General features: G+C 40.2%; 1 protein-coding gene and 1 long non-coding RNA gene across 8 annotated transcripts; one reads left to right on the top strand and one right to left on the bottom strand.

Annotated features, from left to right (window-relative positions):
- The first annotated feature begins 18,323 nt into the window (after positions 1–18,323).
- Positions 18,324–26,037, top strand: LOC116747363. 5 transcript variants are annotated; one of them, XR_004347999.1, is made up of 4 exons: positions 18,324–18,342; positions 21,460–21,593; positions 22,718–22,804; positions 24,509–26,037. It is a non-coding gene; the product is annotated as an uncharacterized LOC116747363 (long non-coding RNA). The 5 variants fall into 5 exon arrangements; XR_004348001.1 differs by having other exon boundaries at positions 18,328–18,342; positions 21,533–21,593; XR_004347998.1 differs by having other exon boundaries at positions 18,329–18,347.
- On the bottom strand, positions 25,580–57,976 carry VSIG4 (V-set and immunoglobulin domain containing 4). 3 transcript variants are annotated; one of them, XM_032619353.1, is made up of 8 exons: positions 57,797–57,964; positions 51,723–52,079; positions 50,674–50,955; positions 31,496–31,558; positions 30,883–30,960; positions 30,450–30,554; positions 28,192–28,213; positions 27,096–27,852 (listed from the first exon to the last, which is right to left on the bottom strand). In XM_032619353.1, the coding sequence occupies exons 1-8, from the start codon at positions 57,849–57,851 to the stop codon at positions 27,615–27,617; spliced, it is 1,200 nt and encodes a 399-aa protein (XP_032475244.1). In that variant the 5' UTR covers positions 57,852–57,964; the 3' UTR covers positions 27,096–27,614. The 3 variants fall into 3 exon arrangements, with proteins under 3 accessions (XP_032475246.1, XP_032475245.1, XP_032475244.1); XM_032619355.1 differs by lacking the exon at positions 50,674–50,955 and having other exon boundaries at positions 25,580–27,852; positions 57,797–57,862; XM_032619354.1 differs by lacking the exon at positions 28,192–28,213 and having other exon boundaries at positions 27,090–27,852; positions 57,797–57,976.
- Between the last annotated feature and the right edge of the window lie 14,113 nt (positions 57,977–72,089).

Below are 72,089 nucleotides of genomic sequence, written 5' to 3' on the forward strand. Positions count from 1 at the left end.
AGTCCTGTGGAGTTCCTGTGATCAAGGCCCACTGGCTTTCAAAGCCAAATGCTCCCCACTAGCTATCTACCTTACATTTGACAGTGTATATATGTCCATGCCTCTCTCTCTCGCTTTGTCACAGCTCACCCTTACCCCTCCCCATATCCTCAAGTCCGTTCTCTAGTAGGTCTGTGTCTTTATTCCTGTCTTACCCCTAGGTTCTGCCGTATAGCACAGGGAGATCAGCTCGGTGCTTTGTGACCGCCTGGAGGGATGGGGTAGGGTGGGTGGGAGAGAGGGAGACGCAAGAGGGAAGAGATATGGGAACATATGTATATGTATAACTGATTCACTTTGTTATAAAGCAGAAACTAACACACTATTGTAAAGCAATTATACCCCAATAAAGATGTTAAAAAAAAACATGCCAAATGCTCTGGAGGCTCCTCCTCCTGATGCCAGACCCCCTAGGCTTGGGAGCCTGATGTGGGGCTTAGAACTCTCACTCCTGTGGGAGAACCTCTGCAATATAATTATTTTTCAGTTTGTGGGTCGCCCACCTAGTGGGTATGGGATTTGATTGTATCACAGATGCACCCCTCCTACCATCTCGTTGTGGCTTCTTTTCGTCTTTGGAAGTAGAATATCTTTTTTGGTAGGTTACAGTTTTTTTTGTCAATGATTGTTCAGCAGGTAGTTGTGATTTTGGTGTTTTTGTGAGAGGAGGTGATCTCAGGTCCTTCTATTCCACCATCTTTTTCTCAGACCTCGTGCCCCAGCCCAGGCTCCCTCACCCAGGGCAGCACCCGCCAATTTGCTGTGGGTCTCTATGAGGAGCACTCAAGACAGAGTGCAGGGCCTGCTCCCGGTGCCAAGGTCACAGTCTTGGAGAGGTGCCCATCCTTAGGTCCAAGCCACAGCAGACCCAGCAGATCCTCTATATATTTAACAAACATTTGTTTTTCCTTTTCTGTGAAATGCCTGTTCAAATCCTTTTGCTAATATTTCCATTTTGGTTTATCATTTTTTTTGAATCACATTAGAGGTTTATATATAAAATGCCACTAAATAAATGTACACAATGTTAGCTTGTGTTAGCTAGCATTTTCAATGTTAAGAGGCAAGTGGACTTTTCTTAATATCCATTGATTCTTTTTTCAACTATTTGTTGAACACCTGCTATCTTCCAGACTCCAGAATATATAATGTTGAGCAAAAGAGATATAATTCCTGCCCTCATGAAAATTATCAGTTAAATGGGTAGAAAGATATTAATTAAACTATTAATTAAATAGTTACAAATAATTATAAGTGCTATAAGAGAAAAGTACCTTGACTAAAAGGATTGAAGAATCCAGGCTGGTTGGCCATTAGGTAGGCTGCAAATGAGAAAGGATGAGTAGCAGTGCTCCCATTCAAAGAGCCAGAACCAATGGGAAAGGATCTCTCATCTCCTGAAGACAATCACCCCCTAAGGCTCTTTCTCATTAGCTCTAGGATCACAGTCTGCTTGAAAAGTATGCTTTATGAAATAAAGTTAGCTATAAAAGTACTGGGTGAATAGAGAATCTAGCACTTCACTATTAATCTTTGGCCAAAAATGAGGAAAAGACTATCCTCTGTATCCCCAGGACAAGTCCACTGCTGGAATCCTTCTAGGAAAGCCAGGAGAAATATGTGATGGGTAAACCAAATGTTTTCTGCAGAAACTAGGGAAACTGTGACTTGTGGAAATCCAGTAGGACTGTGCACTCCATTATAGCACTATCAACAACAGCAAGAGCAATGATATTAGCAACATCAAAACTCAGAGCAATGGCAAGAATATCAAGATGCTTAAAAACAGGAGCAACAATATCAACACAAACAAGAACATCAATCACAACAACAGGCAGTATAATGACAGAGGATGATAAGAGCACCTCAGACTGTTTTGTACTTACTCTTTCAAGAAGACAGTAACAGCATGTTCAAGGATGCTTGTCACTTCTGTCATGCTATGCACTGAGAAACCACCTTCAACCTCAAGAAACATGGAATGGAAGATAAAGTGTGGCCCCAGAGTGTGATCCATCAAACTCTTATGATCCATTGGAGAGACACCATCCACTGTGAGGAAAACCACAATCCTGAGCAAGAATTGCTCCTAAGAGTTGTATGAGGAAATCCAAAAAATTTGGAGAAGTTGTCCATTTCATCTGGTCTCTACTCCCACATTTCCAGCCTTTCCATGCTTGACTGAGAAACCCATCTAGGCTTGGGACCTAAGAAAGTCTTCCTAGCACAGAAAACAGTTTGGGTTGTGGTAGGCAGCATTGGCCTAAATAGTTTCTGTTTATGATGCTTTATAACAAAATAGAATGGCCTTTACTTTAATTGACTCATCATTTTAAGACCTTAAAACTTAAGAAGCAGAAGAATATAAGACTTCAAATTCTCCAGGACTCATGGCTCTCTGGCTGATGAAAGCTTCACAGTATGGTTTGAGGCTAGGCTGTGATAAGGGCTGGGCTGTAGTGATCTTGGAATTTAGGGCTGCTCCAGGGAGAGGTTTGAGCCCATAGCCCCTCTAGGGAAATATGGGGGCCTTGGATGTCCCAGTTTGTCAATGTTCCTCTCAGAGTGTGGTGCCCATAAGGGAAAACATTCTGTAGTCTGACTTTTTGGCCACCACATTTCACAATTGATGCATACTGAGCTCATTGTCCACCGAAATCCCAAAGCTGTATTACACATGCTTCCTCTAAGCCACATCTCATCAGTGGCCCTTCTCCTTGGATAGTGTCAGCAGCACATCAACACATTCTTTTGTTTTGGTCTCCTCTTTCTCTAGTCTCCAAGGAGACTATCCCCCTAAACCTCCTGTCTGTTGTGACAACACAACAGTAACTTCAGCCAAATTACAACATAATTGAATAGGTTACTGTTTTCTATATACTAAATTCCATTCCTGCTATGTCTTCCTAAACACTGGACTTGGGACACAACCTGGTCCTTTCATCGAGACTTGGGACACATTCGAGTTCCATCACACCAGTAATACTTGTCCAAATCCCTTTTTCAGGCTCAACTCTTTCTGCAAAAGGCTAAGCTCATATGTTTCTTGTTGATTATGTTTGATTCATTTTCCAAACAATCAAATTTGGTCTAATTTGACCTCTATAGGAGCAAGTAGAGGAGATGGGGTTGGTTGGAGGATGTGATCCTTGTGGGATTTGGCACACCTTCACGATAACTATCCAAAGTTCAACTCCTCCAGAATTTATAATAATCAGCTCTTACATATCATTTCTTTTGAAAGGTTAAACAAGTCTGATTTTATTATAAAGAGGCTTTACTATTTATTTATTTATTTAGGGCTGTGTTGGGTCTTTGTTGCTGTGCACAGGATTTCTCTAGTTGTGGCCAGCAGGGGCTACTCTTCGTTGCAGTGTGCAGGCTTCTCATTGTGGTGGCTTCTCTTGTTGTGGAGCACGGGTTCTAGGTGCGCGGGCTTCAGTAGTTTTGGCACATGGGTGCAGTAGTTGTGGTTCGTGGGCTCTAGAGTGCAGGCTCAGTAGTTGTGGCGCACAGACTTAGTTGCTCAGGCAGATTCTTAACCACTGTGCCACCAGGGAAGTCCCTGCATATCATTTCATTTAGTCTCTGTAAGAGTCCAGTGAGATACACATTGTCACCTGTTTATTGATGAGAAAGCCAAGGTTTAGAGAGACTAAGGGTTGTGTTTAAGAGTTACACTACTAGTTATGAGCAGAGCTGAACACAGAAACTCTCTTGAATAATAATGCAGGACTTTTCTGCCTTTCCATTTGGCTTTACCTAAGAGTTGGTGGGACCTCGCACCTATGCTACTCCTGCCATGACTATCCTGTTTCTGACTGTTTATGGAGACCTCACAGTGGGACAAAATATGCCTGTGACAAAATCATGTGATGCCTTGTCCAGACCTGAAGTAGAAGAGAAAGGAAACTGGCCTCATTGCTTAGGTGCTGCTGCCAATGAGGTGGCCTGGTCATAGTGCTTAAAGAGGAGGAGAGAGATTTTACCAGACTACTAAGAAAGTCTCCCTTGGCCAGGGACTCATAATGCCCTGAGAGAGACATCAGTGGACAGTGGACTAAAATAAAAATTGGTCTCTGCCTGTATTAGTTTTTTAGGGTTGCCATAATAAACAATTCAGACTGGGTGGCTTATAAAACAAACAAAAAATATTTCCTTATAGTTCTGGAGGTTAGAACTTTAAGGTGTCAGCAGTTTTGGCTTCTCCTGAGGTCTCTCTTTTGTCTTGGAGGTGGCCACCTTCTCACTGTGTCCTCACATGGTCTTTCCTCCATGTGTACACATTCTTGGTGTCTCATTTTGTGTCCAAATTTCCTCTTCTTATAAGGATACCAGGCAGATTGGATTAGGGCCCATCCCAATTTAACTTAGTTACCTCATTAAAAGCCCTATATCCAAATACAATCACATTCTGAGGTAGTGGGGGTTCAACATATGAATTTTATAGGACACAACTCAGCTCATAATACTGTTCCTCAGAGCTTGGACTGAATCTAGTCCTCCTTTTAGTTTTAAATACATAAAGAATAGCTGCATAAAGAGACACATAAATAAGGTAGTTTTGAGAAGAAGGATGTGTGGTGAGAGGGGTCAAGATATTGATTACCATCTAGTATCTATACCTGTTCCCCCAGATTCCAATTCCTTCACCCCTAGGACTAGAATTTCAGGGTTTCTTGGCAACCCCTTATTGTCTTCTTGCTACCAGAATCTTATTTTTCTTGCTGAACTGTCTCTTTTCTCCTGTTTGGCTAATATTTGATTCTTTGAGAAAGTTTGGCTTTCTGGAAACAAGTATACAAAATAAAATTTTGATCTTTATTTATAGATCTTTGATCCAAAAATGGACATTCTATCTTTAGGCAGTGATAATCATAAATATGGTAGACATAGATTTCAGATTTCCCAGCATAACTTCAGGTCTAAAAGTTTGGTCTTATTGCTCCCATAATTACATACACATTTGTTAGACTGTTTGTTCGCATCTGGGTTCAGAAAATATACTTCAGGGAGTTACTAAATAAATTTTAGTATTCCCTTCAATAACTTTCCATTATTTGGGGGACAAATTCTAAACTCAGCATGACATTCTATGTTCTCAGTGATTTGGACCTGCACATCTATCCAGTTTTGTCTCCTGTCACTCCTCAACATAAATTTTGTGATCAAACCACACAGAATTTTAGTCACCCAAAATTACTTGCTTCATCTACATTTCTGCACATCTGTTTTAGGATACTCTTCTAGAATGCCTATGATGTTCTTCTTCCCACACCTACCCGTAAACTGCCTGCTATCATCTTATTTATCCTTCAAGTCTGATTTAAAATCTTCTCTGTGAAACTGCTCCTGCCCTCCCCAGGAAGTTAATCACTCCTGTTTTGCCACTGTAGTTTATACATCCTATATTACATATTATATATACTATAATATAGATTATACATATTGTATTACATATTACACTTGAATATATCATAGTGATTAGCACTTTGTCCTAATTGAACTATTCTGTTTATTTGGCTATCTTCCCCACTAAACAGGGACCTGACTCAGAGTAAGTACTCATGTGTTTGTAAATTAATGAATAAAAAAATATGAAGAGGACATTGCCAAAGATGTGTGTCTTCCCCTTCTTACCCTCCAACATGATCAACATAATTTCTGTGATTGATGATATGGGAGTGAGGTAGAGATAAGAATAGCTAAACCTAGGCTTCTAACCTGTTTACCAGTTATGGGATCTGATCTGATCTAAGCTGAATTACCAATGCTTGACCCTAAGAAGACCAATCCAAGTTGTCAAATTAACCTAAACTCTAAAAGGTATAAGTAGTTCAGGGGAAGGCAGGATGGCCTGATAGACATGTTCCCAGACAGGCCAAGTGTCATGTTGAGGGTTTCAGAAAACCTGGCTTCTCCCACCTCCATCACCTGAGGTCCCCATCCCAGGGTCCCTGAGACTCTGAGAGACCAGAATATTGCCACAGAAGTGGGGAAATACCAGCTTGGAAATTACCACACATAGGCTTTGGGGAGGTAGTATGGGGGTAGGATGGAGGAAGAATGGTACAGAGGGACTGATGCAAAAGCCAACTGTCATTCTTGAGCAACTGAGGGGGTATGGGCTAGAAGTCCAGACTGTTGTTGCTGGGACTTCCCTTTCACAATGACTCTGCAGTGAGTAACCGCTGGGGAGGCGGTTACAGAGGCCACCTCAGGCCAAGCATGGGCTAGGGGTGGTGGCAGATAAGCCACCCACTCATGAGTTCCCACACCATCCTACTTTCCTTCTTCACATCTGTTATTACATCAGATCTGACAACAGCCCTGTAGTGTAAGCAGGGCAAAGATTATGACCTTTGTTTTATATTTGAGGATGTTGAGGCCCAGAGCAGTGGTCCGTAAGGCAGCCTCTTTCCCTACTAAACTGCTCAATTACACTCAACTAATGGTCCCTCCATGCCCAGAGCTTGAGCTCTGCTCTTGCTGGAGCCTCATGTCCATCCAACTTAATAGCTGTTTGGCCTTTCCATGACTTCAACTTCTCCATTTAAGCCTAAGCATAACACTGACCCCAGTAATGTCAATTTCTCTCATCCTGACTTATGTTGGGTCAGAGGCAGCAGTCATTTACTCACTAAATATTATTTAATGTCTCCTACCATGTGCCAGGTACTAAGCACTAGCTAATATATCAATGAATAAAACACAGTTTCTGTTTTTCTCACAGAGCTCACAGTCACAAAATGCAGTGTCCAGAACCAGGGAGGTGACCAGCAATAAACATGTAAATTGACCCAAAATTAAATTATTCCAAATGGTAGGAAGCAATATACTGTGAAAAAAAAATCAGTACGGTTTTTACTACGTGAGAGAAAAGGGATAAGGAGACCTACTCTTGGGTTGGAAGGGGGGCCATCCCATGAAAAGGATATTTTAACACCTGAAGGATGAGAAGGATTCAGCCATGGGTTGAAGGGAATTTCAAAGGTCAGGAGGTAAAAAAGAGCCAGAGATGTACATAGTCCACCTGACTAGGGTTAATAGCCATCTGGAGGCAGTGTAGTATGCAGGAACAGCACTGGATGCAACTTGAGGAATCCCTTTGCTTTTAGAGCCATTCCTGCTAAAAGTTCTTTAAATGGCACAGAAAGGAACTGGCATTTAGTAAGTGTCTACTATGTGCCAGGCATAAATTAATCCCTTTCCCGCATGGATTTTTAAATTTTGTTCAGTCTCAGTATTCTCATCTGTATAACAAGGAAGTGGGGATATTTGTTCCCTAAGAGGTCTTATAGCTTGGAGACATTAACTAGTCCATGACCCCATCTTCCTGTTAGAAAGTTCAAGCCTGCAGAGATGAAGCGCTTTTGCCTCAGGTTGTCTGATGGATAAGAACATCACTCTTCAGCTCTAGGCCTGATCAGCTAAGGTAGGACTGAGATAGTCTCATCTGAACTAAAAACTAAATGGGCACACCAGACTCTTGGCACTGCTAGGAAGAAGTGTACGGGGGGGGACTCCATCTTGGATGCAGAGGGAGGAAGTCATCTGTGAGCCCATTGACAGTATGGTTTTGCCTTTGGATGTCAGCAAAGCTTTTCTTAGCAGCAGATATTTCCAGGAAGAGCAGAAACTGCAACACAGTGTTTTGGGTAGATAAGCTTTATCCTGGTCAGGGCAGAGGCCTTGGAAGAGGGTTAGATATAAAGTCCAAAATCTTTGTGCTTTCATGGGAGGAGATCTGATGAAAGTTCCAAATCCATTTTCATTTGTTTTTTATAGCCCTCTTTTCTTCTACTTCTCCTCTGCCTCCTTCTCCTCCTCCCCTCCCCCTTCCCCCTCCACCTCTTCGCCCTCCTCCTCTTCCCCCACCCTCTCCTCCTTCTCTCTCTTCTCCTCATCTTCCTCCCCTCCCCTCCCCCTCTTCTCTCTGCAACTCAAAGTGCTACAGTCAGTTATAACCTCAGGCTCAGGTTTACCTTAGCACTTAGTCCTAATATCTATCCCATCTCCCAGCTTGAGGGAGAGGATAGAAGAAGATAAAGGAGAGAAGGAGAGGAAAATGGGAGAAGAAAGAAGGAAGAGAAGATGAGAGAGGAAGGAGTAGAAATAAAAAGGAAAGTAGAGAAGAGGAGTGCAGGGGAAAGAAGGAGAGGATAACTTCTCTTTGAATAGTATTCTCACCAATACTGCCTCACCATGAAAGCAACTTCAGCGAGGCCTAAGGCTTTTCCTATGAAATAGTATTTCACCTTGATAATAATGCAACACTTTGGTTACCAAACTTCTCAAATCAATAACCTCAACAGAAATAAAATGCATCTGCAAATCCCCTGAATCTTCCAGAGTCCCTTGAGCTCACTCCAATTTCTATCAGGGGAGAGAGCAGAGCTCTTTGTACATAGGAGTAGGGGCAAAGTGAGACCCTCTTCCTCCTTTCCCTCTACCCAAAGCAAAGGTTCCTCTGAGATTTTGCTCAGTAAAATCAGCATGTACTAGATTAGCCATCTGGAGAAGTCCTTAAGGGGATAGAAGCTCTCACTAATCAAAGTAGGAAAGAACAGAGCCTCACAGAAATCAAAAATCTAATTAAGGTGGAATCTCAAGAGATCTGATAGGATATTAAAGAAGTTCTAGAAGGCTCATCAACAAGATTAGCTCATCTGCAGAAATAACACAGAAGGGTGGGTAGGGATTCTGTATGAACACTGGAAAAAAACAGGACCTAGAGCTGAAAGTGCTCATTGTATCCATGGTAGTGTCTCAGGGACAGAGAAAATAAATAGGTTACCCTGACCCTCCTTTTCACTCCATTTTAGTTGAGGCTGTTTGGGGAAAGGAAGAATTCATTAAGTTCATCTAATGTCCTTTGTCCGGTCTGTGTTTTCATCAAGGAATTTTGTGATTAATTTGGCTTCCAGAATGAATTTTTCTGAGCAAGAGAGAAATTGTTGTTCAGCTAACAACTCCCCAGCTGTTTAGGGATTATATTTGTTCTGGAATTAAAAATACAAAAAACAAACAAAAAATCCTTTGTTGTTACATCCATTTCCTGTGATTTTGTCTTGTATGAGTCAGTTCATTGACTACGGTCAGGTCAACTCCAGGTATCTTCTCAGAAATGGAGTTTGGAGGTCATGTAAAACTGAACCCTGTACCCCAAGATGAGAGATCTCTGAGAAGTGTATCAGACCACTCAAGATGGCTGTTCTCTTGCTTTCTGTACATCCCTGACTTGACCAGTGCCTGCTTTACCTACACCCTACTAACATGACTGACTTTCCTACATACTTGCCCCAGGCCCCAGCTAGTGACATTCTTATCAAAGGGGCTGTGTGGGGCGTTCCCCTCTGCTAGTTTCCCTGATAACTGGTGAGTTAACCTGACGTCAATTCCCACTATAACTGGCAACCTCCCCTTACCCCTGGGAGCGAGGCCTGCTGCCACGTCCTGCCCACCTTCCACCCCACACGGTGTGGTGCTGCTCCAGCACCTTGCTTCAGACATGTAAGATCCCCCATCCATTAAACCACTGATGTCTCTGTCGCTGACTCTGCACCCTTTCTTCGGTCTTGAAGCTGGGCAAGCACAGGGGCTTGTAGGCCCGCGGATTGCAGCCCAAGAAGTAAGCCCAAATCCTTAGAAGGCACTTCTATCTCATTCCGTAATGTCAAGTAGCCAATTTATTTATTTTGCAGATGGGGTCAGTGAAGTGCAAGAGGGTAAGAAACTTGCCCAAGGTGGGTCAATGGCAAAGCCAGGATCTAGGCCTAGGTCATAACCTTGTTCTACCTAGGCTCTTGTCCTATACCATTCTATGTCTGCATTTTGTAAACTCTCTCTTAGCCTCTAAATAAGGATCAGGAGTTCTGTGAACTCTCAGAAAAGTAGTCATTAAATCAATTGAACCTAGTTACTTTTCTAGTAACTGCCCAAGGGACAGAAGTCTATTTATAACTTTGCTCCTTTTGACTTTAGATGACAGATTTCCTCCCTCTACTGCCCCCACCCCCCATACCCGGGTTTTCCCTTTTCTCTCATTTAATTTCCTTCTCTTCCTTACTTAAGGTGACAGGAATATAACCCTGATTGAAACTGTGTTCATTCCTTTTCAAATTTTCTATCAGTATGTCCATGGGAAGAAAGTAGAAGTTTAGAAGAAAACCAAATTGCTGTGCCATCCTCTTTTCACCTCCAGCCAGAATCTGATTCTAGGTCTTTCACTAAGAACCTACTCTGTGCTAGGTATGGAGCCTAAGAAAAGAGATAACCCTGTCATCTGAAGAGATTTGGACTGGGGCAAGACTGGAGTTGGAGACTGAACATGTATGGAAAGGATCTTTCAATAAGCATTTTAATCAGATTTAGCAAGAGTTTACAGAAAGTCTGCTTCATGCTGGAACTTACTCTAAAGCCTCTGGGAATCCTAAAACAAGTTAAGTTAAGGTCCCTGCCTGATAGATCTCTCCTTCTAGCCATGTAAACAGATAACATAAATGCAATGTTTTCAGGCCATAATTGAGGTATATACATAGTACAGGAAACTTCGTCTAGGGGAGCCAAGAGTGGTTTCCCAGAGATGATAATTGAGCTGAGCCTGAAGAACAAACACAAGGTCACCTGTCAGGATAGATGTGACGGGGCCAGGAAAACTTCCAGGTCCACAGAGAGGCATATGGAAAGGTCAGAGGTATACTACTAGTGTATAAGGGGTGTTGTAGTTGGAACATAGGATGTGTGGATAAGGGTGAAGACATAGGTTGTAGACAGGTTGTGAAGGGTCCTGACTAATTGGCTGAGGAATTTTCAACTTTTACTTTCAGGCAATGGGGAACCACTGATTCTTTTTAAGCAGTGAAGTAACACCATTAGAACAGTGTTGCTGAAAGACCGTCCTGACAATAAATACCAAACTTTAAGGAGAAAGAAATCATCAACTGAAAATAAGCATTATATATATATATATATATATATATATATATATATATATATATGAATTATATATATTCATTTTCATCTTAATCATTAAGAATAAGATTATCCTCTCCCTTAATACAGGCGCTCTGGGGGCTGACCTAATTACCATTCATTCATTCAGCTATCATTTCTTAAATGCTAACTTACTTTGTGCCCCAAACTGAGGATACAGAAATTAACCAAGAGACCCTTGTCCTTGAGGGAACTCCAGGCTACAATGAGAGGAAGGCAGGGGCATAAAATATCATGATACAAGGAAGTGTTATAATCAGAGTATTAATAAAAATATATAATGGTGGTCAAAGATGACTGATCTCTCTATCTTGGATTCCCTTCATGGAGATATGGATTCCCTTCAGTATGATGAGAAGGTTTGAGGTATAGGGTCAGGGACATGAGGACTTAGACATTCAGGGAGATATGCTCAATATTCAATTGAATCTACTAATGTAGAGGTGAGGGAGATAGAGGGTGAGCAAGCTGCAGACACATGCACATACACACAGAGAAAGATACAGAACTCAGGGAAACACTAACGTAATAAGGAGCAGGAAAAGAAAGAGGAATTCATGAAGAAAACAAAGGAAAGTAGTCAGGAAGATAAGCAAATCAGAGGAATATGGGCAAGCAAATTCAACTATTCTCACCGAACACTACTCTGGATCAGGTGCTGTGTTAGGGACTAGGGCAACAAATGAAGAAAACAGTCCCTGCCATAAGCTATGATCTTCTGGCAGAAAGTTGATCTTTACATCTCATCTGAACCATGCTTGTGTGACACTGATGACAAAATTCATTCTGAAGAGAGAGGATAACTTCTAAACCACAGGACTTCGAGAAAGAAGGAATGGCTGACAGAGTCATCTGTTGCAGAGACATTTAGGGAGATGAGAGCTAGTAAAGAGGCTTTTGGCTTTGTTGAGAAGGCATTCACGGTAATTTGGTGATACCAGATAGCAGGGTCAGTGCAGAAAGGGGGATAGAAGACAAATAGGAAGCTAAGTTATGGTGAATTAGGAGGATAAACAACGAGTCAACATTTAGAAACTACTTTTGCAAGAACTTTGAGTGAACTGAAGAATGATGGAGTGGGCGTTGGAAAGAGATTTTTTTTTAAGTTGGTTGTGATCAACATATGAAGGACCAAACAGGATGGCATCTAAGAGGCCATTGAGTTGGATGAAGTTTCTGTGAGCAGAGCCAGTGGAGTAATGGAAGCAGGTGAAGTGAGAGTGGCCTTAATCTGATTTCTGAAATGCCTTTGTTTGGATTAGGAGTCAAAGAGGGAGGTTCAAAAGGAGCACAAGAGGCTGGAGGCTTACAACTCAGGGGCGAATGTTTGGAGGAGAAGTAGGATAAGGGGAGAGGAAGTTGACTTAAACCACAACAGGCATGGTTCAGATGAGATGAGAGGATCAACTTCCTGCCAGAGGAAAATAGCTCATGGCAAGAGAAGTGAGAGAAACTCTATATTTGCAATCTCCCCAAATTTACAAACAATTCTCCCCCTGCTTTGCAATAAAAATTGGTACTGTCCACCCTGGAGGTAGTGGAAGTTACTAAAATGACTCTTCCAAGTGGCATGTGGTATAGAAGAAAGTGGGAAAGTTGGTTTGAACTTCAAACACTCAGCTGCTAACTGAGTGGCTTGAAATGAATCATTTGAGCACTCTGAACTTCATTTTTATCATTTGTGGAAAGGGAAGAACAACTGCTACCTCCTAGAATAGTTGTGAAGGTTACATGAGAGGATGTGCATAAAGCATCCAGCACAGTGCCTGGGACATAGTAGCCATTAGCCAACTGTTGGCACCCTTCCCCTACTTGCTGTATCCCTAGTCCTATCAACACAGTGTGCTGGAGTCTCCAGATGCCAACCCCCTTTCTTCTCCCTGTTTACACTTAATAGATAATGAGAATATGGGAAAACCTGTGGATGCTGGGAATCCATGCCACAATGTCCAAGAGCTGACCATCTCCTGGATAAGGTCAAGTTGTCCAGAGGGGACCACAAAGTAACCCTCATCCTACCTCCTTTATCAAGCATTGAGACAAGCCAAGCTGCTTTCCAGGATATCTGATAGCATCAGTGAGTCAGAGAAGTGGGCCTAATATGTAGTTAAGGACACTCTCAGGCTCCAAAACAGGTCTTTGTTTGTCAGAGACAGATGGTATTTGCTTCACACTACTAAAGGAGCAGCAGATCCCCCTATGAGTCTCAGGTTCAGGCTCAGGTTCAGCCTCAAAGGGTCCTGGAGTAAAAGCCACCCACGAAGTTCCAAACAGGTCCAGAGAAATCCCCAGCCGCATGAAAAAAGTCATCCCTCACATTCATATTATCATTTTATAGTTTAGAAAACTTTTCTCACACATGTTAGGTTAGGATTTATATGTATATGTTTGTGTTTAACATAATATAAATATAGTTTATAATAAAATTATAAATTGTATAATAAATATTATATATAATAATAAAGAATATATAATATATAAACATGATATAATTAATATTAATTATATATATATATATATATATATATATAAAAGAACCAAGGCCCAGAAAACTTTACTTAGTCTGGATCATCATTCAGATGTCAGTTTTAGGCCGTTTGGAAGAAAGACTTACCTAAACTCTTATACAAGATTAGATTTACTATTATTTTCTCTCATAACACCCTATATTTAACTTACATAACCTTGTATTTTTACTGTGGGATTGTTTGGTGAGTGCTTTTTTCTCATTAGAGCATGAGTTCTGGGAGGGTAAGGTTCTAGTCAGTTGCATTATCTTTGGTATCTCTATCACCCAGACCATTTGAAAAATTCTTAAATGGGAGAAGGGGATTCTTAAAGACCATATAGTCTACCACATTTATAAAGAAGAGCAAAGAAGGAAATTTCCCAAGTTCATACTACAAGCCATGGCATAGCTGGGCCTGGAACTCAATCTTCTGCCACTGTGTATAGGGCTTTCTTTAATGAATCTCCAATCTCGATTAATTCTGGGTCCTAGGTCATTAGGCACCAGGGTCAAGGGATGGTCAAGGCTTTCAATATTTACATGTCACCTCATTTTCAGTCCTGTACAACAGGAATAATTATTTTTCATTAACAAATATTTATTGAACACCTACTAAAAGCAAGGCATTAGGAATATAGTTGTGAATAAGATAAAATCACTGCCCTCATGGAGCTTGGTAGAAGACACAGACAATAAACAAAAATATAAAATGCTAGAAGCAAAGTCAAAAGACGAATGATAAACTAGTGAAAATATTTGCAATTCTTATTACATACAAAGGGGGAAATCTCTCTAATATATAAAGAAGTCCCAAACACAAGAAAAATAAATTAACAACTTTATAGAAAACTGGATATAACAAACATGGTTCTTGACCTCATGGAACTTGTAATCTAGCGGGAGAACCTCCTTTTCTCTAAGGCTAGGGAGTGGCTGGACTGCATGGTTTTAGGACACCAAAGGAGATGGTGAGTCCTTGAGTAGCCCCCCTCATGTCTTCTTAGGTACACAGCTAATAAAAGTCCAAATATCAACTCTGTCACTTACTAAATATGTAACTTTGAGGGGAATTGCTTTTTTTTTGAGCTTCAGTGTCCTTATTTTGTGAACTGGGAATAATTCTAATTCTACAGGTTTGTTGAGAGGACTAAGTGATATAATAGATGTGAGAGTATGTGGTACATAATAAACACTGAACAAAACTTTTTTTCCTTCCATTTCCCACCTCTCATTCTGCCTAGAACTGAGAATAGAGGAGCAGTGCCTCTTCTTCTGTGAATATTTAGCTTTTTTTTTTTTTTTTTTTGCTTCTTACCATGTAATGTCTGGCCTTGAGAGTTCTCAGTTATACCACTTTCCTGAAATCCCATGAGGTACCTATTTATTAGCTCAGTTTTGAGATGGGTAAATGGATAGTCAGAAATATTAGTAATTTACCCAAGGCCCCACGGCTGGAAAGTGGCAAACTGAAATTCAAGTCCAGGTCTTTGAACTTCAAGCTCAATGCTCTTGTCACTATAGCACAAGGCCTTGGGTGACAATCTGCAATGCCTGCCACCAATCAAACACCCACTTTTAACATCTTTGATATTTTTATTTCCCACTTAATCAAACTGTAACACTCTTTATGAGTAAGAGACATTAGACCATCTACAGCATAGCATCTGCTTTGGGGTTAGAAAAGTTCAGTTTATACATTGGAGATTCTGAACTACCTATTGCCATACACATTGTGATGGTTGACACTCTTTAGATGAGTCTGTGGAAGCTAACATATGCAAATAAGGGACAGGAGCATTAAGGAAAGCTGTCTGTGGTGACTAACCCTAGAGAGAAGTATGTAAAAATTGACTACCTCCTAAATCAGTGCTAAACTAAGTTCTAGCACCCTAGTTCTAGAAGATGTTTAGCTGTGGTGTAAGCACAAAGGCTTGGCCTAAATTCTCTTTTTGTCCCCACAAATGCACCATTCTTGCCCTTTGTTTAGTCAGAGGAAACTCTAAGAAGATGAAAATGGTCTGTGTGTCAAGTCAGTGAAACCAGGGGCACCCATCCCAGTCTGAATTAGAGACTATATATTTTAAAGAAATGCTGTTTTGTTCCTTCCAAATATATGCAATGGACTATCACAAGTTTTTCCTCCTTCCTTCCTTCCCTGTCCACAATTGTTGCCTAGGGGTTTTTACCTTTAGGTGGGCCATTGTGGAAAATAGATGAGTGGTTGGCTAGTTATTTCTTCTGTTATTTCTGTCATAGATGGAAGTTTCTGAAGGACTCTTATTGGGAGTAAGGTATAAGAAGTGAGGAGCACAATCAGTTTACTTTTCTAGGTCTTTAAACTCTCTGGAACTCCTATCTTATCTTATCTACCTTTTTTTTTTTTTTTTTTTGGATCACACCGCATGGCTTGCAGGATCTTAGTTCCCTGACGAGGGATGGAACCTACACCCTCAGCAGTGAAAGCGTGGAGTCCTAACCACTGGACCACCAGGGAATTCCCATTAATTAGTTTATATTTTTCTTTCCAAGAAGCTAAGCAAGGGTCAGCTCAGCTCAACCCCTCTAATAATCATAAATTGGAAATTAATTGAGTTTTTTCTGAATAAGACTGCCCTTGTAGACTGAGATGATAACTTACTTGAATTTGCTACTTCTTAACCAGAGCCATATTATATATTTTTGTAGATTGCTTCAAAATTCCTACCTTTCATAAATTGTTGCATAGCATTTGGGCAAGTGACATGACCTCCCTGAACCTCAGCTCCTATTATGTCATATGGGGATAATTTTAGTATCTCCCTTATAAGGTTGTTATGAGGATATTACTAAACTAATACATGCAAAGGGCTTGAGACAGTGCCTGGCACTTAGTAAATTCTCTTGGTAGGTCCAAGGTCTTTGCCTGGTTTCTCCCAGAACACATTTTGTGAGTTGGATAGGCTTTGGGGTGGCTATTGTTCTAGTGCATCTATAGATATTCAAAAATATACTTAAGCTTATATTTACCCTGTTACATCAGTTGTCCCTCCATTCACACAAGCTCACCATGTTCTTTCCTACCTCTGCACTTTTACTTGTGTTCTTCTTTTTGTCTGGAATGCTCTTCTCTGACTATTGATCTTACTATCTTTCAAGGCTGTTTTTAAATGCCTCTTCTGTGAAGTCTCTAGTCCACCCAGTTGGAATTAACTTTTTGTTCCATGGCCTAAACTCCAGAATTCCTTGTCTTGAAGATGGAAGAGTATTGCACCACTTGTACATTCTCTTGTTTCTCATGTCACATTGGATAAGTTTCAAACCCTCAACATAGTATACAAGGGCTTCCTCGGTTTGGCCTCCTGTTACCTCTCCCACTTTGCTTTGAGCTATTCTTTCCTTTGCTTGCTCTATTCCAGACCACATCAGCCTCCTTATCTTCTTGGAATATGCCACATATTTTCCCATCTCAGAGCTTTTACACATGCTGTTTCTTCTGCTTGGAATGGGTTTTCAACAATTATTCACTTGGCTCACCTGGTCATTTGTTCTTATTCTTCAGTCGCACTTCAAAGGCCACTTCCTTTAAGAGGTTTTCTTGACCTATCCAAGCCTTGTGGATTAGGTTCCCTGTGTTCTCCTAGCTTTCTGTGATTCCTCCTTTCTTTTCATATTTACCTGTAATTATTTGTTCAATAGCTATTTTCCACCACACTGCAAGTGCCAAGAAGGTAGGCATCTTATGTGTCTTGCTCTCCTCTGTATCCCAAGTGCCTCGCACCATGCTTGATACTTAGAAAACTCTCAATATATATTTGTTGAGTGAATGAATCTAGTCCAACCTCATTGTAGATATGGCCCATAGAGGGAGAGGGTTTTACTCAAGGTCACACAGATAATCAGTGGCAGAGAATAGACTGTAGTCTGGGTCTCCTGACTTCAGGTGCGCTGCTCTTTTCCATACATTCACCTCCACTATAGTATTTGTTCTTTGTACATGCTTATGTATTAATTTGGATCCTGGACTACGCTGTAAATTCCTTGAGGGCAGGGACTACATTTTATACTTTTGTTGTCCCACATGGTAACTACTAGCTATGTGTGGTGATTGAACACTGGAAACATAGGTAGTCCATATTGTGGTGTACTGTAAATTTAAAACACACACCACATTTTAAAGAGTGTAAAATACCTCATTAAAACATTTTTACATTGTTTACTGGTTAAGATAACATACTGGATGCATTGGGTTAAATAAAATATACTATCAAATTACTTTCACCTATTTATATTTCAAATTTTTAATGTCGCTATTAGAAAATTTGTGGCTCACATTGTATTTCTGTTAGATGTATAATACGGCTCTGCTGTGTATTTATTTTTCCCCTTGGTGCCAACCATAGAGCTTTGCAGCCAGTAAGTGCTCAATACACCCTTGTTGAATAAAGTTGAGCTATAGTTGGTAGGTTAATTGCTGCCACATTTCTTGTCATTGTCACTGGGTTTGTGGGGAACCTCTCAATGAAACATCTATCCCCAAGCCCATGAGTACATGAAGTTCTTCAATCTTGGCCTGGAGGTGCCCTGTACATTGCATCAGCCTTTGTATTTCCTTTCAGAGGAAGCCCCAGTGCAATCATACACATAGCAATCACTAGGGATGAGGTGGAGTGTGTGGACACTGGCTTCTTGCACAGCAAGTGGCCTCAGCTTTGCAGTTGTCCCTGGGGCATTTTCTTGACAGGCTTCCTATAGGAAGTGGGGGTAGGTGAGCATGAAGTTGAACTCAATGTTGAGAGGGGCTTCTCAGTTCCTTCATGAAGGTGAGGTAAGCTAAGGAATGTGGGGATCTTGGGCTCTTTCATTTGCTTATGCACTGATGCATTCACTTATTCACCTCACAGTTCTGGGGCAACTATTTCATCCTTGGACCTGTGAAGAAAGGTAGGGATCAGACACAGTCCTATTTTTGGCAGTTCTTGGTCTTTTTGGAGAGACAGACACATAAATGCAGTGTGGAGAGGTTTCTGAGACTAGAGGCAGGCAAAGCCAGGAGCCATTAATTTTGTCAGGAAAGGGGTGGTCAGAGAAAGCTTTCTAGAGACAGTGAGCATCATTATTTTATCTCCCCATCTTTTAGAATCTAGCTAAAATCCTACTTTTCTATGAACCTTTCTAATCACCACCACTTCCTCACCCTCTGCCCTGGAAGAATCATGTCTTTCTTACCCACTCTTCTGATTTCACTTTGTACCTTCATCAAATCACTTGTCTCACACTGTAGAGATATATATTTCCTTAGGTGCATGCCTGAATCCCTCTCCCCTCTAGCCTGACAATCCTTCAGTATGATGTAGTGACTGATGCTCAGACAGGCTGTGCATGATTTTTCAAGGGCGTATAGTTAATGTTACAGAGGTTGGTCTATAACCCAGGGGCTATAACACAGGATCCAAGACACAGGGACTCAGACTCAAAATTCAGTGTTTTTTTCATTCCAGCACTGAGTGAATAAATGCATGTATCTACAGTGTGGGACTCCCGCACTGTCTGCCTGCTCCCCCTATCCAACTCTCTTCTCCCTCATCCTGCCTCATAAGCATGGTCAAGCCAAAGAGCATCCAAAATGGAAGAACTCTATGTCTTTTGGTTGGACAACAGACCTAAAGGAAAAGTCCCGTTTGTGCTGTTGCTGAAAATTGGTCCTTCCAAGCATGCTTTATGTTTGTGAGGTAAAGAGGAGCTCTGAGGAGCCCCATGCCATTTTCTCTAATTCAGACCTTTTGCATAGTAGGTATGATTTGTAGATCCTCCTGGTTCCTAATGCTTTTTTAATTCGGGTATAGTTGTTTTACAGTGTTGTGTTAGTTTCTACTGTACAGCGAAGTGAAGTAGAGTTCCCTGTGCTATAAAGCAGGTTCTTATTAGTTATCTATTTTATACATATTAGTGTATATATGTCAATCCCACCCTAATGTTTTTTTTTTCATGGATGTACTATGAAGCTCAAGTTGGCCACCATTAATTACTACTTTAATTGAAGGCATTGTTTCCAGAGGGCCCCTGTTAAAAAGCTAGGAGAGTACCTTAACTGATAAGTGAGAAAAAAACCCAAGTGGGTAGCTGAACTTAATCTCTAGGATATGAGTAGGGAGGAAGGGTCCCTCCCTAGAAAAGTGCCCACAGGACAACCCTGACTCTACCACAAGCTTTAGTCAGAAACCAAAATAAAAAGGAATTGAATCTTTCTAGAAGCCAGATCTGGGGAAACTGGTTTCAAGGACTAAGCCAATAAATTATTCTGGTAGAAGGAAGTTTTCTGCAGAGTAGTGTGAGTGTAAGTGAATTCCTATCCCAGGCTGTCCCCTAGAGTCTCTAGACTCTGCATACACAGGAAAGACCATAGTGAGAGAGGGGCAGGTATGGAAGGGGTTATAAAGGAACCAGGAAATGTTTGAGTTGGAGAGGCCACCAAGATCATCTAGTTCAGCCTCTGTTGGTTAAATGGGAAACTAAGACTAAGGGAGGGAACAGAGCTGACAGATCTGGGAGTAGGACACCAAACTCCTGGCTCCCAGGATGTGGTCTTTTCTCTTGAACCCGAATTTATATGACTGTATGTAGCTTAGATAGATTATTCACCGAGGCTTGAGTACTGTCAAGGGTCCTATTTCTTCTATGTAGACTAAGGACTGAGACTTGGGCACTGCAATCATTGAAGGTGATCCTGTAAGTATACCCTGAAAGCATTGCAAGAACTGCCTCTCCCGTCTGCCATATCATCAGGATTTATGATGTAGAGCACTGCATAATGGGAATCCAAAGTCTTCCTGGCTGTGAATGGGGACTGCCCAAGGATTGCAAACATAAGGCTCTAGGAAGTCATTCACTTTCTTCTCATAACTGTCATGTCCCTCATGAAGCCTAAAGGTCACAGTTGAACTTAAGTGTCTGGCACTATCTTTTCCTTCTCAAGGTCAACCACTTTCTTCATAACCAACATAGGAGAGTAGAAAAAGCCTAACATTTTAAGTCAGAAAGACCTGAGTACAAATTCTGCCTTCTCCATTTTTCCTAGTTTTGTGTCCTTAGACAAGCCACTTTACTTCCATGTGTCTCAGTTTCCTCACCTATAAATAGGAATAATGATAATACCATACTAGGTGGTTGTTGATTAAATGAGATAACACATGTAAAACACATAATAAATACTTTCATAGATGTGAATTTTCTTTTTTCTGTCTGTGAGCTCCCTGGATGCCAGAATGTGACCTGTGGGCAGAGCTGTGCTAGCAGGCCCAGCTTCATAGGCATGTGACCTGTAAATTTTCACAGGGCCTCATACTTAGAAGGACCCCAAACTTAGCTTAATGTTCTGCTGTTGCCATCTTGAATTTTTAATTTCTTTTTTACAAAGGGCCCTTCCTTTTCATTTCTCACTGGGCCCTGCTAATTATGTTTGTGTGCCAGGGGAGATAAAATGGGTGTTTCAGGACTAGGAGGCATTCTGACAGGGTGAGACAACACATGATTTGGAGTTGACAGAAATGGATTCAAATTCTAGATATACGACTAATTTTCTTTTTGATATCAGGCATTTCCTTTTATCCCTCAGGGGGTCAGTTTCTCAATTTTGACAATGGGGATTTTTATTTGATAATGTCTCAGTTTTGACATTCCAGGACTCCTTCAGTAAATCTGGGGAAACCTCCCTGTCCATAGGTCGAACCTAGGGCAGCCAGGGCTTTCTGCTCAGACTCTCTGCAGCTTGGGGAGTTAGTATCTGTTGGAGTTCAGCTGGCAGTGGGTGAGGACATGGCAGTGAGGACTGTTGCTTCAGTAGGAGACCCTTTCACAACGGCACTCTTTTGTCATTTTGCACCCAGATTTCCGTTGGCTAACCTCAGCCTTATCTTCCTCATTTCTGTTTCCTCTTGAAGACACCAAGGGCCCTTCAAAACATAGGACCTTCCTGCTCACAGCATAAAGCCCAGTTCCCTCTGGTCTCTGCAGGTTGACTCATCACCAGGGAACCTATGCCTCCTACAAGATGAAGGCACCACTCCAGTAACAGGTATAGTATCAACTTGTCCTCTCTGCTTGGATTCCCAAACTGGGGCAGTGTCCATGGCTACTAAATATGGCTTGGATCTGCTCATCCCATTCTCCTTGGACACTTCTAAGGAATTCTGGATCAAGGGTGGGGGAGAAGAAGTGTCCCATTGGTACCCTTCTCTCCTGGAGCCTATAATGATGAGAAAGGAGGATGACATTTCCTCTCCAAACAGGCTGTTTAGGGGACAGCCAAATGGAAGAGGAATGTTCTCTGGAACCAGGATCAGGATATTTGAATAGTGGTCCTGGTTTTGCCATTTACTCATTGTGTATCTTTGAACAAGTCCTTTCTCCATTCTAGGACTCATATTTTTGACCACTTCTGAAAAGAAGAGGAGGGGAAGGATTAGATGGACAGTGTCTAGAGACTCTTTTAGTTTTTATATCCCTTATTTTGATAGTTTTTAGCCCTCTGTTGAGAAAGGACATGAGAGTGATGCTGAGTAAATATCTCTGGGTAGGGTTGAGCAGAGGGTTGAACTATGCCTGAAAAAAAGTCCATACTGCTCCCAGTATGAAGGGGCCTAACTGGGTCAGTTGCAGAGCAGGTCTTACTGCTTGGTGTGTTAGCCCTCCCAGGGTAGACAGGGAGCAAATGATATTTTATGTAGTATAACAGACCAAGAGAAAACTTTCAGAGATCCTCAGTATCACTCCACGTAGATATCCATCTTTTCTTCCTATGGGTCTGGCCAACCTTCCTCAGCTGAACCTGCTTTCCTTATATACACTCTGTTGGAGAGGCATGGACTAAAACATCAAATGTGAAAATAAAACCAATATAATTTCAGCTCAGCCACTGCCTCTTTCCATTAATACTGGGGCAAAATGGTCTATAAGGCTCTTAAACTTCATGTACTAAGAAAGAATCTTTAACCTCCTCATACCTGTCTTCCTTTCTGATGAAGTCAGAAAGGGCATTCAGGAGGCTGTGGACATCTTCAGTTTATCCAGGTCTTCACACAGAAGCTGGTAGCCAGTAAGGATAATGATAGAAGAAAGGAATCAGTCCAGTTCTCTCTCTCCCACTACCCTGAACTCAAACTCTATTAATCAGCTTCCTTGATTGGCTTCCACTCACAGCTCCAGGGACTGAGCCAAGGTGCCTGTGAGCTCCTATATGAGAGGCTCTGGAAAGCTCACCAAACACTTTCCTGACAACTTTGCCAGGTAAGTCTTCTTGTCCCCATTTCCAGAGAAGACAACTGAAGCTCAAAGGGCAACTGAAGCCTAAAGGAAAACTTTCCCAAAGCCATGATTGGCTAATTAGTGCCCCAAGCAGCATTAGAATCCAAGTTTGTCTGATTCTTTCCACTATGCCATATCTGGTGACCAAGATTGTTGCTTTGGCTGAAAAAGCCACACTTCTGGGTGGCTTGGAATGGCTTGGGTAAGTAGAGAGGGAAATGAGGGGATGGAAAATATCATTTAGAGCTTTAGGTTTGAAGTCACTCTCAGATATCAAATTGGAGGAGCATGTCATCTGCTTACCAACATACATTTACCTGAAAGAGTTAAGTGGTTTTTTTTTCAATGCACTATGATATTTTGCTGAAAGACAAGTCCCTCTGCCTTGTCTTAGCTGGGATAAGGCTTTCTGGCCTCATAGGGTAGTTTTATGTTCCTCGGAATGTTTGCCTCTTTTCATGTCAGTATATAATATAAGCCAGCTACTTTCTCACAGATCAACTACCACATCTGGAAAAGGGAGAAATTTCACACGGACTACCTGGAATTTTTAGCAACAGTATCTGGGTATTGCCAAGTGAATTCTCTCAGAAATTCCAGGTCTGATCATGCTCCTGGCAGCTTCTTTATTCCTCTGATGGCTGTGGGTTGAATGATCCCAGTACCTCACTGCCAAGTCCACTGCCTATATTTTGCCTTCCTTTTTGATGTGTCTCCCTTTTCCCAGAGAGATATACAGAGCATGGAGGTAAAAAGACCAGTGAGGAAAACTGGAGGGCACAATAGGGTGACATAGGGCACAGACACAAACTGTGTACAACTTGTATGATCTTTAGCAACTCTTATCCTCAGTGTGAGCCTTCATTTCCTCATTTATAACATGAGTAGGTGAAACTAGATGAAGGTCCTTTTATAGCTGCCATTCTTGAGTCCTGATTTGTTAAGTGCATCACGTTAGGTAAGTCTGAGACCATAAGAAATTCCTGTTTCATTGTCCTGACCCTGTTAAGTCAGTGGTCAATGGCCCTTGCTTTCCTTGTAGTAGTTCAACCACCTTTTTATTTTTCCTTTGGAGCATTTGTTATGTATCAAATACTGACCTAAGGGCTTTACATACATTATTTCATGTCATTCTCACAATAACTTATTAGGTAAGTACTATACTTACGCCCATTTTGTGGATGTGGAAAACTAGAGCTCAAAGAGATGAAATGATTTATCCAAGATTTCTCAGCTACTCAGTGGAAGAGCCAGAATTCATGCCCATGCTTAAACTCAAAGCCTATGTCCATAGTCATAACACTGTGAGAACATAGACTGAGAGAGTTGGGAAGGTGGGACATGGACATTGACTCTGGGACCTGGTCCTTTCCTGAGGTCAGGGAGGCAGGACAATGACCAAATTGTACATTCTCTGCTGCATAGAGAATCTCATTGAAGCTCCAGATCCCTAGAAACGCCATAGCTATAGGACTCAGGCCTGAGGACCTCCCCAACTGAGCACTGGGGCTTCACCTGCAGTATCAAGTGGGCCTTTCTTACATACCCTAAGGATGCCTCTTCTGGTTAGAAGCTTTATTGCCTATTTTGTTCACTTCCTTATTCTGGTGCTTCAGCTAGTCCCTATAGCCTCTGCAGTTTCCCTGGTGCTCAGGGTGTGACTCCTTTCTCTTTCTTTCCCTCCAGGGCCATATCTCCCAGGAAGATCTTGCCTCCCCACTGAAGCCCATGGCCCAGCCTCCTGCAGTGCCACGCTCCGTGTATTTGACAAGCTGAGTTAGACACTCCGTGTAGTAGAGTGTCAGTTTGTCAAATACCCCAAGTGCGGCATATGCCTAGCACCTCCAGGCCAGGACAGTTGAAATACAGCTGATAGACTGACAGCTGGATGCAAGAACACACACCAAATACCAACTAAGCTCTCAGAAGTTATTTTCGGTGACTTTGAGGGAATTAAAGCATTGTACATGAGGGTGTTGGGGGGCGGGGAAATGAAGCAGCTCTGCTTATACACAGTGGGAGCCCTAGGTGGATACAATAGTCTTGAAAAGGCATATGGGCCCCAGGGATGGCAGTACTCCTTTATTCATTACTTTCTTCCTTCACATTCCCCTCCCAGAGTCCCCTAACAAGGACATCTGAATTCTCACACAAGCATCATCACAGGGCTTAGACACCCAGTTTCTGGACACTTAACCTTGGCTTCTAAACACACTTTGACCTTACCTATCTCTCTCCTTTTCTTCATGCTTTTTCTCCTCCTGGGAACACCTTCTTCATTTCTCTCTTCTTATCCAATTCTTTCCCATACTTCTTGGCCGAGCCAAAGTCCAGTCTCTCCAAGGCCTTTTGAAAGTCAACCTATACTCTTTCCTTCTTCTTTCTCAAAGCACTCCTTGCCTGGGTGCTTGTATGTACCCTTTTATCTCCTACTGCCAAATGGTACATCTTGAATTGTTAGTGGACTTTTACAGGGGATATTTTTGAATTCCCCACTAGATTGTGAGCTCCTAGAGAACAATACTCTTTCCTTAATTGCTGTCTCCCCATTCCATCCCTACTTCAGCCCCAGAACAGTACTCAGGTAAAAGAAAATACTTAATAACTGTTTATTGGTTGATAGGCTTTCCACTAGTCTATTAGTTTTGGGCCTTTGGGCCAAATGCTACCCAGGAATTTTGTAAGAAAACAATTAAACTTTGGTCACTGCAGTGCTATAGGGTGTGTGAGGTAATTGCCAACATGGAGGGTTTTTCGTCCTGAGAAATAGGGTTAAGAGTCAGAGAAGGAGGGCAAACATGTAAACTCAGAGGGCAAGTAAGTTTGGGAATTACTTGGTAACAAAAAGTTATACAGATGCTTTATTGCAGGATTTTTCAGAGACTTTAATATTGTAATGTTCCATTGGAAATCTCCAAGAGAGGGCCATAGAATGAAGCAGTTCCCATGCTTATCTGATCATAGAAACGTTTTTCTGTGGGCCATTTCCTGGATCGAGTGTTCCATGGAACAAAATTTGAGAAATTGCCTTAGAGGAACTTCATATCTTTCCTCTCTTCTGGAGATCTTGTCTTTTTACTCTTCTACTTTTCTCCACCCAGCTACCTGCCTAAGACAGGTCCTGTTTTATTATACCATTTTTGTTTAGCCTATCCTGCATATTTGGGCTAGCCTTATACTTAGGACTTTCTCACTGGCTTGTCTTGCATGAAAAAGATTATCAGGTTTTAGGCAGAGATGATCTCTAGAAGTTTCCTGCTGCAATAAATATATGCTCCTAGGTCTGTAATTTTATCTTGTTTTATCTTGTGGCATTTAATAAACTTGCAGTATCAGTGTCAACCTGCATCATAGAAAAAGTTTAGAAGTTCACTTTCATTTTTTCCTACTCTGGAACAATTTACGTAGCAACAACCAAAGGCTTATGGGTCCCAGGGATGGATGTGCTCCTTGATTCATTACTTTCATTCCTTCCTGTAAAGCGAAGGACTCTTTGTTCACTTTTATGTATGACTTTGACTTCTGTAATCAATTCATAGGGGAGCAGCTGCTGGCTAAACCTGAGCTGACCTTGGAATTGCATTGTAACCAAAAGTGGCACATGTCAGCTTCTATAAAGGGTGAAGAAGTTGATTTGACGTGCATTACCTGAGGGAAAGGAAACAGTGTTGAACTGACCCAGAACAGTTCCTCTCTGAGGACACTGATTTAAAGGTGTATTGTGTGTGCACATATACAGACAGATAAACACACACACACACACGCACACACACACTCACACTCCTAGTGCTTATTCCTGTTTGAGAAGAAAGACTTCCCTGCTCTGACCTCTACCCCACAGTGTAAGAAGGGGCCAAGAGATAAAGACCATCTATGAAGAGTACAACTACTCCAAAGATTTTAGGATTCTAGGAGGTGGAAATCCTTGAGGGTGATGCATTCATACTTTGGAGAAAGGAGGATCTCTTTATCTCCGCACCCACAGTCCACTTTTTTAGGTTTCCAATTGACCTGGGAAGATTCACCCAGGTGGAGCTGGCAGGATGATTAAAAAGGGAATAGAAGGCAGTTGAGTACTGTTTTACCAAATGTTCATTGTGTTCCAGTGAGCTCACTGCTGAAATGAGGTAAGGGTAGCATGGGTGGGAAGAAGGAAAAAACAAAAAAGCAAAGGTGCTATCCATACTCCCAGGGCCCCAACCATCTCAACTAGTCTCACTTTAATCACTCTTGGTAGGTCCTTGAGAGAGGACCAATATGACCAAAGTTGCTGTTATGTTTAGATATTCATTGAGCATCAGAAGAATACCAGAGCACTAGACTCACAGTACAGGAGCAGAACTGAACCCTGGCCTGTTACATGACAATCTCAATTAAAAGCTATCTGGCACTAGAGAAAGGGAAGTGATCCTAAACCTAACTGGTTCCCTGAGCTGCCAGAGCTGAGCCTCCCTCTGGTCATTCAGTGGTAAGAGGCCAAAGTTGACTGGTGTCTGGATGCATGATGACCAAGTCCTAGTGCTATAGGCACTTCCCTCTGATGTTTGGAGTGAAGCAATGGAAACTCCAGACAGGGATACCAGAAGGGCCTAAGGCATGATCCAGCAGCAGGTTTGCTTGAGGTGCATATGGTAACTTCTTAGGCAAAGCCATTCACTCTTAGCAACCCCAGTGTTGGCAAGGAAGACACTTTGGACTATCCAGGAATAAAGATAGCAGGGAAAGGGGCCATGCGGAATGCCAGGGATGAATAGGCAGTTATGTCAACAGACTTTGGCCCAGTAGGACATTTTTAGCAGCTGCTCTTGCCCTTGGTGACCAGAAGCTCATAATCTGGGGGAACCGTGTGCAGCAGGTGAGCATAGTCACCGTTGATCTGGGTGATGATCTGGTACTCCTGGCTCAGGCAAGGTTCATCAGAGTAGTCGTTGTCCAGTGTCTGGGAAGCTGGCTCTTCACTGGAGCAGCCACTTGTGAAGATGGCCACCCTCATGGTTTCACCAGAGTCACTGGCCTCCCCAGCATGCACCCTGTGGTCCAAGAGCCCACCATCCATGAGAAGAAACTTGAATCTGGTACCCTGGTTTCCCACTTTTCTGCCCCAATTCTTGCCAACTGACCCTCAGGCACTTGCCACCCAGGGATTCTGGGAATGGAGGGCTAGAGGACCTGAATTATTTTGTGTGTTCAATGGGCCAGGACAGTACCACAGAAGATGCTTCAGAGAGGGAAGAAAGTTGTGCCCTGACCCCGAAGGCCTCTGGGCTTAAGATTGGGCCTGTGCCAAACCCCATTTCCTCTATGCCAGTGACGAACAAAATCGAGGGCAAGGAATGGGTCAGAAGATAAAAGAAGAGAGGTTATCTTACCTGATCACTTCACAGACATGCTCTAGAAAAAAAGGAAGAATCAAGTCAGAAGTCTCCATGGGGAGTGAGTAAGAGCCAAGCATGAGTACTTCTCAAAAGGTAAGGGAAGGGGAGACAGAAAGGGGGATCTCAATATGTCTCAGCCTTCCAACAAATAGGAGCTGTTGGGAAGGTGAGTTGAAATACAGGGATGCAGATTTATCAGGGAAATGAAAAGGAAGCACACTTTATCACTGTCATCTTTGACATACTCTGACTCTGGACATTGGGCTGGAGCATTTGCTTGGTATGGTGGGGGGAGGGACACTGGAACTGGATCCACTCTCCACCCAGGAATCTTGCCAAAGATCCCCAGGGAGTCCTTGTGAGAAACTTGGCAGCAATCCAGAGCCCAGGTAAAAGGGTCTGAATTAGTCTGATGTCTGGGACTTTGGTTTGAGCCATTCCCAAATTCATTTATCCCCACCCTGCATCCAGGAAAGATCTTGAAATAAGTCACCATTGCCCCCTAGTGTCAGTGGAGGAGAAGTATCTACATTCCATGCAGGCTTAAAGGCTCTAACCTAGTACGAAGATAGATATCTCTTGGTACTGTCCTCTAGGAGCTTGTAATCTTTCGGAGATGCAACAGGGAATGCATACACTAAACCACAACAAAGCAAACACGGCATGCTGCAGCAATTTTGCTTTGGATAGAGCCCTGTATTTCCATGTCTTACCTCCCCAGTTGACCTGGCAGCTCCTATATTGTAGGGTCTTTTTCATTTTTATATGCCTAATGCATGGTACGTAGTAGGCACTCAATAACTACATGTTAAATTGGATTGATGCCCTAAGGCTGTCTCCCTTATAGAGAGGTAGAAAGCAGGAATTCTGGGAAGGCAATCCTGGAAGGGGAAATATAAAGGCATGAGGTGTGTGGCCTATTTATTTGCCTGCTTGACTCCAGTGTCTGGAAATGAAAATAAGTATAAAGGCATGGTGGGGATTGACAAGATAGGCCAGAGCCACATTATAGAGGGCTTTGAATAGAATGCTACATTTTGACCTCTACCCCCTAAGTCATGAGGAGCTCTGGACTGTTTTTGAAAGGAAAATAATCATATGATTACAGTTTATATCCAGTCTCATTGAGACTATAATGAATGTTTTCCTTTTAGTACTCCTGGGACTTGTGACCACTTGAGATATCTCCACATCCAAGTTTAGCCTCATGGGTCGTAGCCATGGCAGTTGGCCAAGACCAGAGCTTACACTTGAGACCCAGGATAAGGAAACACTCAAGGCTCCCTTCTCCTTTTTGGTTGGAGAGACCCATGGTAGAAACCAGACTATTTGGGAGTAAGAGCTACTACAAACGAAGAGACACACAAATGCTAGTTAAAATAGCTAGTGCAACAGGAACTGAAGTGCAGTTAGGTTTTACTTATAAATCAACATTCAAATTCTTTTTCCTCCTCTGCTGGCAAATAGATGTTAAATGACCCTGACAACTACACTGTAATCATGTCACTCCTCGGCTTAAATATTTTTTAGTAATTTTTAATGCAAGCCTTAGAGAAGAAAGTCCAAATTCCTTAACCTGTCATTCAAGACCTTCTATAATCAGGAATAAGCTTTCTTTTTCCCCTGTATTTCTCTATTGCTTGGCTACCTGAAGTTCTTTATTGATGATCCCACTCACATTCATATTTCACCATTTTACCCATTTACTCTTGTAGTTTCTCCTTCCTAGACTATTGCTCCCTTTCAAATGGTTTTCATCCTCCAAGGAATGGTCTAAGCCCCACCTCCTTCTGAAATCCCTTGTTAATTACTCTAGCCCTAACTGACTCCCCTGTCCTCTGGATACCTTTAGCACTGATTGTCTTCTCCAGGCTTTGAGTCCATAGCCTTTATAGCTATGTATTGTTATTGATAAACTCCACGCTTCTACCTTGATTCCACTAATCAAATTGTAAGCAACTTGAGGTCAAGGACTGTGACTTCTCCTTCTCTTGCATCCTCATTAGAAAACTCATTACATAGATACTGTACTCGGTTGGGTACCAAAGATTTGTGAATTAACTTTCATAAGTTGTATTCTCATTGTTGCCTTGCAGGTCTGTCTCCATGGACCCCCTACCCTCACTTTCAAACTAGGCTAGGAGTCCCTTTGAAGTGCCTAACATAGTGCTTGATACTGAGTTTATGCTCAACTATACTGCTGAATGAATGAATAAATGAGCAAGAGCCACCCAATCATACTTATCACTCACCCTGTTGGGATGTCTTCCGGCAGACCATGATATAAGTCATGGTGGTGACCACAATACAGCAGAAGGAGATGATGAGAATTATGGCAAAGATAGGCAGACCATTTCCTAGGAGGTAAAACAAGACCAAGTGGTATCTGGTTGAAAATGAATCTAGCAACTCCAAGGATCAGTCCAGACCAGCTCACACTTCTTTCTTTTCCATCTTCTCCTAAATTTCTTAGCTAGCCAGAGAGACAAACAAAACCCTAGGCCCATGAGAAAGACTTGAGAGAAGCTAGAGACTCCACGTATAAACAAGTTATTTCAGACCCACTGGTTGATGGCTGATTGGCCTGGGCATTTGAATGACATAGAACATTGTATATAGTGGAAAATTTCAGTTACAAAGTTCACAGCCAAAAGGGAAGGCTAGAAGTCTTAACATTGCCCTTACCTGGCCCAGCACTTGTCTTTCCAACGTAGCCATCCACTTCAGTGGTCCAGCCCTGGGATGAGTTCACTGTGGATGTTGCTATGACAACAAGTGTGTTAGGGTTAGAGGCCTCTCTTCCAGCAAGTAGCTGTGAGGTGGAGGGTGGCTGCAAAGTCTGAAGTCCTTCTGTGGGTATCTGTGCTAAGCTTTCTGCAATTCCTGGTCATGTCACTGACCACTATTACCATAAAGTGAGGTATCTTAGTTTTTCACTGTTTATGATGGGAAGAAGGCCAATAGAGGGGAGACAATATACCTAAACTCCTATAGCAAGTCAGACTAGGAGCAAAGCAGAAGTCACAGTTTTTTCTTTTCTCACTTTTCCCATGGGATTATTCAAATTCTCTCCTTCCTTTTGCCTCAAACATTTTCACGAAGAAGAATATATATATTCATGATTTCACTTCATCATGACTCTTAAATCTTTCTTATTTCCATTTCTTTAGTACTAATTTCTTTCTGGAGAACACAACGACCTCTTATTACCCATCTAATGGCATTGGGCCTCCTCTCTTGGCTTCTATGAAGCCATTTCAGACCTTTCCTACTCCCGCAGAACCCTAGTAAAACTCACCTTCGCAGGGGGATTGCATGGTTGGAGGTGCCTTAGTCTTGGTCTCGAGTGGCTTTGAGGAATCTGCAAGGAAAAGGAAGTCCATTCAAGGGTCCTGGCACCTTTGAGTGAACAGTTGGAATGCCTTAGGGAAAATGGGAAGTAAGTTAGGGCCAGTCAGGTCCTTAATTAATCTGGATGGGAAAACATTTTGTTTTAACTAACTTCTGATTGAAATTTAGCTATTCATTCTCTTGAGAGGGTCTTAGAAGGATTACAAAGAAGGTGGCTGTGGTGATGTCAGTAAAAATGGTAGAGTAATGACCTCCAAATATTCACTTCTTCACAAAAGCAATGAAATAACTGAAAAAAAATTCATAACTTTTTTCTTTCAGATTTGGGGAAATTAGCCAAAGATTTGCATCAACCCAAATAGCATTTATGGAAGAAAAATATCCCAGTCATGTTAAGAACAGGGAGCTCTGTGGCATTTTAACTTACCCCAGCCCTATCACCCTGCCCCAGGCCAGTAGTAGCCTTGAAAATAAACCCCCTTCTAGGTGCTGGAGTGGACAGAGCAGATTTAATTCCCAAACAATTGTCATTATTTGACCTGTGTGGTGGTTCCCTGAAAGACCTGACTCAAAAGGCTTATATTTATTGGTCACCCAGTGCTAAAACTGTCCCCAGGGAAGGGATGTATTTATCACACAGCTGCCTGAGGCAAGAGATAATAGTTGAGGTAAACAAGAAACTAGCCAGAAAACTTAAAAGAAAAAAAAGTAATTAGATGTTCATAGAGACTTTGAAAATCTCTGACACATTCCTGGTAATCTAGAAAACACAGACATGCCTAGGGTTTTGTGCATGCTCAGGAAAAACATGAGAACATCATAAGTTCTTTCCTCTGGCTAGCCTTGAGGCTCTGCATTAGCAGGAAGTGAAGGCTACAGCACAGTTATAAACTTCCTGGGTAAGTGTTGAAGACATAGTTCAAAAGGCAACAGAGCCCTGGGAGTTTTAGTGGTTCTAAGTATTTAAGGAGATATCTATCCAATCAGTAGCTTACCACTAAGCTACCAAGCAGAGACTTCAGTGGCAATCCATGACAAAGAATACAAGAGACTACTTAAAATTATCTTAGAAAAGTTACTGAACAAACAAACAGCAACTAGTACAATAAGCAGTGCCAAAAACAAGTCCTGGAGAGAGAAAGGGAGAGTCAGATTTCTAGATTTGCCATATTATATTATTTAAAAAGTCAAATTTTCAACAAAAATATAAGATATGCAAAGAAACTAGAAGCTAGAGCCCATAAACTTATAAAAGAGCAATGAATACAAACCATCCCTGAGGAAGCAGAGATACTGGACTTACTAGACAAAGATTTTAAATCAACTAAATTTTTTAAAAAAGAAATAAACCAAAGGAAAGATTGTGCAAAAATCTAAAAGAATGAGGACAATTCAAGCCAAATAATGAATATCAATAAAGAGATAGAATTTATAAAACAGGAACCAACTAGAAATGCTAGAGTTGAAAAGTACAACAACTGAAAGGATAAAAATCAATAAAAAGAAGAAAAATTCACTAACGGAGATTTAAGCAGGCAGAAGAAGAATCAGTAAACTTGATAACAATTGAAATTAACCAATTAGAGAAACAGAAAGGAAAGTGAATGAAGAAAAATGAGTAGCACCTCAGAGGTCTGTGGGACACCTTCAAGTGTACCAACATACACATAATGGGAGTTGTAGAAGCAGAGGATAGAAAAGGGTAGACAAAATATTTTAAGATATAATGTCAGAAAACTTTCCAATTTGATGGAAAACAATCTGCAAGTACAAGAAGCTCAATGAACTCCAAGTAGGGAAATATTTTTTAAATTCACACCTAGATACATACTCAAAAGCCAAAGTCAAAGAGAGAATTTTGAAAGCAGCAAGAAAGAAGCAACTCATCATATACAAGAGATTCTCAGTAAGACTAATGGCTAAGACCATAAAATTCCTAGAAGAAAACATAAGCAGAACACTCTTTGACATAAATCATAGCAGTATTATTTTAGATCTGTCTCCTAAAGAAAAGAAAGCAAAAATAAACAAATGGGAACTAATTAAACTTAAAGGCTTTTGCACAGCTAAGGAATCCATCAACAAAACAAAAAGACTGCCTACTGAATGGGAGAAAATATATGCATAATATGAATGCTAAAGAGTTAATGCCAAAAATACATAGATAGCTCATATAACTCAAAACAAAAAATAAAATAAAAACAAAAAATCCATTGGCTTATTTTTGTTTTTATTTCCCTTTCTCTAGGAGGTGGGTCAAAAAGGATCTTGCTGTGATTTTTGTCACAGAGTGTTCTGCCTATGTTTTCCTCTAAGAGTTTGAAGGTGTCTATCCTTACATTTAGGTCTTTAATCCGTTTTGAGTTAATTTTTTTGTATGGTGTTAGGGAATGTTCTAATTTCAGTCTTTTACATGTAACTGTCCAGTTTTACCAGCACCACTTATTGAAGAGGCTGTCTTTTCTCCACTGCATATTCTTGCCTCCTTTATCAAAGATAAGGTGACCATATGTGTGTAGGTTTATCTCTGGGTTTTCTTTCCTGTTACATTGATCTATATTTCTGTTTCTGAGCCAGTACCATACTGTCTTGATTACTGTAGCTTTGTAGTATAGTCTGAATTCTGGGAGCCTGATTCCTCCAGACCTGTTTCTCTTTCCCAAGATTGCTTTGGCTATTCAGCGTCTTGTGTGTTTCCATGCAAGTTGTGAAGTTTTTTGATCTAGTTCTGTGAAAAATGCCATTGGTAATTTGATAGGAATTGCACTGAATGTGTAGATTGCTTTGTGAAGTAGACTAATTTTCACAATGTTGATTCTTCCAATCCAAGAACATGGTATATCTCTCCATCTCTTTGTATCATCTTTAATTTCTTTCATCAGTGTTTTATAATTTTCTGCATACAGGTTTTTTGTTTCCTTTCGTAGGTTTATTCCTAGATATTTTATTCTTTTTGTTACAATGGAAATAAAAACAAAAATAGACAAATGGGACCTAATGAAACTTCAAAGCTTTTGCACAACAAAGGAAACCATAAACAAGACCAAAAGACAACCCTCAGAATGGGAGAAAATATTTGCAAATGAAGCAACTGACAAAGGATTAATCTCCAAAATTTACAAGCAGCTCATGCAGCTCAATATGAAAAAAACGAACAAGCCAATCCAATAATGGGTGGAAGACCTAAATAGACATTTCTCCAAAGAAGATATACAGATTGCCAACAGACACATGAAAGAATGCTCAACATCATTAATCATTAGAGAAATGCAAGTCAAAGCTACAATGAGATATCACCTCACACCAGTCAGAATGGCCATCATCAAAAAATCTACAAACAATAAATGTTGGAGAGGGTGTTGAGAAAAGCGTACCCTCTTGCACTGTTGGTGGGAATGTAATTTGATATAGCCACTATGGAGAACAGTATGGAGGTTCCTTAAAAACTACAAATAGAACTACCATACAACCCAGCAATCCCACTACTGGGCATGTACGCTGAGAAAACCATAATTCAAAAAGAGTCATGTACCAAAATGTTCATTGCAGCTCTATTTAAAATAGCCAGGACATGGAAGCAACCTAAGTGTGCATCAACAGATGAATGGATAAAGAAGATGTGGCACACAGTATGGTACTGGCACAAAAACAGAAAGATAGATCAGTGGAACAGGATAGAAAGCCCAGAGATAAACCCACGCACATATGGACACCTTATCTTTGATAAAGGAGGCAGGAATGTACAGTGGAGAAAAGACAGCCTCTTCAATAAATGGTGCTGGGAAAACTGGACAGGTACATGTAAAAGTATGAGATTAGATCACTCCCTAACACCATACACAAAAATAAGCTCAAAATGGATTAAAGACCTAAATGTAAGGCCAGAAACTATCAAACTCTTAGAAGAAAACATAGGAAGAACACTCTATGACATAAATCACAGCAAGATCCTTTCTGACCCACCTCCTAGAGTAATGGAAATAAAAACAAAAATAAACAAATGGGACCTAATGAAACTTCAAAGCTTTTGCACAGCAAAGGAAACCATAACCAAGACCAAAAGACAACCCTCAGAATGGGAGAAAACATTTGCAAATGAAGCAACTGACAAAGGATTAATCTCCAAAATTTACAAGCAGCTCATGCAGCTCAATAACAAAAAAACAAACAACCCCATCCAAAAATGGGCAGAAGACCTAAATAGACATTTCTCCAAAGAAGATATACAGAATGCCAACAAACACATGAAAGAATGCTCAACATCATTAATCATTAGAGAAATGCAAATCAAAACTACAATGAGATATCATCTCACACCAGTCAGAATGGCCATCATCAAAAAATCTAGAAACAATAAATGCTGGAGAGGGTGTGGAGAAAAGGGGACACTCTTGCACTGCTGGTGGGAATGTGAATTGGTTCAGCCACTGTGGAGAACAGTATGGAGGTTCCTTAAAAAACTACAAATAGAATTACCATATGACCCAGCAATCCCACTACTTGGCATATACCCTGAGAAAACCAAAATTCAAAAAGAGTCATGTACCAAATTGTTCATTGCAGCTCTATTTACAATAGCCAGGACATGGAAACAACCTAAGCGCCCATCATCGGATGAATGGATAAAGAAGATGTGGCATATATACACAATGGAATATTACTCAGCCTTAAAAAGAAATGAAATTGAGCTATTTGTAATGAGATGGATAGACCTAGAGTCTGTCATACAGAGTGAAGTAAGTCAGAAAGAAAAAGACAAATACCGTATGCTAACACATATATATGGAATTTAAGGGAAAAAAATGTCATGAAGAACCTAGGGGTAAGATAGGAATAAAGACGCAGACCTACTGGAGAACGGACTTGAGGGTATGGGGAGGGGGAGGGGTGAGTTTTGACAGGGCGAGAGAGAGTCATGGACATATACACACTAACAAACGTAGTAAGATAGATAGCTGGGGGGAAGCAGCCGCAAGGCACAGGGATATTAGCTCGGTGCTTTGTGACAGCCTGGAAGGGTGGGATGGGGAGAGTGGGAGGGAGGGAGACACAAGAGGGAAGACATATGGGAACATATGTATATGTATAGCTGATTCACTTTGTTATAAAGCAGAAACTAACACACCATTGTAAAGCAATTATACCCCAATAAAGATGTTAAAAAAAAAAAAAAAAGAAGATGTGGCACATATATACAGTGGAATATTACTCAGCCATAAAAAGAAACAAAACTGAGTTATTTGTAGTGACGTGGATGGATGTAGAGACTGTCATACAGAGTGAAGTAAGTCAGAAAGAGAAAGACAAATACTGTATGCTAACACATATATATGGAATTTAAGAAAAAAAATGTCGTGAAGAACCTAGGGGTAAGACAGGAATAAAGACACAGACCTACTGGAGAATGGACTTGAGGATATGGGGAGGGGGAAGGGTGAGCTGTGACAGGGCAAGAGAGAGGCATGGACATATATACACTAACAAACATAAGGTAGATAGCTAGTGGGAAGCAGCCTCATAGCACAGGGAGATCAGCTCGGTGCTTGTGACCACCTAGAGGGGTTGGATAACGAGGGTGGGAGGGAGGGAGATGCAAGAGGGAAGAGATATGGGAACATATGTATATGTATAACTGGTTCACTTTGTTATAAAGCAGAAACCAACACACCATTGTAAAGATGTTAAAAAAAAAGATACATGCACCCCCATGTTTATTGCAGCATCATTTACAATTGCCAAGACATGGAAAGAACCTAAATGTCCATCCACAGATAAATGGATTAAATAAGACGTGAGAAGAATGGAATGATATAGAAACAAAGTTTTTATATGCTATTGAAATTAAGTTGACATGGATTCCTCCTAGATTGTTGTAAATTAAGAATTAATGGTAATCCCCATAGTAACAACCAAGAAAATAACCAAAAATATTTATGGAAGAAACAACAGAGGAACAACAGAGGAACTACATAGTACACTATATTATATTTATTTACTACCAAAGACAGAAGTAATGAAGGAATAAAGGAATGAGAAAAGACAATATATATAGCAAGCTGGCAGACATAAACCCTATCTTACCAGCATTTACATTAAATGTAAATAGCTTAAATTATCAAATTTAGAGACTGGCAGAATGGATAACAAAACACAATTCAACTACAAGCTATGTATATGTATGATTCAAAAGACACAAATGGTTTGTAAGTAAAAGAATGGAAAAAATATGCCATGCAAATAGTAACCAAAATAGAGCTGGAGTAGCTATACTAATATCAAACAAAATAGACTTAAAACCAAAAAGTGTTATTAGAGAAAGAGAATCACATTTTATAATTATAAAAGGATCAATCAATCAAGAAGACACTACCATTATAAATATATATGCTCTTAACAACAGAGCCCCAAAACACATGAATCAAACAGTGACTGAATTTTTAGGAGAAATAGACAATTAAACAATAATAGCTTGAGATTCGAATACGACACTTTGAAGTATGGATAGAACAATTAGAAAAAAGATGAACAAGGACATCAAAGAACTGAACAATACTGTTAACCAATGGCCCTAACAGACCGATACAGAACACTCTACAAAACAACGGAATACACTTACTTTTCAAGTACGTATGGAACATTATCCAGAATAGACCATATGTTAGGCCATAAAATAAGTCTCAATAAACTTGAAACAATTGTAATAATGCATCACAATAAAATAAAATTAGAAACAAATAACAGAAGGAAATTAGGGAGATTAAAAAATATGTGGAGATTAAATAACATACTTCTAAATAACCAGTGGGTTAAATAAGAAGTCATTAGGAAATTAGAAAATACTTTCAGATGATTGAAGATAAAAACACAGCATACCAAAACTTATTGGATGCAGTGAAAACAGTACTCAGGGTTCAGATGTAGATACCTACATCAGAGAATAAGAAAGGTTTCTGATTAATAATTTAATCTTCCACCTTAAAAATAAAATTTAAAATAGAAGAGAAAACTAAACAGAAAACAAAGCAGATGGAAGAAAATAAATATTTAGCAGAGATAAATGAAATAGAAAATAGAAATCGATAGAGAAAATCAACAAAACCAAAATCTGGTTGTTGAAAAAGATCAGTGCAATTGGCAAACCTTTAGCGAGACCAACCTACAAAAGAAAGAGAGAGAGAGAGAGAAAGAGAGAGAGAGAGAGAGAGAGAAAGAAAGAAAGAAAGAAAGAAAGAAAGAAAGAAAGAAAGAAGAAAGAAAGAAAAAAGCAGGCTCAAATTATTAAAATCTTTGATGAAAATGGGGACATATCTACTAAATTTGTAGAAGTAAACAGAATGACAAGGGAATACTATGAACAACCATATGACAGTGGATTAACTAAGATATAAACAACAAATTCCTAGAAATGCACAATCTACTGAAAGTGACTAAAGAAGAAATAGAAAATCAGAATAAGCAGAACGTTAACAAGTAAAAAGGTTGGATTGCTAATCAAACAACTTCAGATAAAGCAAAGGCTAGGCCCAGGTGGCTTCTCTGGTGATTTCTATAAAGGTGTTTTTTTTTTTTTTTTTTAATGGCAACTCTTCACTAATTCTTTCAAAAAGTAGGTGTGGTAACACCTTCAAACTCAGTATATGAGACCAGTATTATCATGATACAAAATCATAGAATGACATCAAAACAAAAGAAAACTAAGAACCAATATCCCTTATGAATATAGATGCAAAACTCCATAACAAAATACTAGCAAACCAAATCCAGCAGCATATTAAAAGGATTGTGCACCATGATTAATTTATCCCAGGAATGCAAGATTGGCTCAATATTTGAAAATGAGTCAAGGTAATGCAGTCTCTTAATAGAATAAGGAATAAAAGAAACACAAAATCATCTCAATAGACACAGAAAATGAACTTGACACAATCCAATTAACTTTTCATTATAAAAACACTCAACAAGCTAGAAAAAAAAGAAGTGGTCTCAAACCAATAAAGGGCATCTACGAAAATAAAGGCATCTATCATCATAATGGTGAAAGAAAGAATATTTTCCTGTCATATCAGAAACAAGTCAATTATTTCCATTCTTTCCATGCTTATTCACCATTGTACTGTAGATACTAGCCAGGAAAATTATGCCAGAATAAGAAATAAAAGGCATCCAAATTGGAAAGAAAGGAATAAAATTATTCCTATTTTCAGAGGACAAAATCATATATAGAAAAGCCACAAGAATCCACAAAACAGGAGGGAAGATGGTGGAAGAGTAAGTCGCAGAGCTCACCTTCCTCCCCTACAGATACAGCTGAAATACATCTACACGTGGAACAACTTCTACAGAACACCTACTGAATGCTGGCAGAAGACCTCAGACCTCCCAAAAGGGAAGAAAGTCCCCACGTACAGGGGTAGGGCAAAAGAAAAAACAGAGACAAAAGGATAGGGACGGGACCTGCACCAGTGGGAGGGAGCCGTGAAGGAGGAAAACTTTCCACACACTAGAAGCCCCTTTGCGGGCAGACACTGCGGGTGGCGGAGGGGGGAAGCTTCGGAGCTGCGGAGGGCAAAGCGGAGAGATTCCCGCACAGAGGATCGGTGCCGACCGGCACTCACCAGCCCGAGAGGCTGGTCTGCTCACCCACCGGGATGGGTGGGGCTGGGAGCTGAGGCTTGGGCTTCGGTCAGAGTGCAGGGAGAGGACTGGGGTTGGCAGAGTGAACACAGCCTGCAGGGGGTTAGTGTACCATGGCTAGCCAGGAGGGAGTCCGGGGAAATGTCTGGACCTGACGAAGAGGCTAGAGACTTTTTCTTCTCTCTTTGTTTCCTGGTGCTCGAGGAGAGTGGATTAAGAGCACTGCTTAAAGGAGCTCCAGAGACGGGTGCGAGTCACAGATAAAAGTGCGGACCCCAGAGACGGGCATGAGATACTAAGGATGCTGCTGCCGCCACCAATAAGTCTGAGTGCAAGCACAGGTCACTATCCACACCCCTTTCCGGGGAGCCTGTGCAACCCACCACTGCCGGGGTCCCGGGATCCAGGGACAAATTCCCAGGGGGAGCGCACAGCACGCCTCGGACTGGTGCAGCGTTACGCCGGCCTCTGCCACCGCAGGCTCTCCCCGCACTCCATGACCATCACCCCCCCTGGCCTGAGTGAGCCAGAGCCCCTGAAGCAGCTGCTCCTTTAACCCCGTCCTGTCTGAGTGAAGAACAGATGCCCTCCAGCGACCTAAACGCAGAGGCGGGGCCAAATCCAAAACTGAGCCCCGGGGAGCTGTGAGAACAAAGAAGATAAAGGGAAATCTCTCCCAGAAGCCTCAGAAGCAGTGGATTAAAGCTCCACAGTCAACTTGATGTACCCTGCATCTGTGGAATACATGAATAGACAACGAATAATCCCAAACTGAGGAGGTGGACTTTGAGATCAAGATTTATGATTTTTCCCCCTTTTCCTTTTTCTGTGAGTGTGCATGTGTATGCTTCTGGGTGAGATTTTGTCTGTATAGCTTTGCTTCCACCATTTGTCCCAGGGTTCTATGCATCCGTTTGTTTTTTTTTTTTTCAAAATAATTATTTTTTATTTTAATAACTTTATTTTGCTTTATCTTCTTTCTTTCTTCCTTTCTGTCTTTCTATCTTTCCTTCCTTCCCTCCTTTAGACAACAAATCATCCCAAATTGAGGAGGTGGACTTTGAGAGCAAGTTTTATGATTTTTTTCCCCTTTTCCTCTTTTTGTGAGTGTGTATGTGTATGCTTCTGTGTGAGATTTTGTCTGTATAGCTTTGCTTCCACCATTTTTCCTACGGTTCTATCCGTCCGTTTTTTAAAAAATTATTTTTCTTAATAATTATTTTGTATTTTAATAACTTTATTATATTTTATCTTACTTTATTTGATTTTACTTTATTTTCTTTATTTCTTTTTTTATCTTTCTCTCCTTCCTTCCTTCCTACCTCCCTCCCTCCCTCCTTTCATTCTCTTTTTCCTCCTTTCTTTCTATTTCTACTAATTTGTTTTTTCTACTTTTTCTCCCTTTTATTCTGAGCTGCGTGGATGAAAGGCTCTTGGTGCTGCAACCTGGAGTCAGTGCTGTGCCGCTGAGGTGGGAGAGCCAAGTTCAGGACACTAGTCCACAAGAGACCACCCAGCTCAACATAATATCAAACAGCGAAAATCTCCCAGACATCCCCATCTCAACACCAGCACACAGCTTCACTCAACAACCAGCAAACTACAGTGCTGGACACCCTATGCCAAACAACTAGCAAGACAGGAACACAATGCCACCCATTAGCAGAGAGGCTGCCTAACATCAAAATAAGTGCACAGACACCCCAAAACACCCCACCAGACATGGACCTACCCAGCAAAAAGAAAAGATCCAGCCTCATCCACCAGAACACAGGCACTAGTCCCCTCCACCAGGAAGCCTACTCAACCCACTGAACCAACATTAGCCACTGGAGAGAGACACCAATAACAGCGGGAACTACGAACCGGCAGCCTGCAAAGAGGAGACCCCAAACACAGTAAGATAAGCAAAATGAGAAGACAGAGGAAAACACAGCCGATGAAGAAGCAAGATAAAAACCCACCAGACCTAACAAATAAAGAGGAAATAGGCGGTCTACCTGAAAAACAATTCAGAATAATGATAGTAAAGATGATCCAAAACCTTGCAAATAGAAGAGACAAAATGCAAGAAACATTTAATAAGGACCTAGAAGAACTAAAGATGAAACAAACAATGATGAACAACACAATAAACGAAATAAAAAATACTCTAGATGGGATCAATAGCAGAATAACTGAGGCAGAAGAACGGAAAAGTGACCTGGAAGACAAAATAGTGGGAAAAAATTGTGCAGAGCAGAATAAAGAAAACAGAATGAAAAGACCTGAGGACAGTCTCAAAGACCTCTGGGACAACATTAAATGCACCAACATTCGAATTATAGGGGTCCAAAAGAAGAAAAGAAAAAGAAAGGGACTGAGAAAATATGTCAAGAGATTATAGTTGAAAACTTCCCTAATATGAGAAAGGAAATAGTTAATCAAGTCCAGGAAGCACAGAGAGTCCCATAAAGGATAAATCCAAGGAGAAATACGCCAAGACATATATTAATCAAATTGTCAAAATTTAAATACAAAGAAAACATATTAAAAGCAGCAAGGGAAAAATAACACAAAAGGGAATCCCCATAAGGTTAACTGCTGATCTTTTAGCAGAAACTCTGCAAGCCAGAAGGGAGTGGCAGGACATATTTAAAGTGATGAAGGAGAAAAACCTGCAACCAAGATTACTCTACACAGCAAGGATCTCATTCAGTTTTGATGGAGAAATGAAAACCTGTACAGACAAGGAAAAGCTGAGAGAGGTCAGCACCACAAAACCAGCTTAAAACCAAATGCTAAAGGAACTTCTCTAGGCAGGAAACACAAGAGAAGGAAAAGACCTATAATAACAAACCCAAAACAATTAATAAAATGGGAATACGAACATACATATCTATAATTACCTTAAATATGAAAGGACTAAAGGCTCCCACCAAAAGACACAGAATGGCTGAATGGATACAGAAACAAGACCCATACATTTGCTATCTACAAGAGACCCACTTCAGACCTAGAGACACATACAGACTGAAAGTTAGGGGATGGAAAAAGTTACTCCATGAAAATGGAAGCCACAAGAAGGCTAGGGTAGCAATTCTCATATAAGACAAAATAGACTTTAAAATAAAGACTATTAGAAGAGAGAAAGAAGGACACTACATACTGATCAAGGGATCGATCCAAGAAGAAGTTATAACAATTGTAAATATTTATGCACCCAACATAGGAGCACCTCAATACATCAGGCAAATACTAACAGCCATAAAAGGAGAAATCGACAGTAACACACTCATAGGACGGGATTTTAACACCCCACTTTCACCAATGGACAGATCATCCAAAATGAAAACAAATAAGGAAACACAAGCTTTAAATGATACATTAAGCAAAATGGACTTAATTGATATTTATAGGACAGTCCATCCAAAAACAACAGAATACACATTTTTCTCAAGTGCTCATGGACCATTCTCCTGGGTAGATCATATCTTGGGTCACAAATCAAGCCTTGGTATATTTAAGAAAATTGAAATTTTATCAAGTATCTTTTCCGACCACAGTGCTATGAGACTAGATATCAATTACAGGAAAAGATCTGTAAAAAATACAAACACATGGGGGCTTAACAATACACTACTTAATAATGAAGTGATCACTGAAGAAATCAAGGAGGAAATTTAAAAAATACCTAGAAACAAATGACAATGGAGACACGATGACCCAAAACCTATGGGTTGCAGGAAAAGCAGTTCTAAGAGGGAAGTTCATAGCACTACAACCCTACCTTAAGAAACAGGAAACATCTCGAATAAGCAGCCTAACCTTGTGACTAAAGCAGTTAGAGAAAGAAGAAAAAAAGAAACCCAAAGTTACCAGAAGGAAAGAAAGCATAAAACCAGATCAGAAATAAATGAAAAAGAAATGAAGGAAATGATAGAAAAGATCAATAAAACTAAAAGCTGGTTCTTTGAGAAGATAAACAAAATTGATAAACCATTAGCCAGACTCATCAAGAAAAAAAGGGAGAAGACTCAAATCAATAGAATTAGAAATGAAAAAGGGCAAGTAACAACGGACACTTCACAAATACAAAAGATCATGAGAGATTACTACAAACAACTCTATGCCAATATAATGGACAACCTGGAAGAAATGGACAAATTCTTAGAAATGCATGACCTGCCAAGACTGAATCAGGAAGAAATAGAAAATATGAACAGACCAATCACAAGCACTGAAGTTGAAACTGTGATTAAAAATCTTCCAACAGTCGAAATCCCAGGACCAGATGGCTTCACAGGTGAATTCTACCAAATATTTAGAGAAGAGCTAACACCTACTTTTCTCAAACTCTTCCAAAATATAGCAGAGGGAGGAACACTTCCAAACTCATTCTACGTGGCCACTATCACCTTGATACCAAAACCAGAAAAGGATGTCACAAAGAAAGAAAACTACAGGCCAATATCACTGATGAACATAGATGCACAAATCCTCTACAAAATACTATCAAACAGAATCCAACAGCACATTGAAAGGATCATACACCATGATCAAGTGGGGTTTATTCCAGGAATGCAAGGATTCTTCAATATACGCAAATCAATCAGTGTGATACACCATATTAACAAACTGAAGAAGAAAAACCATATGATCATCTCAAGAGATGCAGACAAATCTTTTGACAAAATTCAACACCCATTTATGATAAAAACCCTGCAAAATGTAGGCATAGAGTGAACTTTCCTCAACATAATAAAGGGCATATATGACAAACCCACAGCCAACATCGTCCTCGATGGTGAAAACATGAAAGAATTTCCACTAAGATCAGTAACAAGACAAGGTGGTCCACTCTCACCACTCATATTCAATATAATTTTGGAAGTTTTAGCCACTGCAATCAGAGAAGAAAAAGAAGTAAAAGGAATCCACATTGGAAAAGAAGAAGTAAAGCTGTCACTATTTGCAGATGACATGATACTATTCATAGAGAATCCTAAAGATGCTACCAGAAAACTACTAGAGCTAATCAATGAATTTGGTAAAGTAGCAGGATACCAAATTAATGCACAGAAATCTCTGGCATTCCTATACATTAATGATGAAAAATCTGAAAATGAAATCAAGAAAACACTCCCATTTATCATTGCAACAAAAAGAATAAAATATCTAGGAATAAACCTACCTGAGGAGACCAAAGACCTGTATGCAAAAAAGTATAAGACACTGATGAAAGAAATTAAAGATGATACAAATAGATGGAGAGATATACCATGTTCTTGGATTGGAAGAATCAACATTGTGAAAATGACTGTACTACCCGTAGCAATCTACAGATACAATGCAATCCCTATCAAACTACCACTGGCATTTTCCACAGAACTAGAACAAAAAAATTCACAATTTGTATGGAAACACAAAAAACTCCGAATAGCCAAAGCAATCTTGAGAACGAAAAATGGATCTGGAGGAATCAGGCTCCCTGACTTTAGACTATACTAGAAAGCTACAGTAATCAAGACAGTATGGTACTGGCACAAAAACAGAAAGATAGTTCAATGGAACAGGATAGAAAGCCCAGAGATAAACCCACGCAATATGGTCACCTTATCTTTGATAAAGGAGGCAGGAATGTACAGCGGAGAATGGACAGCATCTTCAATAAGTGGTGCTGGGAAAACTGAACAGGTACATGTAAAAGTATGAGATTAGATCACTCCCTAACACCATACACAAAAATAAGCTCAAAATGGATTAAAGACCTAAATGTAAGGCCAGAAACTATCAAACTCTTAGAGGAAAACATAGGCAGAACACTCTATGACATAAATCACAGCAAGATCCTTTTTGACCCACCTCTTAGAGAAATGGAAATACAAACAAAAATAAACAAATGGGACCTAATGAAACTTAAAAGCTTTTGCAAAGCAAAGGAAACCTTAAACAAGACCAAAAGACAACCCTCTGAATGGGAGAAAATATTTGCTAATGAAGCAACTGACAAAGGATTAATTTCCAAAATTTATAAGCAGCTCATACAGCTCAATAAAAAGAAAAACAAGCAACCCAATCCAAAAGTGGGCAGAAGACCTAAATAGACATTTCTCCAAAGAAGATATACAGACTGCCAACAAAAACATGAACGAATGGTCAACATCATTAATCATTAGAGAAATGCAAATCAAAACTACAATGAAATATCATCTCACACAAGTCAGAATGGCCATCATCAAAATATCTAGAAACAATAAATTCTGGAGAGGGTGTGGAGAAAAGGGAACACTCTTGCACTGCTGGTGGGAATGTGAATTATTATAGCCACTATGGAGAACAGTATGGATGTTCCTTAAAAAACTACAAATAGAACTACCATATGACCCAGCAATCCCACTACTGAGCACATACCCTGAATAAACCATAATTCAAAAAGAGTCATGTACCAAAATGTTCATTGCAGCTCTCTTTACAATAGCCAGGATGTGGAAGCAACCTAATGGTCCATCATCGGATGAATGGATAAAGAAAATGTGGCATATATATACAATGGAATATTACTCAGCCATAAAATGAAACGAAATTGAGCTATTTGTAATGAGGTGGATAGACCTCGAGTCTGTCATACAGAGTAAAGTAAGTCCGAACGAGAAAGACAAGTACCGTATGCTAACACATATATATGGAATTTAAGAAAAAATAATATCATGAAGAACCTTGGGGTAAGACAGGAATAAAGACAGGACCTACTAGAGAATGGACTTGAGGATATGGGGAGGGGGAAGAGTAAGCTGTGACAAAGTGAGAGAGAGGCATGGACATATATACACTGCCAAACGTAAGGTAGATAACTAGTGGGAAGCAGCCGCATATCACAGGGAGATCAACTCGGTGCTTTGTGACCGCCTGGAGGGGTGGGATAGGGAGGGTGGGAGGGAGGGAGATGCAAGAGATATGGGAACGTATGTATATGTATAACTTATTCACTTTGTTATAAAGCAGAAACCAACACACCATTGTAAAGCAATTATACTCCAAGAAAGATGTAATGTATGTAAATAAATATATAAATAAATAAATAAGTATATATATATATATATATATATATATATATATATGTAAAGAAATTATGCCTCCTATAAACAAGAAACCAAAGTGGTTATCTAGGGGCCTGGTTTTCAATGTTTTATATAAAAAAAATGAATCCGCAAAACAATGATTAGAGCTAATAAATGAGTTTAGCAAGATTGCAGGATATAAGTTCAATATACAAATATCTGTTGTATTTCTGTACGCTAGCAATGAACAATCCAAAATTAAATTTAAGAAAATAATTTTAGAATAAAAGCCTCCCAAATTGGAATGGAAGAAGTAAAATTTTCACTATTTGAAGGTAGACGTGATACTATATAAAGAGAAACCTAAAGACCACCAAAAGTCTTTTAAAACTAATAAATGAATTCAGTAAAATAACAGGACACAAAATCAATATACAGAAATTTGTGGCATTTCTACATACTAATAATGAACTATCAGAAAGATAAATGAAGAAAATAATCCAATTTATAGTTGTATCAAAAATGTAAAATACTTAGGAATAAATTTAACCAAGATGGTGAAAGACCTGTACACTGAAAACTGTAAGACACTGATGAAAGAAATTGAAGACATAAATAATTGGAGAGATATCCCATTTTTATTGATTGGAAGAAGTAGTATTGTTAAAATGTCTATACTATCCAAAACAATCTACAGATTTGATGCAATCCTTGTCCCAATTCCAATGGCATATTTCCCAGAACTAAAACAAATAATTCTAAAATTTGTGTGGAACCACAAAAAATGCAGAATAACCTAAAACAATCTTGAGGAAGAACAAAGCTGGAGGCATCACAGTCCCTGATTTCAAACTATACTACAAAGCTGTAGTAATCAAAAGAGTATGTTGCTGGCACAAAGATGGAATGGAACAAAATTGAGAGCCCATAAATAAACTCACACTTATATGGACAATTAATTTATGACAAAGGAGCAAAGATGTGAATAAAGATATCTTGGGTTTTGGAGATTTGGAAGTGATGACTCCAGTTTACAAAGTTATGTTGTGCTAAATAGGGAGAGACAGCCAGTGAAAACTACCTTTTTTAATAGGTTGGTAGTGGCCATAGGAGAGAGGTGGTGTGGCAGATGAAGAAAACGTTTATTTTTTATTCTTTTTTTATTTTTAATTTTTTTGCGGAACGCGGGCCTCTCACTGTTGTGGCCTCTCCCATTGCGGAGCACAGGCTCCGGAAGCACAGGCTCAGCAGCCATGGCTCACGGGCCCAGCCGCTCCGCAGCATGTGGGATCTTCCCGGACCGGGGCACGATCCCGTGTCCCCTGCATCGTCAGGTGGACTCTCAACCACTGTGCCACCAGGGAAGCCCGAAAACGTTTTTTAAAATAACATATATATGTATGTTATTTACATATATATGTATATTAGGCTTACATTATACATATATTATACATATATACATACACACACATGTACATACATACATTTTAGGCTTATGTAGAGGATAATGGGTGAAGCAGGGAGTTGGAGTAGTTGAGGTAAAGAGCTGAGGTAGAAGGTTTACTGTGGAGAGAAGAAAGACACATCTTACTCTGAGCCAAGAGAGAATGGGCAGGGAAATGTCAAAGTAGAGAGGGTGGTTGATAGAATTTACATCTGAGGGCAGGGGTCTGGGTCTTCTCAAAGAAGGAGAAGGTGACCTCATCTTCTGGGAGCAGGGCTGGGGACATGAGATAAGGCAGAAAGTATTCTGAATAGCTGTTATAAGGAATGGAACATAGATGAGCAAATTGATTGGCATACAGCATGGGGACAGGCAGTTGATGTCACAGAGCATGAAACTAAAGTGGCACCAATGCACCTCTGTGCTTTTTCCAGAATTAAGGAACATCACAGAGGGTGAGGGGATGGATGAGGAGCTGAGAGCTATGTAGGACAGAGATGAAACAAGTGACCAGACTCATGGGACCAGATTGAGGTGCAAAAGAGGCAGGTAGAGGAAGCCAAGAGATAGTAGCTTGGCTTAGAGAACAGGGAAGGGTGTAACTTCTCTGAGCCTCAATTTCCTTATCTGTCAGAGAGCTCAATTGTGAGCACTGCCTAACAGCTCTGTGACCTGTGAACATGGACTAGATAAGGAATAGACAGGCTGATTGGTTGTGAGCAAGATCCTCCCCAGAAGGACTAGAAACAAACTCAGAAAGGTGAGAATGTTCAACTTGTCCCTTTATGAAGTACACATTCTTGGACTTTCTGCCCATGTTTTGCTCTCTCTGCTTGACCAGATTATCGACTCTCAGAGAACTGGGCCAGTGTCCATATAATTCTCTCAGAATGAGACTGCCCTTATTCCCACCTAAGCTAACAGACCAAATCCTACAGCACACATCCTCATTACAATTCAATTTTGGGAAACAAATCCTTGCAGGCAAAACAGGAGTCTCAAACCAACATCGGTCTCCTAACCCAAGTGGAAGGAGACAGTTTGTTCACTTTTGTTATACAGAGTTGGCCTCAGAGGATAATAATTTTCAGGTGGCTCTGAGGATAATCTCCTAAAGGCAGTTAGTACTCAACATGTTTTGGGAAATAGAAACCTTATTGAAATAAGTATCTTTCCTTCCAAAGAGATTTCTTGAAAGGTAACAAGACTCATTTGGACATATCACTGCTGAGCTGATCACTTAAATCCCAGCCTACAATCTTTATGTAAACAGTTTGTAGTATTCCCAAATAATTCTTTAATAAATAATCTGACCTTGATTAAGCATAGTCAATCTTCATCGAGACTTCAACCAGAACTTGCATTTGGCTTTAGGAAAAAAGAGTGGGGGGGGGGATTTAAAGAAACTATGCAGAGATCTGGGCTTTATTTCATAAAGCAAAACCAAACATAATCAACCAACAAAATAACAACAAAAAACACACCAAACAAAGCACAACAAAAACAAACAAACAAAAAGTATCCCAAAGGGTGCCCAGGAGCTGATATAGGTTCCACCATGAGAGGCAATCAGACATAGTGGAAAGAGCATGAAATCTGAGTACAAATACTGCCCTGAACTTCCAAGCTCTGAGCCCCTGGACAAGTAGGTTTCCCTTCCTGACTTTTAGTTTCCTTTTCTGTAAAATAAGGGTATCTCATGAGATATTTGTGGGATTCAATGAGAAAACATGTGCCGACTTCTTGTGCATTGTATCTGGCAAATAAATGTACCTAGTAAATGTCACTTTTCCCTTTACCATTTTCATCTACTTAACCTACAACATGACAGGCATTGTCTCCACCCCTATTGTCCCCAGTCCAGAATTTTTTCTTTGTGATTGAACAACCCAGGACTCCCTTCCCACCCTGCCCCAACCTCTCTTCTCTGGAATAAAGGCATATACTGACGTATCTCTGGAACAAGGTAGTCCATTGAAATGCTCACCAGGAAAGGGAATTGCTCACCTTTGACTACAAACTTCACAGTGTCACTGTGCTGCTCAGAGCCTAACCGGCCCTTGGCAGCACAGAAATAGGAGCCTGAGTCTGTCACCACTGCAGGCTTGAAGAGTAAGGTACTCAAGACTCCTACTTTGATGGGTTCTTGGTTGTTAGTCTGTTCCTTGTACCACACATAACTGATGGGAGGAGAACCCCAAGCCTGGCATTGAAGGCTAATCCTCATTCCCTGGGGTACCATGAAGCCATAGCCACTGCCAGTCGTCACTGTGGGTTTGGAAACAGAAACTGCAAAGGGAAGACAAGAGAGGAGGCTCTGAGAAGTTACAAGGGTATGGGAACACAAGGCTGAGTCATCCCTGCTGAGTCTAGGGGTATGAATATATCTGCAAAGGGAACTAAAAGGGACTCCTGACATGGGGAGGAAAAAGGGAATAGGACAACTTAAATAAAAATAACTTCCTTTTGGAAGATTAGGTATCATTTTGTATTATCTGGGGATTTGGGTTATCTGGAGTTAAAACAATCAACTGACTAAAAACAACAACAACAACAACAAACAGGCTTTGTTGTTGTTGTTTTGCTCAAGTAGAGTTTTTGGATTATATGCAGTTTGGGATTACCAGGGGTCAGAACTCTGTAAAATTGTCAAGTCAGTTAAGTTTATCTTGACTAATCCATGCATCCCTTTTCCCAGAGTTTCTCTGCCAGCATCTATCCACTCTCCAATATCCTGATCAGATATACTCATTTTTATGGATTTTAAGACTCAGAGTCCAAGGAAGCAATCAGGCTATCGATGTAGGAATTTCTGGGACACTTGAAGTGGTAGAGATTTGAAGGCCAGAAAGCCTTCCCAACATTTAAATTCTGCCACGAGAGTGATATCACTGAGGATGCTCTGCCTGTCCACTTCCTCTGATTAGCACATATAACTGAAGAGAGACTATGTAAATGTAAACAGAGGTCTCTGGGTTTCTCAGTGTTTTCTAGGATTACAGTCCTCTATCAGGTTTTTGCTTACCAGTACTTTCCTAACACCCACAGTGACTCACGTTTCTGGACACGGAGTTCAATGATCTTATCTCTCACGACTTGGTTGCCATTAGGGGTCTGCCAAGTGACTTCACATGTGTAGTGGCTCCGGTCATCCATCTCCAGGGTATTCAGTTGGAGGGACACATCTCCTGGAACCTTGTGGTTTACATGCAGGCGGCCCCGGTATTTTGCTTGCTGGATATGGTCTCCAGAAGAGTCACGTAAAAAGATGGTGACTGGGTCTGAGCCACGTTGTACCAGCCACTTTACCAAGACTTGTGTATAGCCTTGCAGAGGACCATAGGTGCAGGGAATATTTACATCCCCTTTCCAAGGCCCTGTCACACTCTCAGGCACTTTCAGGATGGGATGGCCTGAAGAGGGGGAACAGAAGAAGGAAGCAGACACAGATGGCACACCCACCTGGGGGCTAAGATGGCAATGGCAGAGAGGCTTTTGAGAAACAAGGCCTTAACTCATACTTTCAGATTTCCCATGCCCTTTTGTTCTCCGCCAGCCCTCCCATCAATCAGAACCAGTCCTTAGAAGGAAAGCCCTTAAGGTTGTTTAGCTCTTGTGAGTTTCAAGTCCTTTCCCTGTCACTGCCTTGCTGTGAGGTGACCCTGGGTAAGTCACCTTTCACCATGGAGGACCCATTTTCTTTGTATATAATGTAGAGAATCTGAAAGGAATGATCTCTAACGATTCTACAAACTAACGTTCTGTAAATCCATGAAAGATACGTCTTTCAACATTTTGCAAAAGAAGTGTGGAAGCAAATGCTGAGCAGTTGGGTCTGGGCTATTTTACTGTATGTAATTATGTACCTGGATAAATGTGGTGGCTTCAAGGCTCAGAAGGAAAGGGCTATCTGCCCCACTAATTCCCCATTGCTCCTTCAGAAAGGCTCAGATTGGGTCCTTAGACTAAAGCTCTTTTCTGGAAGGGAGGAAAGAGGCAGACAAAGGACAATTTTGAGGGTGGAAACTTGTGTGAGATGCATTCCTGTTTAACAAAATCTTTAGTTATTGTTAAGTGTTAAACCTGTAATTTGTAAGCTTGACTTTTTTCTTCTGATTTCTATCCTTTCTTTGTTTATTTCCCTATTGGTTTCTCTGAGTTGTCAGCAAAGGTACATTGGAAAATTTCATGCTGAGGAGGAATGGAGATGAAAAGGTCTGGAGGGGAAAAAGTTCTGAGTATAATCCTAGACCTGGCTGTGGTAGGAATGATGGTAGGACCAAAGGGTGATTAATTCTTGGCTTGCTGGGAAAGGAAACTAAGGGGGGGGGAATTTGTGGGTGTTGAGAGAGCCACCACCTTCCATCAGCAATATCCATCCATAAGCTAATATCTTGAGGATTTTGTGTTTTATTTAACTGGGGTCAGGAGTGAGAGATTGTATTTAGATATGTCTTTATATCTCTCTCAGGAGAGGTTGTTTCAAAGTGCAAGCTATTGATGAATAAAAACTTTTTATATAGCCTAGTATTCCCAGGCTTCAGTCAAGCAGATGGAAGTTGGGGTGGGGGCTAGCTCCCATAATGTATTGCCAAGTACCAGGGCTTCTATCAATGGGGTTACTAAAGTTTAGCCTTTGGCCTGTGCCCTCACCTGGGACTCTAGTACATAACCAGCATATTTTGGCCAAGATAAAAGCCTTGAATAAACAATAATAAATAAACATGGGTCCATGTTGCTAGGTCCACCACATTCTATCTGGAGAGTTTCAAACAGGGCAGAGAGAAAAACTCAGATCCACAAATGGGAGCACAATACAGGCAGATTTTGGTTTTCCCTAAAAATGAATTTTATAATTAATCAGAGCTGTCCATGATGGACTAAGCTGTCTAGGGCAAGTTCTGAGCTTTGTTTAGGTCTTGAACAGCATTATTCTTTAAGGTCTCTTCCAATCTTAGATGGTTCAGTGCTAATAGACTTAATGAAAGCATAAATTAAATAATTACATGTTCTAGCTGGTGGTGAGCTTTCACCAGGTAGTGGGTTCCACTGTGCTATTGACAGTTCCTGCCTCCATATGCATGCAGATACAGCTTATCATCGTCATGAGCACACATGCCCATATATATTTTTGCTCACCTGTAAGCACAAGCATACCAGCCTTAAGCCCCTTGAAAACTATTTGACCCTTTCGGTTTAATCTTACTCCAGCCCTCCCAAATATCCTTCTCCAACTCTGAAAAGTATCCTCATACTTCCCTTCCTTCTAGGACAACAAAACAGCATTTTGTTGTGAGGACAGCTGGAGCAGCGAAAAATGCCTGTCTGTGAATATATGTTTTCCCTTTGACATAGCGGGGCTGCAAGGCCTGTCTTGCATTACTCTCTCTGGAAACTTGCTGGAGATTCTCACATAGCTCACTCTGGTCTGTCAAAAATATGGGCAGTCACTCCCAATTTCCCAGTCTTACTTCTAGAAGTGGGTCAGGCTTCACTTCTCCATCCCAGAATAGGAGAGTGGGGCATAGTTAGTAACAAGACATCCAAGAATGGCATATTTTCCCCCTTTTACTCTTTTCCTTCCCTTCTCCTTTATTCCTTTCACCCATTATTCCATCTTGCTCCTGTTACTCCTCCTTTTTCTTCTTGTTCTTCTCTCCTCTTATTCTTCCTGTTTCATCAGTAGCATGAAGAGACAGTGTATGGTAGGCACAGGGTATCACAAGAAAGAGGACAATGTACCATTCCTCATGTACCCTGACCTCCAAAATGAAGGTAACTTCAATAGCATAAGTTTTTACCTTCCAACTCTTCCTCTGGTGCACAAAGAGCCTAGAGAAACACTGAGTAGGAGCACTGCACCTAGTGAGATCAGGAGGACAGTGAAGGACTGCATGATGTAGTAAGAAGAATAACACCAATCTAAGTTTAAGGTCTGCCTTACCATATATCTCTCTGTGTGACCTTGGGTAAATTGCTAAGCCTGACTGAGTTTTAGGTCATTATCAGCAAAATAGAGGTAATAGTAAACCTTCCATGGAGTGTTATTATGATGATAAAATGAGCTCATAAGTGTGAAAGCACCTAGCATAGTGGCTGGCATTCAGTAGGTGTGGGATAAATGCTAGTCCTGTCCCATGCCTCAAGAGAAACTTCACATATTTGTATTGATTCTTCTTATCCTAGAAATCCTCAATATGTCTTACTCAGGGTGGACAGATTCATTAGATTGGGTCATTGTCTGCTTTAATAATGACCTGAAGGAGAAGTTAATACATGAGAAAGTAAGGAGTTTGCCTTTCCATTTTGCTGGGACCTACCAAGTTATGGGTAGGTAATAGGTCATCCCTGGGTTATAAGGAAACCAGAGAGGACACTTTAGTGACAGGACTGGCTTGGCAGCCAATGTGAAATGTTGGCCAAATTCAACAATACTCCTGACTTTCCTGGAAGATTGGGTAGAGGAAAATCTATTTCAGGAAAGTCCCAACTATTAGGGGGATGCTCTGCCCATTATGGATCTATGCAGACCACCAAATGGTGAGGTACTTGGTACAACAGGGTTTGAAGTATCAGGCAGGAGAGAATTTGGAGACTTTCAGTATGGCATAGCTCAAAGGGCTTTTAGAAACCACTTAGTCACACTCCCTCATGGTACATGTGGACAAGCTGAGGCCCAGAGAGAGAAAGATGCTTACTCAAAGTCACACAGAGAGCACGAGCAGAGCTTGGCCTGGAGGCCTAGAATGAAGTCTTTCAGCTCCTACACTGCCTTTTTACTTTTTTAACTGATTAATCCACCAGCTACAACAGAAACCAGCAACTCCTTATCTGGGCCTATTTGACATGGTTTAATGGGTGTTATCCTAGGGCTAGATAATATCCTCCTGACTGCCTGAAAAATAATTCCCCCATCTGCCAGCTGCTTCCTGAGAAACCTTTCCCAGAACTTCAGAGCTTAGCTCTCCTCCCTCATGAAAGGATTGAATTTCCTGCAAATATTGCATCCCCTCAGAAGAAAGAAAAGGACTGAGCATGTACTCAAAGGGCTTTGTTGAAAAAAGTTTTGGCTTGAGAAAGAACGCATATTACTGAGGCCCACTCTGGTCCTGGGACCTGGACTTTGAAAATCAACGTTCTGTGGTCTGTGTGATGATACTAAATCAAGAAAAGGCCTAGTTTGGGGTACGTGGCCCCTTTTATGAGATCCATTATGGATTCCATCTTGAATTTTCCTTCTCCCATCATCAAACAAAGATGGTGAGATCTTCCAATGACCCTGCACCTCTGTGTTTGGCCTCTCTCCTCCTCTTGGGATGCGTCCTCAAAAGAAGATTAGCTAAGATAATAGGTATTTATAAAATGTTTATAGTTTTTATAAAATGCAAATATTAGGACTTATTTTTATTGTGATTATTTCAACATATGTCTTAGATCTAGAGGCTTTTTAGAAGTTAAGCCACAGTCCTACAGATTTGTCCAGCTGACAGGATCTTCTAAGGCCAGCCAAGCTGATCTAACTATATAGATGGGTTGGGGATACTGAGATGAAGGGAGACAGAAAGCGTTATCGGCTGTTGAGTTTGTCCACAGTCTCAGGTCTGTGGTGTAAGACCCTCCATGCAAATGGAAGACCTGCTTCCAGGTCTAAAGGACCCTCACAGGCTGTGGAGGGAACATGCACTCACACACATACACACGTGATTTAAATTTAACATTTACAAACTGTTCCTCTGAGCTCCAGTCCTGCCTCTTTAATTCCCAGCTCAAATCAACAGATTTGGAGAAGGTAGAGTGGTGCACTCTAAAACATGTTAGATAGTGAAAATATTGTAGTTGTAGAAAGAACGGTAATTTTTAGGAACATTAACTCTGCTGCTAATGCTCTGTGCCCTGGAGCAAATTATTTTCCTTCTTGGGTGACTTAACTCAGTGTTCCTTTTCTAACTTTGAGGTTCTAGAATTTAATGGGTCACAGAGCCCCAGGACAAGGTGGTTTAATCTGAGTCAGTTATGGAAAGCTGGGTTCTTTCTAACCACAAAAAGGGCACCAAGTTAACACTCATCTAGTCTCTCCCTCTAAGGATATGGAATAAACAGGGGTGCATCAAAGAATCTTTTACCCTATCCTGGATTTCACTTAGCTATTATCAGGCTCAGTTTCCTAAAAAGGCTATTTCAATTTTCAGGGGTATAAATGAGGATGGAGTAAGACCCCACAAAATAATGCTACTATGGGATAGTCAATCCTCTTTTGGGGTATGTGTCCAGCATTAAGCCCCCACAAATAGCCCAGACAAACTGGACTATGTCCACAGGGAAGTGAGATAACCCAGGAAGTGGTAAGAAACCAAGTTCTGTGAAGAACAGTTGAAGGAGATAAGGCTGTTTAGCTTCGAGAAGAGATGAATCAAAGGGACATGGTTTCTGTCCTCAGGACTCTAAAGAGTTGTCACAGCATAGAGGGAGAAGATATATTATCTGTGTCTCCAAGAAACAAGGCTGGGGTGTTTGGATGGAAGCCACAGGGAATTTGATTTAGTTCAACACAAGGAAGAACTTTCTAACAGTTGAAGCTGCCTTTTTAGATGGTCTGGACAAATAGTGAATTCTCAGTCACTGCAAGAATGTGAACAAATATTCTGAACACCTGTTCATAACAGTGAAATGTGGATCTAAGTTACTTCTAAGGTCCCATCTAGCTCCTGACAACATTATTTCTTTTGGGGGTTGTATCCCTTAACAAGGATCAAAACCTGGTAGCATGGGGGTAAAGGTATAGTGGTAGAATTTCAGATGAAGGGCAACAGATTGGGGAGGGATTTGGGTGGCATTGGGCACATTTTTAATGCCCCTGAGATATGACAGGTACTAGAAAATCATGTGGATGTTTTCCGAGAGAGGATCCTTTCCAATTTCTACCCAAAATTATCTCCTAGCTTCTTCAATAGATTTCAACCTCCTCCCTTTTTTCTGCCAAAAGCTGAGAAAGCTGGGAGCATTGGCTGAGAACACTCACCTAGTCAGCAGGAGTAGGCTTTCCTCAGTAGGCGTTCAATCCCGCCTCTCCCCAACCCCCAGCTTTTTGCCTGTGCCAGCAGTAGCAGCCAGACCCCTTTTGCTACCTTACCATAGGTGACCACCAATAGGTGGTGCAGGAGCAGTAGGCCCAGTAAGAGCTCCATCACAGCCAGAACCACTTCTGTCCTTTCTTCCAGCCTCCTGCTGTCAAAAAGACTTGAACTCCTGATGGCTGCCAGTGTCTGTGCCTGCTCACTTCCTTTTCTTCCCTATATCTCTCGCTCGGACTCCCAGTCCCATCTCAAATTCCCCTTCCTTCCCTATTTCAGCACAAGTCACATGAGAACACCCTTCCCTCCCCTGCCTGGGGTTGGAGGTTTAAGTGTGAGTGAAGCAATTCCTCCCCCTGCTAAGACTATTGACTTGACTTTCCCTGGAGCCAATAGGGGCTTCTGGTCTTTGATCTCTCAAGCTGTGTTTACTTGTGTTTCCTCAACAAGATGAGGTTGAGGAATGAGTTTTGGGATGAGTCTGCTCCCTTCAGTATGGGAGTGTTTTCCTTTCTGGTGGGCCCAAGTAGAAAAGATCAACTTTGCTGGCCTATGCAATATTCAGCAGTCATACAGTTAACCCCGTCTGTTCAGTGTATGCAAATAAAGAGTGTTGGAGGTGGGTGCCTATGGGCCTCAGAATACAGAGATTAAGTTTATGAAAGACATTTTTATACACCAATGCTTAAATAATTTGTAAGCCCATGAGTAAGACGGTTATGAGGGAATATACCCCCATATCTCATATAGGGAAAGCTCTTTGAATTACTTTCTCCAATAGCTCTGCCTCTTTAGTGGTAAGGGTACACATTAGTTCCCATTACTGCTCACAAGGAATCTATTATTTATTTATTTTGTGGGAAAGTTAAGTCTAGCATCCAATGTACTTGCCAATTGACCTGAGTGGTGCGCTCTATTAGGTTGATGTTTTCAGTGGCTTTCAATTGGTACATACCCCTGATCTGTGAGAGAGTGATATTAAGCCTTATGGGAAGCTTAATTACTTCTTTTCACAGGCCCAAGAGTGACTGTAAGTCCACCAGAAGTCTACCTCCAAGTTTGACACTGACAACAATCCACTAATATTTGAAAATATAAACACTTCCAAAAGAAAAATACATCCAACAAATTCATACTGAAGTGTGGGTAACATCTGAATTTAGCTTTCTTTTTGATTAGAGGGATAGAGAGACCTTGGTTGGGGAGGCATGAGCTTTAAAGAGAGGGGGAGTGGGACTCCAAAGAGAGACATTATCTCCTCCACATGCTTGTCAAAGCATGTTTACATACAGATGATTTGGAGTTGTTCAAGGGCTAAGAGGAGACTTCAGATTTTCAGGCCCTGCCATTATCACAAGGAATTCTGTCAAGCCCCTCTGCCTCCCAGTTTCAATCCCACTTGTCTATTTGTCCCTTGATTTTTGGTTACTTCATTCAGTCTACCTCACTGGAACTTCTAGTCATTCATTCCCATAGGGTCCTCACTCAGGGAACTCTGAACTTTGGAGAACTCTCCTACCACACTACCACACTACCACCATTCACATACAAACACACACTCTCACACACACACACACCTCTTCACCTATACAGTCTTTCCTGACGAAGAGCTGGAAGCCCATGCCCCCTTGGACTGGTGTCAATTTCTGTCTGGCCTGGTGATTTTATTTTTGAACGGCCTCTTGCCTCTTGTTAGGATCTCCTGGATCTGAAGATAAAGAAATATCCTCGAGAGCATGCACAGCATTTCTCTGGGGAAGACTTCCAGTCCTGCAGTGGGCTCAGTAACTGTTGATCAAGAAGAACATTGAAGGTGAAATTAGGAAGCCCAGAGACAGGCCGGGCTCTGCATCTATTTCATTCTGAGACTTTAGACAAGTTAAGTCTCTCTGCACCTCAGCTTCCCCAATTGTGACATGAGCACTGTTAGCCTTGATATTTGTATCTTTCCTGATCTTTAAAAATCAAACTATAATATACATACAATAACAAGTATAACAATGACAGCTACTATTTCTTAATCATTTGCTCTTCCAGACACTGTACTAAGCACTTAGTGCAGATTATTTCATTTGGCATTTACAGTCACTCAGGTAGGTATTGATATTATTGTATTATTGTACTTACTCTTGTGTCTCTTTTATCACTCTATTCCCTCTTATGCTGTTATTCTTTTTCTTTGTAGAAATCACTTGGCATGTTGCATTTTTACTGGTTTATTTGTTTGTTTTCTGTCTTCCACTCTAGAATGTAAGCACTATGAAGTCATGTTCACTGCTATATACCCAGTGCCTAGAACAGCGACTAACATATAATAGATACTCAGTAAATATTTTTTGATAAAGGAATTGAATAAATCACCATTTTACAAATGAGACTGAGGCCCAGAATAGTGAAATCACTTACCTGTATAGAGCTACCTAGACAAGATCCAAATTGTTAAGCACAGTGTGAATGTACACCTTGGGTTTGGCTGAGCTGGAAGGAATCAGTGGTGCAAAAAGGAAATCCACACAAATCCTGCTCAAGAACATGCATACACACAAACCCATAAACCCACAAATATCATATATAAACATAGATGCATAGATACATATGGACACATAGTTATACATACGTATATATAATGACCATAGGCATAAAATATTAGCACATTGACACACAATACATGAAATGTACATGCAGAGATACACAGACACACAAAACAGTCATACAGACATGCAAATATACACAGACATGCACATGGACACAAAAACAAGGATTGAAACACAGATCCATTTATCCAAGCAGAACACAAGCAGACAGTACATGCATATAAGCATGTAAACACACAGATACACACATACAAACATTAACCCAAAGAAACATTTAAAAAGGGGGAAATGTATTTAAAAGTAAACTAACAATAACAGGCCTCACATACTAAGGGATAAGGGAATGACAGAAACTTATTTGTACAATGGGAATACAGAGGTGGTAACAAATCCCATGAACTTCATTGGTCTAAGAAAACTTCTGAGAGGAGCTGGAATGTGGGCTGGGACCTGAGATTTGGTTAACACTGTCTAGGCAAAGAGAATGGGGAAGGAATTCCAGATAAGATGGGTAATGAACAAATGCATATTATTTACCTTTACATTCCTGACACTGTTCTAGGTACTGGGGATATAGTGCTGAACTAAACAGACATGGAGCTTATTTTCTAGTGGAAAGTATCTATTAAACAAACAACCAAACAAATAAATATGGAAATGAAACGTTATATATGATATGGCTCAGGCACGAAATCTCAGCATCATAAACACTGAATCTTACTCTTACCAATAAAATTATATTTGAATGTATTGAGATAATGGGAAGACAGGAAATATGCATGAGTTTATGTGTGCAGGACTGGAGTGAATGGATACAGGGGAACAAATGAGATCTAGATTCTCATCTTCTATATAAGATAGAAGAAGGAGTAGCAATATAAGCATGTTATTTAGAGTTATGGAGTCAAAGCTCCCCAAAATCAGTTAAAAGCGTTGATAATATTTGTCTCTGAGGAGAGAAAAATGTTTTAACAAGCATCATAGAACTATTTGATTGTTTTGATTACATGCATGTAATAAATAAATACGTGTGTTGTATATACTGCATCAGGCGGTGATGAGTACCATGAAGTTAAAATGAAGCAGTGCTGTGGGACAGTGAGTATGGTAGGAAGAATACTGGACCCCCAAAAATGTCTATATGCTAATTCCCAAAGTTTGTAAATATGTTAGTTTACATGGCAAAGGAGGATTAAATTTGCAGATGGAACTAAGGTTACTGGTTAACTGACTTTAACAGAGAGAATATTTTGGATTATCCAGGTGATGTCAGTGTAATCACAAGGGTCCTTAAAAGTGGAAGAGAGGGAGGCAGAAGAGTCAGAGTTATAGGAAAATGTTACTATGAAAAAAAGGTGCAGATAGGTGCAACATTGCTGGCTTTGAAGATGGAGGAGGAGAGCCGTAAGCCAATGAATGTGGGTGGCCTCTAGAAGCTAAGAAGGACAAAGAAATGGATTATTCCCTTTCAAAGCCTTCAAAAAGGAATGCAGCTCTGCTCACATCTTGATTTTAGTTCAGGAATATCCCTGGCAGACTTCTGACCACTAGAACTGTGAGGTAGTAAACTTGTGGTGTTTTAAGCTACTAAAATCATGATAATTTGTTATGGCAATGATAGAAAATTAAACAGAGAGTAATAAGGTGGCATGTACTCTTGGAGGAAGTAACATTTGAATAGAGGCTTGAATGAAGTTAAACAGCAGGTTTGGGATATCTGGGAAAGATAATTCCAGGAAAGGAGGACTGCAAGTGGAAAGATCCTGAGGAGGGAGTATACCTGGCATTTTCAAGTATGTGTGGTTGGAGTTCAGTGAGTGAAGGGGAGAATTGTTAGAGGATGTAATGGGAAAGGGGATGGTTGAGGGGGAGTATATCATGCAGGGTTTTGAGGGTCATTTAAAGAATTTTAGCTTTTACTCTGAGATGAGGAATGATTGGTGGTATCTGAACATGGGAATGATGTGATCTTGATAGTGTTTTAAAATCATTTCCATGACTTCTCTATGGTAGACACTAGAGGGGCAAGGGTAGAAGCAGGGAGACCAATCTGGATGCTTTTGCCACAAATGAGTAAATGTACAATGGTGGCACTTTAATCAGAGTAGAAAGAGTAGATGCCAGAGACTGAGGAAAGAAGAGTGGCTAGGACTTGACAATGTGTCAGAGTGAATCATGGCTAAGTGTAAGGTGCAGATATTGTTCATGTGGTAGATCTGGATGGCGTGGGCAACAACAAGGCCACAAGTAAAACTCAACAAATTCTGGATGGGAAGTGGTGGTTTTTATGTGAAAACAGTTTGGAACCAGCTTTATGGGAATAGAAGTGATGGGACTTCTGCACTGAGATGTCCTCGTAGGGAGAATATGAGAGGACTGGAAGTCATAAGAGAGGTCATGGCTAGAGGGAGAACTTTGAAAATCATTTAGAAAGAGATGATGGTGAAGACATGGGAGTTTGCCAAACCGCTGAGGAGAGTAGAGAAAAGGAGCAGAGAGTCAAGGATGGAGAACCAAGAGTTCCTAGAGGACACCCAGCTCCCTCCTTTGCCACTAATTCCAGACCCATACTTAGAATCATTAAAGGTCAGAGCCTAGAGAACCTTTGAGGTCACCATGGATCTTACATTGTCTCAATTGTACAGGTGGGAAAAACTGAAGCCTAGAGAGAGAATGGAATTTGTTCAAGTCTACAGAGTGAAGGTCAGTGTTAGAGGAAGGACTGGAACTCAGACTACTTTTATTTACTTATTTACTTATTTTTTTCACATCTTTAATGGAATATATTTGCTTAACAATGGTGTCTTAGTTTCTGCTCTATAACAAAGTGAATCACTATACATATACATTTACCCCCATTTCTCCTCCCTCTTGCGTCTCCTTCCCACCCTCCATATCCCACCCTTCTAGATGGACACAAAGCACAGAGCTGATCTCCCTGTGCTATGCGGCTGCTTCCCACTAGGTATCTATTTTACGTTTGGTAGAGTGTATATGTCCATGCCACTCTCTCACTTTGTCACAGCTTACACTTCCCACTCCCCATATCCTCAAGTCCATTCTCTACATCTGCGTCTTTATTCCTGTCCTGCTGCTAGGTTCTTCAGAACCTTTTTTTTTTTTTAGATGCCATATATATGTGTTAGCATACAGTAATTGTTTCTCTCTTTCTGACTTACTTCACTCTGTATGACAGACTCTAGGTCCATCCACCTCACTGCAAATAACTCAATTTCGTTTCTTTTATGGTTAATATTCCACTGTATATATGTGCCACATCTTCTTTATCCATTCATCTGTTAATGGACACTTAGGTTGCTTCCATGTACTGGCTATTGTATCTAGAGCTGCAATGAATATTTTGGTACATAACTCTTTTTAAATTATGGTTTTCTCAGGGTATATGCCCAGTAGTGGGATTGCTGGGTCATATGGTAGTTCTATTTGTAGTTTTTTAAGGAACCTCCATATTGTTCTCCATAGTGGCTGTATCAATTTACATTCCCACCAACAGTGCAAGAGTGTACCCTTTTCTCCACACCCTCTCCAGCATTTATTGTTTGTAGATTTTTGGATGATGGCAATTCTGACCAGTGTGAGGAGATATTTCATTGTAGTTTTGATTTGCATTTCTCTAATGATTAGTGATGTTGAGCATCCTTTCATGTGTTTTTTGGCAATCTGTATATCTTCTTTGGAGAAATGTGTATTTAGGTCTTCTGCCCATTTTGGGATTGGGTTGTTTGTTTTTATAATACTGAGCTTCATAAGCTGCTTGTATACTGTGGATATTAATCCTTTGTCAGTTGTTTCATTAGCAAATATTTTCTTCCATTCTGAGGGTTGTCTTTGAAGCTTGTTTATGGTTTCCTTTGCTGTGCAAAAGCTTTGAAGTTTCATTAGGTCCCATTTGTTTATTTTTGTTTTTATTTCCATTTCTCTAGGAGGTGGGTCAAAAAGGATCTTGCTATGATTTATGTCATTAAGTGTTCTGCCTATGTTTTCCTCTAAGAGTTTGATAGTTTCTGGCCTTACATTTAGGTCTTTAATCCATTTTGAGTTTATTTCTGTGTATGGTGTTAGGGAGTGTTGTAATTTCATTCTTTTACATGTAGCTGTCTAGTTTTCCAGCACCACTTATTGAAGAGGCTGTCTTTTCTCCGTTGTATATTCTTGCCTCCTTTATCAAAGTTAAGGTGACCCTATGTGTATGGATATATCTCTGGGTTTCTAAACAGTTCCATTGATCTATATTTCTGTTTTTGTGCCTATACTATACTGTCTTGATTACTGTAGCTTTGTTGGGTAGTCTGAAGTCAGGGAGCCTGACTCCTCCATCTCCATTTCTCTTTCTCAAGATTGCTTTGGATATTCAGGGTCGCATGTGTTTCCATACAAATTGTGAAATTTTTTGTTCTAGTTCTGTGAAAAATGCCATTTGTAGTTTGATTGTGATTGCATTTAATCTGTAGATTGCTTTGGGTAGTATAGTCATTTTCACAATATTGATTCTCCCAATCCAGGAACATATTATATCTCTCCATCTGTTTGTATCATCTTTCATTACTTTCGTCAGTATCTTATAGTGTTCTGCCTACAGGTCTTTTCTCTCCTTTGGTAGGTTAATTCCTAGGTATTTTATTATTTTTGTTGCAGTGGTAATTGGGAGTATTTTCTTAATTTTTCTTTCAGATTTTTCATCATTAGTGTATAGGAATGAAAGAGATTTCTGTGCATTAATTTTGTATCCTGCTACTTTACCAAATTCATTGATTAGCTCTAGTAGTTTTCTGGTAGCATGCTTAGGATTCTCTATGTATAGTATCACGTCATCTGCAAACAGTGAGAGTTTTAATTCTTCTTTTCCAATTTGGATTCATTTATTTCTTTTTCTTCTCTGACTGCTGTAGCTATGACTTCCAAAACTGTGTTGAATAATAGTGGTGAGATTGGGCAACCTTGTCTTGTTCCTGATCTTAGTGTAAATGCTTTCAGTTTTTCACCTTTGAGAACAATGCTGGCTGTGGGTTTGTCATATATGGCCTTTATTATGTTGAGGTAAGTTCCCTGTATGCCTACTTTCGGGAGGGTTTTTATCATAAATGGGTATTGAATTTTGTCAGAAGCTTTTTCTGCATCTTTTGAGATGATCATATATATTTTGTTGACAATACAAGAATTTAGGAGCTTTATTGGGAATATGTGTGATATACAGTGGGAGCACAGGAGACCAGGATGAAACCTGTAAGTCAGGAAGATAAACCCAATTTTATCTAAGGGAACCTGTCCTAAGCTTTTAAATTAGTAAATTTCCAGGCCCACAAGGCTCTTCCATTTCTTCCAGATCCCCGTCCCAGTCTGGATGGCAGGTCTCCTCTACACCCTAGAATATGCACTGTGTACCATAGCCTGGCAGGTTATGCAGTGCTTCTCATCTGGAGCAATTTGCCCCCCAAGGACATTTGGCAGCGTCTGGAGCATTTGTGGTTGTCACAATGTGGGAGGTGGGTAATGGGGAGAGGACACTGGCATCTAGTGGGTAGAAGCCAGGGGTGCTGCTAAACATCCTATAATGCACAGGACAGCACCCACAACAAAAAAATTATCTGGCCCAACATGTCAACAATGTCAAGGTTAAGGAACCCTGGACAATGGTGATGTCTTCATATTTTATTGAGTCAGATGCAAACACAAGCACCTTCACCATTTCTGCCTTAATTCAGAACCACCTTCCTTCATCCATCCATCATATCTAATTACAATGTGTGACCAACCCTTCCAAAGGATAATCTTGCTGCCTATTCTACCATTTACATTGTCACCTTGGCTTTTGGGGCTTGATGTTGGGTACCATTTTCTAAGACAGGACCCTGGCTATTTCCAGTTCAACCCCCAAGTCCTCTAAACTTGGGGCTGCACTCCTGAAACATGTTCCCACTGGGCTCATCCCATTTCCACAAATATGCCTCCCGACTACCTCTGCTCCCAAACTTGGTGTCCTGCCCCCACCCTATATTCAGCTAAAAGTGTGGACACATCACTAAAACTACCACTCCCCAAGTCTCTCACCAGAATCCCTCTCTCCCAAAGGTCACATCCTTCAGCACTACATCTCACTTGGGCACAAACACAGGTGGTCCTAGCACACAGAAAAAGGTTGGGTGAATGGGTGTCACCCACATTTGCCAGCACCTGGCTGGCTCAGGGTATTGACCCAAGGATATGCCTGCACCCAAAAGTTTTGAGTCATTTCCAGTGTCTTAATTTATTTTTATTTTTTATGATTGTGTTGCACAGGGAAGTATATTCAATATCTTGTAATAAAGCATAACAGAAAAGAATATGAAAACGAATATATATATATATATATATAACTTAATCATTTTGCTGTACACCAGAAACTAACACAACATTGTAAATCAACTATATTTCGATTAATATATATATTATATATATATGCATATAGTTCACTGATTTTTGACAATGGGGCAAAAACAATACAATGGAGCAAAGATAGGCCCCTCAACAAATGCCGCTGAAACAACTAGACATCCATGTGCAAAAACGTGAATCCAGATACAGACTTTACACCCATAACACACAAAAAATCTCAAAATGGATCACAGACCCAAATGTAAAACACAAAACTATAAAACTCCTAGAAGATAACATAGGAGAAAATCTAAATAACTATTGACTTGGCAATGACTTTTTCTTTTTTTGGGGGGGGGTCTAAGGAATTATTTTTGGTTTTGAATTTTATTTTATATATTTTTTTATACAGCAGGTTCTTATTAGTCATGAATTTTATACACAGCAGTGTATATATGTCAATACCAATCACCCAGTTCACCACACCCCCCCACACCCTGCCGCTTTCCGCCCTTGGTGTACAAACTTTTGTTCTCTACATCTGTGTCTCAATTTCTACCCTGCAAACAGGTACATCTGTACCACTTTTCTAGATTCCATGTATATGCATTAATATACGATATTTGTTTTTCTTATTCTGACTTACTTCACTCTGTGTGACAGTCTCTAGATCCATCCACGTTTCAACAAATGATCCAATTTCATTCCTTTATATGGCTGAGTAATATTTCTTTGCATATATGTACCACATCTTCTTTATTCATTCGTCTGTCGATGGGCATTTAGGTTGCTTCCATGACCTGCCTATCGTAAATAGTGCCGCAATGAACATTGGGGTGCAGGTGTCTTTTTGAATTATGATTTTCTCTAGGTATATGTCCAGTAGTGGGAGTGCTGGATTATATGGTAATTCTATTTTTAGTTTTTTAAGGAACCTCCATACTGTTATCCATAGTGGTTGTATCAAGTTACATTCCCACCAACAGTGCAAGAGGGTTCCCGTTTCTCCACACCCTCTCTAGCATTTGTAATTTGTAGATTTTCTGATGATGCTCATTCTAACTGGTATGAGGTGATACCTCATTGTAGTTTTGATTTGCATTTCTCTAATAATTAGTGATGTTGAAGAGGTTTTCATATGCTTCTTGTCCATCTGTATGTCTCCTTTGGAGAAATGTCTGTTTAGGTCTTCTGTCCATTTTTGGATTGGGTTGTTTGTTTTTTTTAATACTGAGCTGCATGAGCTGCTTACATATTTTGGAGATTAAGCCTTTGTCCATTGATTCCCTGGCAAATATTTTCTCCCATTCTAAGGGTTGTCTTCTTGTCTTGGTTAAGGTTTCCTTTACTGTGCAAAAGCTTTGAAGTTTCTTTAGGTCCATTTGTTTATTTTTGGTTTTATTTCCATTACTCTAGGAGGTGGATCAAAAAGATCTTACTGTGATTTATGTCAGTGAGTGTTCCTCCTATGTTTTCCTCTAAGAGTTGTATAGTGTCCAGTCTTACATTTAGGTCTCTAATCCCTCTTGAGTCCATTTTTCTGTATGGTGTTAGGGAGTGTTCAAATATCAGTCTTTCACATGTAGTTGTCCAGTTCTCTGAGTACCACCTATTGAAGAGACTGTCATTTCTCCATTGTATGTCCTTGCCTCCTCTGTCATCGATTAGTTGACCATAGGTGTCTGGGTTTATCTCTGGGCTTTCTATCTTGTTCCATTGATCTATGTTTCTGTTTTTGTGACAGTATCAAATTGTCTTGATTACTGTAGCGTTGTAGTATAGTCTGAAGTCAGGGAATCTGATTCCTCCAGCTCTGCTTTTTCCCCTCAAGACTGCTTTGGCTACTCGGGGTCTTCTGTGTCTCCAAACAAATTATAAGATAGTTTTTTCTAGTTCTGAAAAAATGCCATTGGTAATTTGATATGGATTACAATAAATCTGTAGATTGCTTTGGGCAGTATAGACATTTTCACAATATTGACTCTTCCAATCCAAGAACATGGTATATCTCTCCATCTGTTGGTATCACCCTTAATTTCTTTCATCAGTGTCATAGTTTTCTTCATACAGGTCTTTTGTCTCCCTAGGTAGGTTTACTCGTCAGTATTTTATTCTTTTTGTTGCAGTGGTAAATGGGGGTGTTTATTTAATTTCGCTTTCAGATTCTTCATCATTAGTGTATAGAAATGAAAGAGATTTCTATGCATTAACTTTATATCTTGCAACTTTACCAAATCCATTTATTAGTGCTAGTAGTTGTCCCGTGGCATCTTTAGGATTCTCTATGTAGAGTATCATGTCATCTGCAAAGAGTGACAGTGTTACTTCTTCTTTTACAATTTGCATTCCTTTAATTTCTTTTACTTCTCTGATTGCTGTGGCAAGGACTTCCAAAACTCTTGAATAATAGGTATGAGAATAAGACATCCTTTTCTTTTTCTTGATCTTACAGGAAATGCTTTCACTTTTTCATCATTGAGAATGATGTTTGCTGTGGGTTTGTCCTATATGGTCTTTATTATGTTGAGGTAGGTTCCCTCTATGCCCACTCTCTGGCGAATTGCTATCAGAAATGGGTGTTGAATTTTGTCAAAAGCTTTTCCTGCATCTATTGAGATGATCATATGGTTTTTATTCCTCAATTTTTTAATATGGTGTATCACGTTGATTGATTTGCATTTATTGAAGAATCCTTGCATCTCTGAGATAAATCCCACATGATTATGGTGTATGATCCTTTTAATGTATTGTTGGATTCTGTTTCCTAGTATTTTGTTGAGGATTTTTGCATCTACATTCAACAGTGATATTGGTCTGTAATTTCTTTTTTTGTAGTATCTTTTTCTGGTTTTGGTATCAGTGTGATGGTGGTCTTATAGAATGAGTTTGGGAGTGTTCCTTCTTCCGCAATTTTTTGGAAGATTTTGAGAAGGATAGGTGTTACCTCTTCTCTAAATGTTTTATAGAATTTGCCTGTGAAGCCATCTGGTCCTGGATTATTGTTTGTTGGAAGACTTTAAATCACAGTTTCAATTTCATTACTTGTGATTGGTTTGTTCATATTTTCTATTTCTTCCTGGTTCAGACTTGGAAGGTTATACCTCTCTAAGAATTTGTCCATTTCTTCCATGTTGTCCATTTTATTGGCATAGAATTTCTTGTAGTAGTCTTTTAGGATGCTTTGTATTTCTGCAGTGTCTATTGTAACTTCTCATTTTTCATTTCTAATTTTATTGCTTTGAGTCCTCTCCCTCTTTTTCTTGATGACTCTGACTAATGGTTTATCAATTTTGTTTATTTTCTCAAAGAACCAGCTTTTAGTTTTATTGATCTTTGCTACTGTTTTATTTGTTTCTATTTCATTTATTTCTGCTCTGATCTTTATGAATTCTTTCCTTCTGCTAACTTTGTGTTTTGTTTGTTCTTCTTTCTCTACTTCCTTTAGGTGTAAGGTTAGATTGTTTATTTGAGATTTTTCTTGTTTCTTGAGGTAGGCTTGTATAGCTATAAACTTCCCTCTTAGAATTGTTTTTGCTGCATCCTAAAAGTTTTGGATCATTGTGTTTTCATTGTCATTTGTCTCTAAGTTTTTTTTTTTTTCACAGTACGCAGGCCTCTCACTGTTGTGGCCTCTCCCGTTGTGGAGCACATTCTGTGGATGCACAGGCTCAGTGGCCAAGGCTCACGGGCCTAGCTGCTCTGCAGCATGTGGGATCATCCCAGACCGGGGCATGAACCCGTGTCCCCTTCATCAGCACGCAGACTCTCTACCACTGGGCCACCAGGGAAGCCCTCTAGGTATTTTTTGATTTCCTCTTTGATTTTTTCAGTGATCTCTTGGTTATTTAGTTATGTATTGTTTAGCCTCCATGTGTTTGTGTTTTTTAAGTTTGTTTCCCTTTAATTCATTCCTAATCTCATAGCGTTGTGGTACAAAAAGATGTTTTATATTATTTCAATTTTCTTAAGTTTACTGAGGATTGATTTGTGACCCAAGGTGTGATCTATCATGGAGAATGTTCCATGCGCACTTGAGAAGAAAGTGTAATCTGCTGTTTTTGGATGGAATGTCCTATAAATATCAATTAAATGTGAGTGCTCTACTCTGTCATTTAAAGCTTCTCTTTCCTTATTTTTTTTCATTTTGGATGATCTGTTCACTGGTGTAAGTGAGGTGTTAAAATCCCCAAATATTATTGTGTTACTGTTGATTTCCTCTTTTATAGCTGTTAGCAATTACCTTATGTATTCAGGTGCTCCTATATTGGGTGCATATATATTTATAATTGTGATATCTTCTTCTTGGATCAATCCCTTGATCATTATGTAGTGTCCTTACTTGTCTCTTGTAACATTCTTTATTTTAAAGTCTATTTTATCTGATATGAGTATTGCTACTCCAGCTTTGGTTTGATTTTCATTTGCATGGAATATCTTTTGTCATTCACTCACTTTCAGTCTGTATGTGTCCCTAGGGCTGAAGTGGGTCTCTTGTAGACAGCTCTTGTTTTTGTATGCATTCAGCAAGCCTGTGTCTTTTGCTTGAACCATTTAATCCATTCATGTTTAAGGTAATTAATGATATGTATGTTCCTATTACCATTTTCTTAATTGTTTTGGGTTTGTTTGTGTGTCCTTTTCTTGTCTTGTGTTTCCCACTTAGCACATTTCCTTTAGCATTTGTTGTAGAGCTGGTTTGGTGCTGCTGAAGTCTCTTAGCTTTTGCTTGTCTGTAAAGCTTTTGATTTCTCCATGGAATCTGAATGAGATACTTGCCGTGTAGAGTAATCTTGGTTGTAGGTTCTTCTCTTTCAGCACTTTAGTCCCACTCCCTTCTGGCTTGTAGAGTTTCTGCTGAGAAATCAGCTGTTAACCTTATGGGAGTTCCATTGTATGTTATATGTCATTTTTCCCTTGCTGCTTTCCATAATTTTTCTTTGTTTTCACTATTTGCCAATTTGATTATTATGTGTCTCGGTGTGTTTCTCCTTGGGTTTATCCTGTATGGGACTCTCTGCCCTTCCTGGACTTGGGTAGCTATTTCCTTTCCCATATAGGGAAGTTTTCAACTCTAATCTCTTCAAATATTTTCCCGTGTCCTTTCTCTCTTCTCTTCCTGAGACCCCTATAATGCAAATGTTGTTGTGTTTAATGATGTCCCAGAAGTCTCTTAGGCTGTCTTCATTTCTTTTCATTCTTTTTTCTCTTCCACAGCAGTGAATTCCACCATTCTGTCTTCCAAGTTACTTATCCGCTCTTCTGCCTCATTTATTCTGCTACTGATTCCTTCTACTGTAGTTTTCATTTCAGTTATTGTATTGTTCATCTCTGTTTGTTCTTTAATTCTTCTAGGTCTTTATTAAACATTTGCTGATTCTTCTCGATT

This window comes from Phocoena sinus, chromosome X (genome assembly GCF_008692025.1).
Source record: "Phocoena sinus isolate mPhoSin1 chromosome X, mPhoSin1.pri, whole genome shotgun sequence".
Lineage (NCBI taxonomy): Eukaryota > Metazoa > Chordata > Mammalia > Artiodactyla > Phocoenidae > Phocoena > Phocoena sinus.

Bases quoted from the DNA above. Each gene is read 5' to 3' on its own strand.
- VSIG4 (XM_032619353.1), bottom strand. From the start codon at position 57,851: ATGGAGCTCTTACTGGGCCTACTGCTCCTGCACCACCTATTGGTGGTC. The intron at 28,214-30,449 runs GTGAGTGATAAG...CTTTTTTTCTAG, and splicing joins CCGGAAGACATCCCAACAGG to AGCATGTCTGTGAAGTGATC. The intron at 27,853-28,191 runs GTAAGATAACCT...CTTGGACCACAG, and splicing joins CATGTCTGTGAAGTGATCAG to GGTGCATGCTGGGGAGGCCA.